The following is a 52,344-nucleotide window of genomic DNA, read 5'->3' as shown; positions in this document are numbered from 1 at the left end:
GGTGCAAGTGGCTGGGGCCAGGCTAGAGTCCAGAACTGCGGAGCTGCGTGTCTCCTGCACACAGGTGTGATAACGGCGGTGCAGCATAGCCTGTAGGTGGGCCCCATTTTCACTCCATGACTCTGACCCTTGAGAAGGGGCAGTGGACGTGGAGCCAGGGGGTAGGCAGGCCCTTTAGCGCTGGTCCTTGCTGGGGGGACAGCGCTTTGCTGCTCTTAGGTAAGACCCAGCTTGAGGACAGAGGGCCCTTGGGGAGCTCTCGGTGGGCCGCTGGAATACCAGCCAGGAAATGCCCGGTGCCCGCAGGCAGGCGAGGGGCACAGGACCGCCCTGAGAATCCCGGGTGGGCTATGGGGGCGGGGGGTGGTAACCGCCCGCGCCTGGGGGCGCCCCCGGGGCTGTTTGGGGTGCTGGGCTGGCGCTGGGCCTCGGGGAGGACCAGGGAGGCGAGGAGGGAAAGGGGAGGGGCCGAGCCGCCCGCCACCGCGGCCGGCGCCCCGAGGCCGCAGGAAAGTGAAAGGCCGCGGGGCCTCCGCGCCCCAGGAAGTCGCGAGCAGGAAGCGCCGGAGGCCGCGGCTGCCGAGCGCCCGGGCGGCGCAGGTGAGGCGCGGGGGCGGCGCGGGGCTCGGCGCCCTGGCCACGCTGCACCTGCCGCCCCGGGCGACGGGCGGGGACGCGGGGGGCGGGGGGCCCGCTGCCTGCGCCGCGGGGCGCCTCGCCCGCGGGACCGGGTCCCCGCGCTCTGCGGGCCGCCGCCCGCCTCCCGTCTTTGTGTCGTTCGCGGGGCCGGGCCGGCTTTGGAATAAGGGGCCGGGGCCGCGGCGGCGCTCGGGCGAGCGGAGGCCGCGGAGCGGGGCCGGGCCGGCAGGCGCGCCGGGGCCCCCGCGGGCGCGCACGAGCGGTCCGGCCGCGCCGCCCGCGGGTCCGGGGTCTGCGCCGGGGCGGAGGAGACCCGCGCGGTCGGCGGGAGGGACGTGGGCGTGCCCGCGGGTCCACCTGCTCCGGGGCCGCGGCCGGGGCGGGGCCGCGCGGACAGCCGCCCGGGGCCTGCGGGCTGTTTGTCGAGCAGCTGGTTCCCGAGCCCGGGAGCCTCCCTGCGACGCGAGCTCCTGCCTTTGTCGGGCTTAAGGTGCCAGAAAGCCGCGGCCGCCACCGCGCTCTCCTCCTCCACCGGGATTTGCGGCGGGGCGAGGACGCTGGGGGCCGCCCCGCCCACAGGTTTGAACCGCTCGGGGGATCCCTGCGCGCCTGTCCGCGTCGGCGGGCTCCCGCGCTCGGGAGGCGCCGCCTGACCTTGAACTCCGCTGGCTTGAGGCGCCTTGAGTGGGTCACTGCTCAGCTTCCCCGCTGCTCGCTCCTCGAGCGGTAGGTCAAGCTGACGCCGCCGCTCCAGCCCCGCGCTCCCCACACCTGCTGGACCGCACCGGCCGCTCTGTGCAGACGTCCCCTTGGTCCTCGGAGGGAGGGTGCGCTTTTGTGCTTAAGCCACAGGGAAGGAGATGGTGGCCACTGCCACTCATCTTTAATACTGGGAAGAGCCTCTAAAGCACAAACCACAGAAAGTGTTTCTTCTGTGAAGTTGTTTCCTTGCTCAGAAAACGTTCTGGGGGGACACCCAGCTCTCACCCACCTTTGCCTTAAAATGAGATCCACTTTAAAACCTTTGTCTTAGTGGGTGATTTAAAATACCAGGGGCTCTCTGAGTATTCATAGCAGCGCCTCTGTCTGGAAAGACCCTTTCGTCTTACTCTGGCCATTGCTTACTTCTGAGCCCCATTATGTTCCCCTCCCAGGAGACGGGCTGGTCTAGGTGCACAGGTCACCCAAGGGTGAGCTGGAGGGTGGGGCTCCAAATGCACACTTTCCTGGGTCATTCCTCAGGGCTGACTAGGCTGGGCTGTTTGGGAAGATGGGTATAGACGCGTGTGTGTGTGGCAGGTTTTCATACAGAGGCTCTGACGGGATGTTTCCCAAGTTGCTCTCTTCCCCAGTAGAATGGAACTGGATATTCTGACACTCTTCCCTGTGGTGGCCGGTGAGGTCCAGGGATGCCTAGTAAGAGCCATTAAAAGAAATGTCCTCTTATGTACTTGGGCTGCGTGCCCAAAACAGGGTTTACGCCAAGTGATTTGTTCCAGTTCTGCTGCCCTGTCTTTGAAGGGGCTGGGCCAGAGGAAGTGAGGTGGGAGGGAGGAGGGGACTGAGGGAAACTGGACCAACCTGATTTGGCCCCACTTGTCCAGCTGCCCGGCACTGGCCTCATTGCTCAGCTCTGAAGCGAGCCTGCCTCTCCCTCAGAGGGGCTGTGGGCTCACCCAGGAGGCTCTGGTCTCCGCCAGCTCTCAGTGGAATGACTTTCTGTGGGCCCTGCTCAGGCTTCGGGGGAAGAGGCCTCGCGACCCCGAGCTCTCAGCACCCGGCCCGTAAACTCTGTCTTCACGCGTCCTGAGTGCACTCACTGTGAGCCGCCGTAGCCTCGCTCTCCCGGCGCCCGGCTCCCAGGAGAAGAGCCCACGGGATCCTCAGAGAGCGAGAGTGACGTCCCGTTGCTTTTCCAGAGCCTTCTGGGTTGTTGTTGCTGTCGTCACAGGTTTTACCAGAACTGAACTGAGGTTGATTGATTGATTGATTGATTGGTTTAGTGGATGGCAATAGAATAGTTGGAGAGCAGCGGTGTTTGGACTCAGGAAGACACTGGATTCTGGCGTCCATTTTCAGGCCTTGTAAATTTAAACCAGGTCCTTCACACTGAAGTCATCACAAATGTTTCTCCAAGTATATTTAGACCCAAACAGAAGCCCACTCACTTTGAGCAGAATTTTAGTAAAATATATTTTAAGTCTAGAGATGTGAAAAAAAAACACTTTCAAAGAATCGTGGGAATTTGTTCAGCACGTCTCTTGAGCACTTGTCTGTGCTGGGCTCTGAACCAGGTGACAAGGCAGCTTCATACCCCCCTGAGTTTCCAAGAGGAATAATACCAGCTGCTGTTTCCTGGGCACCTGCTCCATACCAGGCTGGTGCTAAGGGCTTTCTGTGGATCATCTCGTTTTCTCCTCATAGCAACCCTAAAATGTAGGTACCATCCTCTCCCTGTTTTTCAGCAGATGAGGAAGCCCAAGGTCAGCTGTGGGGTCATTGACACTCCGGGGGGAGTGAGTAGCTGAGGCTGTGTAACAGTTAAGGCTTTGGTGGGGCTGAAGGGCCTGGCGGGAACAAAGGTGTAGCTCTGGCTGGAGCAGAGGGGCCCTCTCCACTGCCTCCTCCCTGAGGGGAGAGGGAGGGGTCAGGGCTCTGGGATGAAAGCTTGGCAAGGATCTTGACTTTTCTTTAAAGTGGTGTAAAAGAAAAATCACTGAAGATGGTGCACTTTTTAAAAGCTCACTCTGGAGGGAGAGCAAAAATGAGCGTAGGGCATAGGTCTAATTGGACGGACGGGCACTTCCAAACGTAAGTGTAAGTCCCCCAGATCTGAACCACTTGCTGTTACTTATCTTTTGTCCCAAGGAAACTGTTTGAAGACATTAAATCAGTATCAGCTTCTTTAAATCAAGATTAGTGTTTACCCAAAACAGCTTTCTTTTAAAGAATTATATAACCTATGAAGTTTCAATAGTAAGAACGACCCGTGCTCTGTATACACTGGGAATTGTGTTATTTAATGCATTGGTCCAAAAGACTCCTTGTTGCCAAGTGTAGAAGTAAACCTGAAAAAGAAGACAGGTCAAGAGGCTGGCTTTGGGATGGGAGACCTCCTGGTGTGCGGGGGTCCCTTTGTGGTCGGGGCCCCCTGCCCCTTCCTTCCTGCCTTGCTCTGCCCTCAGCTCTGACTTCAGAATGGGGTCATTTCCTCTGGTCTCTGAGGTGACCACAGGAGAGTTGGAGAGGCGGATCTGAGGTGAAGTTCATTCCCACAGCATTAGATGCATTTCAGTTCAGTTGCAAAGCCACAATTAAATGATTGGTTTGATGACCTGCCATCTGGTCCAGGCCTACATTCCCCTCTGTTATTGTGGCTCCACTGTGGCCTGGTCCAGAGTGGGTGGAGTGGAGCACGTCCGGTTCCCTGGCCTGCTCTGGCAATTGAGCACATGGTGTAACACCTGGGAGCAGACTGGTTTCGAGAGAGTGTTGATATTCTATGGAGTATTGTGGTTAAGGGTGAATGGGCTGATCTTAGATGCCTTCCAGATGGGGATGAACTTGGTGGTTCTTTCTTTTTATATCATCAGAACATCATGTGAAATTCATTTCAGGGGTCTCTGAACTAGCCCCACCCACACCCACCCCCGGGGAAGATGCCGTCCTGCCACCTAGTGGCCCTGGTGGTGGGAAAGGCAGCTTTGATCTGGGCTGGGTAACAACTGTACAGGGAGTTTATTCTGCCAGGAACTCCAAGGTGCCATTGTCACCTCCTCTTTCTCATTGTAGAGAGCTGAGCCTCTGCAGAAAGGAAGAGGGGACAGGACACCCAACAGGACGTCTTTCCAGCCTGTGTGAGTGCAGGGACGAGAGAGACTTGGAGCCAGGATTACTAACCTCTTCATGAAGCATCTGATTTCCTGGCCAAAGCCCCGTGGTTCACGTGCGTAAATGGCTCGACTCCCTGCGGGCATTCGCTTCATCATCTCATTCTCCCGGGACCAGTGGTAAGTCCCCCGGCCCGGCCACGGCATGTTTCACACTAAAACACACATGGATGCGGGCCTCCCTGTAACCATGGGACCGCTTACCGGTGGTGGAAGCCGTGAGGAACACTGCAGGCTGTCCTCCGTCTTTGGCTCTGGCAATGACAGATAGCATTTGGACTCCTTCATGGTCTTCAGTGGTTTCTGTATATCGTGGTTCCCACAGAAAAATGACTACTGACTACAGGCAGGATTATAACATGCCTGTGAGTGAAATAAATATATGAACTTTGAGTTCAGTGAACGAATGGCCTAGCTGGGGCAGAGCTTCCAGAGAGAAAATGAAATCTAGGCAAATTAAATACCGACCAGAACACAACTGTCTCTTCCGAGAGCACCTCTGCTCGCATGCTCTGAGAATTCTTCTCTGGGAAGGGCAGGAGTGGTCACGAACCCCATGCTGCTTGGAGGAAGCGGGCGTTGAGGCTGAGTCTAGAGCTGGGCTCTCTGGTCTCTAACCAACAGTCTCAGCGCTGTCCCCTTTTTGATCCCCGCTGGGAAGGGAGAAGTTTTCCTCTACCCTCAGGTTCGGTAACTGGGGGCATGCAAATTAAATGTACAAAAAGACTCGAAGAGAAAAGAAATTTAATCACATACATACAGGAGTTTACAGAAAAATGTGACACAAGGAGGTTGTTAGAATTTGGTGCTTTATGCCATCTCACTGGGAGGGGAGAGGATACAGGCACTGTGGGAAAGCAGGTGGCATTTTGGAAAGGTAAGTGGGCCTTAGGAGAATAGATGGGAGATATGACAGTGTAACAGTGTCTGTTTGGGTGTAGACACTTCTCATTTTCAGTAATGAGTCCGCCTCCCCTGGTTGCCCCCAAGGAGGGTCTTAGGACAATTGAGTTCTTTCAGGAAGCTCTTCTTTTAGACAGAGAAGAGATTTCAGGAACTCAACTGCTTTCTGCTCAAAATAACTTTTATGCCATAGTGGCACATTCTGGAACCCTTCACCTCCATCACGACAACACACTGTGGCCTTCACACCTTTGCACCTTCTCAGGCCTCTGCTGGGTGATGAAGCACCCACTGGGTCTCAGGTGGGACTTCAGACATGTCATTCTTTCCAGAGCAGTCCCCTAGTTGACTCATTTCATGTCTACTGCAAATGTAGCCACAGTGTTTAAACACTTACCTTTTATTTTGGGAGTATTTATCTTTAGCTTCTTTGTTTTATAACTTAATTTTGATACAATTTTTAAACACATAGGAGAAAATTATAAAAATGTTACAAGGAATTCTTGTGTATTACATACAGAGTCTTTTTTTATTTTTTAAAAATATTTTTTTATTAATTTTTTAGAGAGAAAGGAAGGGAGAGGGAGAGAGAAAAACATCAATGAGAAAGAAACATTGACATCAATCGGCTGCCTCCTGCATGCCCCCTGCTGGGAATCGAGCCCGAAACCTGGGCATGTGCCCTGACCTGGAATTGAACCTGCAACCTCCTGGTGTATGGGTCAACACTTGACCACTGAGACACCCCGGCTGGGCACAGATTCTTTTTTTTTTTTTAATGGTGAGACCTGCAAAGATAGAGCAGTGCTTCTCAGACTTTAGTGAGCATGTGAATCACCCAAGAACTTGTTAAAATGCAGGTTTTGACTCAGGAGGTCTGGGGTGGGCCTGAGAGTCTGCGTTTCCCAGGTGATGGTGCCATCAGTCCTCTGACCACACTTTGGGCAGCAAGGTTATAGAGCATTTTGTCTTAACTCTCTTCATCCCTGCCTCCAGCTTGCTCTTTGACCGTAAAACTTATTTTTAGCTGAGACTTAGCAACCCCAAAGATACTGGTTTTAACATTCCTACAGACATCTTTTATGTGTTTCTACCCAGCACAATTGCCAGTTTCCAGCAGCACTTTGACTCCCATTTGGGAACTGACGCCTCTCCTTTGTGTGCAGTTGGGATAGGCAGGTGAGTCTCAGGACTTTCCATCTCATCATGGCAGCTGACGGAGGCTCTCGAGGCTTGATCCCAGGACCCTCCTTGAGCAGGGCAGGTCCAGCAGAAGCAGGGCGGAAGGCAAGGGGGCTACAGGTCTCTCTCCTGCGGCTTTGAATCTTGAGTAGAGTGAACTAGGGCAGAGGGACTGTTAATGTCCGTCTAGTCCAGTTGTGGGGCCTGGGTTCAAGCAGCAGACAAGTCCTGAGCATTGTGCCTCATTTGCTTCTGTGTGTATGTGTGCGTGCGTGCGCATGTGCACGCACTCACATTATTTTATGAACCATTTGAGAGTAAGCTGCAGACATTATGTCCTTTTACAGTGGTACTTTGGTTTTCAAACGCCTTTGTTGATGACCATTTCGGGTTACGAACTCTGTAAACCCGGAAGGAAATGCTTCGGTTTCCGAACAGGCTTTGGAAGGCGGACATGCCAAGGGCAAGATCCTGAGGCCCAGCTCTTGGCTGTGGATCCCTCAGTTTTCAAACTTTTCAGAACTCAAATGGCCTTCCGGAATGGAATACATTTGAAAACCAAGGTACCACTGTATTTCTAAATACTCCAGTGTGTATTTCTTATATATTCTCATATATAACAAAATATTCTCATATATAACTACACACAAAAATCAAAATCAGGAAATTTAACACTGATATGGTGCCATTATCTGATCCACAGTTCATATTCAAAATTATAGCCCTGGTCAGTTTTCTCAGTGGTTAGAGCTTCAGCCTATGGACTGACAGGTCTCGGGTTTAATTCTGGTCAGGGGCACATACCTTGGTTGCAGGTTTGATCCCTGGCCCAAGTCGGGGTGAGTGCAGGAGGCAACCAATCGATGTGTCTCTCTCACATCGTTGTTCTTCTCTCTCTCTCTCTCTCTCTCTCTCTCTCTCTCTCTCTCAACCTTCCACTCCCTCAGAAAAACAATGGAAAATATATCCTCAGGTGAGGATTATAAAAACAATTTTATAAGATGTCCAGTAATGTCTTTTATAGCTTCTTCCTGGCTCAGGAACCAGTCCGGGGCCACACACTGCATTTAGCTGTCCTTTAGGTTTAGCCTTTCCTCTGGAGTGGTTTCTTGGCCTTTCTTTGTCTTTTATGACCTTGATATTTGTGAGGGTATGAGCCGTTTTTTTTATAGACCGGCTTTTGTTTTGGGTGTGTCTCGTATCTCCTCATGATTAAATTCATATTATGCATTTTTGTTGAGAAAGCACAGGAGGGAGACAGCTTCGTAATGATGGTGAAGGAATTAAAAACACAGGCAGGGCAGGGGCTGAATTAATCACATGGTAGTGGGTTGGACTTAAGGAAATCAAAGGGAACTGGTGAGCAAGTTCTTCACCAAAGAACTGGCAGGGGAGGAGATAGATATGGTTGTGTGTGTATGTGTTATGTGTGTGTGTGTCCTGTGTGTTGCGTGTGTGTGTGTGTGTGTGTAAAATGCCCTATCCCTGCCACAGAGAAGCCCTGGGAATAGCAACACCCACAGCCATGAGCACACCTGGTGCTAGATCTTGGTTTCTACAAGCCGTTTCCCATGGAAGGAAATGGGCATCTGTGGAGACTGGGCTGTGTCAGCACTGGGCAGGGGAAGTAAGAGGAGCCAGGAATATCTTGCTCCAGAAAACAAGGACCAGCTTAAAAACAAAGGGGCTCTCTCTGCCAGATCTGGGATGGTTTGAGATTTAAAGTAATCGATAATAGTAATGGATACTAGGAAACACAATTGGGACCCAGTGAGTCCACGCGGCTGTAACTCAGTAAGTGCAGAAAACTGAGAAAGGAAAGCTCTTGCCCACAGCAGAATGCCAGCTTCTCAAGAGAGCGGCAGTGTCAGGAACCTAGATAGCCATCTGTCACCATTAGCAATGCTTAGCTTAGGTGAGGGTCTTTAGGGGACACACACTCTTGGGGGAAAGCAAGCTATTAACCTCAAAGTGTATTCCCACAAATTCCTTACTCGTTACTTAGAGGGAAAGGTTGTAGCTTCCCAAGGGGGGATCTGGCAGACAGCCTCTTAACCAAGTGACTAGTGCTGACGTCACCGAGGGCATGTGCCTCCCCCCAGGATGCTCTGAAAAGGACTCACTTCCTGGCTGTGTGTGGTTTCATTGTTTCAAAATTAAGCATGTCTTTGGGCTGATGTCTATGCCAAGTCATACTGCTCAGTAACTCTCATATAGGCTTTGCTGATTCCTTATTTGCATATGACTGAGATAAATGGCACTCGAAGGAGGAAACAGTCTGCGTTGGGTCTTTACTGTGGAGTGGCTACTGTGCATCTGGGAGCATTTCTGAGGAAGCTTTGGAGGTGCCACTGCTCTGTGCTACCATGGCCAAGATGGGCTGTTTTTCTAGAAACTTGGGGTTCACCCAAATACTATTCCTGCAGGATTGCCTAATGCAAAGAATGCTAGGGTCAAGCACAACCACAAAAAGTAGGTGGAACACCAATGAGTGAAAGGTTTAGATCATTCATTTTTAATTGTACTTTCTTAATATTTACCAGCCTAAATGTAACAAAACACAGAAAGTAGAGAACTGTATTAGTGTCCTAGGGCTGCTGTGACAAAGTACCAGACACTGTGTGGCTTAAATCACAGACATTTATTCTCACTGTTCCGGAGGCTGGAAGTCTGAGGTCAAGGTGTCATTAGGGCCACACTCCCACTGCAGGCTCTGGGGAAGAACCCTTCCTGCCTCTTCCAGCCTCTGACGGTGGCTGGCAGTCCTTGGCACTCCTGGCAGTGCCTCTCATGTCTCATAGCCTTCCTTTGTCTCATGTCCTTCTATAAGGACATCAGTCACTGGATTTTGGATCTCATTGGATTTGAGGTCATGCCTGAGTTGAGTATGACCTCAACTTAACTAATTACATCTGCAAGACTATGTCCAAATCAGGTCACATTCTGAGAATTTTAGGTGGACATGAATTTAGGGGTACAGTGTGCAACCCAGTCCAAGATGGATACAAGGAAACAAACACCGTCCAGAAACTTTGCATTGTGAATAAGGGAGGAAAGACAGTGAAGATAGAATCAGAGTGGGCAAAGGACTGAGAACGGTTGTTTAGGGCCTTAGTTCCATAACCCAGGATGATCCACAGAAATAAAAAGGTTTCCTTAGGGAGCCTGGCAACCTGCTGGCTGAGTCATCCAGGTATTTCACTTCCATCCAAAACCGAGCTGGCAGTTCAGTTCAGCTGGAAGCAGATGCTGCTCCCCTCTTTGGCCATGTGCTCATGGAGCATCCCTGGGCACATGCTCCTCTCAGCATCCCCCAACGAGGCACAGTCCTAGAACCACCTTGTCCTGTGCCCAGTGCTGGTGAGCAGTGCTGCAGGGCCACCAGTTAGAGAAGGGGCAGCGGTCCAGGGATGGAAGTGGAGGCCCAGGGATGAAGGCAGAAGCCCAGGGATGGAGGTGGAGGCCAAGGGATGGAGGTGGAGGCCCAGGGATGCCCCCTAGGTTTCGATAACCTAGACAGCTTGCCTATCTAAGAATGTAAGTGTATTAGGGCCCCAGGGCTCTTCAGACATGTCTAAACATACAGAAGAGCTCTTTACTCCTGGGTTATTCTATTTTATAAATATATTAATATGTTTAATAGAAGTAGAATATTTATAAGTAGAATGCTCTATTTATGTCTGGGTAGAGAGCATGAACCCAAGGCTCATTTAAGTAGAGCTGCCTGCTTGAAATCCTTCCTAGCTGGACGACCATGAAATTCAGACTTCTGGTGGAGCACACACCTGTCCCTGGCAGTGTGCAGCATCCTTAGGGGCACCACAGTCTTCCTTCAAACTCTGACAGGGGAGGTGTAAAGGTAACCCAGTCTGAGAATTTTTTCAAAATACTCCTTGTGGAGCCTGGAAAAAGGACCCCTGTACCCAAATAGGGGCAGGGCAGGGTTCCCTATAGACTGCACTTGCCCTAGTAATTTACATCTAGTGCGAATATATGTGACCAGCGAATCTACCTGTGGGCTGGAAATTTGGGTATTGAGGGCTTACAGAGTTCTGATGGCCTAGAATCTTCCTATGCTGGCAACTCCAGGGACCTCAGAGCTGTGGGTTGGACAACAGAGAGCTTCAAGCAAAGGACTGAGAGACTTCATTCCTGACCCAAACAGATGGTCTTCAGAAACATGAGGACAAAGGCCTAGACTTATAACAAACCCATTGTGCCTCCTTAGTCTTTGTTCATTGGGATAAAATATACACTCATTTTTTATGGCTTTACTTTTTCCTATCTGGTCATTGGCATGGGCTTGACGAGCAAAGTAACCTGGGAAAACCATCCGTGTGTGTCTCCTTGATGAAGAGGAGCATGTGGGGGCCCCTCCTTACTCTTTTCTCAAGTGCTTATTGAGTGTTTTCTGTCCCTAAGGCACAGGTATCCTGGCAGTTGTAAGTTCTAGTCCCATGGTCCCACCAACCGTGTTTCCCACCTGAAATATGATATATATGAGTTTTTTTAATCCAGAAATATCATTGTCCCCTCCTGGCCAGAGGCAGGCACCCCCAGGGTTCTTCATGTTATTCAAGAAGCTGCCCTTGAGTAAATCTCAACTGCGGGCTTGAGACTGGAGGAGGGCCCGGCACCGCCACGGGCCCAGGAGACATGGCTCCCCTGCGGACTGGGCCCCTGCCTGTCTCTCTTCTATCTCCGTTGCCCGAGTCCTGGGTAATTATAGATTCCAGCCACCACTCGGCTGGAAAGTCATTGGCCATTTCAGGCCAGAAACAGGACTCTTCTGCGGGAGGGGGCTGGGTCTCAGGACACAGAAGGACCTGCCCTCGGGGGCCTTGTCTTCATCTCTGCCAAACACTTTGCCCTCCTGACATTTCCCCTAATAAATGTTTTCCTTAGTATGTTTCACATTTTGAGACTGGAATGAACTTTTATTTCCTTACTAAAGTATCTTCTTTTCTTTAGATTCTCATATATTTCAACACTGCCCCCCTCCCCCGCCACCTTGAACTACTTTGCTCATAAACCAGAAAGGGCAGCAGGGCCTCAGCCAGTATTTTTATGCCGTCGGCTTATTCATAGCCTGTCAGCATCACTGAGTCTTTCTCACTGAGGTCGATGAGATATTTGTGTCTCTGCCTTGCTTGTGTCCTTTGGAAAAATTGCACAGAAGCTAAAAAGTAGAAAACATGATCTTCAGTGCCCAGGATAGCAGGCTTACAAGAAGCTTGCTATTGATTTTGTTTCAAGCTACATAATCACTCCTTTCTGTCTGCTTTGTAAACATGTTCATCTTATGAGTCCCAGATTTCTCTCTGATTATAGTTTTTTAAATGAAGGTTTAAATAATTTCAATTTGGACGAGCAAAAGTCCCACTTTCTAATATTATAGTGATATAAGTAGGATTGATCACTGATATGGGGCTGAATGATTAACACGCAGCATTAGGGAATTTCAGAATTACAGCTATCGCGTGTTCTTCCTGCAGCTCGTTATTGGATGTCATTTCCTACTCCTGTTGTGTGTTTCAGGTACAGAGCCCTCACTTTCATTCTGACATATTTGCTGTATGCGAGCTTCCACTTATCTCGGAAGCCTATCAGCATAGTTAAGGTAAGAAATCATGAAGCACTTTGCTTTCTACCCTGCCTGTGATCTCTGGAGGGAACCAGCTACTTTAAGAGGCAACTGGCAGGGAGAGGGCCAGGGTGAGAGTGGGGGGTGGGATAGTGGGGGTGATAAATGGAAAAAATTGATTGTGTAGAAGCAAGTTATTTTGCACCTTGCTTTTTAGTTTCTCTCTTCTGAAATTAAAATCTTTAAAACATTTTTAGGATGTATGCTTTCAGAGGTAGTATACTTTATATTAGTTGACAGTTTCAGAATTCTAAAGTTTAATTAAACATTTATTTTTGTCTTGTGTGAATTTTCTCTCCAAAATGTCCAATCTTAACTTGTTCCCAAGTCACTTCTGTGATCATCATGTTTTGCTCCTGAGCCAGGCTGTGGTGGTGGCTCCATTACTCTCAGGACACTAGGGGTCTGCTTGAGTGACAGGCGGGCAGGCAGCCCTTAAGCAGCATTTAACTAGACTTTGAGTTAAGAAGATTTAAGGACATGGTTCTACATAACAGCCAGTTATAACTTGGGGGAAAGCAAGATAATTTTCTGACCCTCATTGGAACTACATCATTTTGTGTATAGACTGTCAGCAGGCTTGAGTGGCTTTGACTCTTTGCTGTAGAAGGAACAAGGAAATTGTCCACTGCCAAAGACAGTCATTTACAGCTTGATGGCCCCTCCCTCACCTCCGGTCTTTGGCGGGGACATAAACCAGCACTGCAGTCTGTTGCCCTCTATAGCCTCGCTTGCTCCGCTCTCTGTGAGTGGTCAGTCGAGTGCTAGACAGCTGCCCCCAAAGTCCCAGGCGGCAGGAGCGGCCCTGCCGAGGCTGTTGCGTCTGGACGGTTCTAGGTTCCCTTCTCCGGGAGCTCCCAGCGTGTGTCGGACATCGTCCATTCATTCCAGAATTCTAAAATTCCTCCCGACTCTTCGTGAGCAGGACTTTTCCAGGCCTTCAAGTTGCTTGCAAAACTCTTCACTTGTTTGACATATCAAGTTTTAATGACTGGAAATGTTTGCAGACCTTTCAATATGTGGTTTTTAAAAGAAAGTAAGGGTGGGAAAAGAGACTGTGGGCCTTAATAACATGCATCAGCTCAACCAGTGACTCTGAAGCCAGTGCCGATGACCAGCCACTGTCATTTAATGACTGCTTCTCCTCCGTCTGGTTAGGGAAGTACACTGACAGCCGCGGAGAAGGGCACTTTATAAAAATGGAAGGGACCCTTGCAGAGCCTTAGGGAACACCATGGAGCTGAAGGAGCAGAGTGGTTGGGGAGCCTCTCTGGGGTCCAGGGTTGACCTTGAAAGGCTGGGTTTGGATTGTGGGACAGATGCCTGGAGCACCGATGGGGGGCTGCATGACCATGAAGCCACCAGCCCAGGGGGGGCGGGCGACGCTGGGACAGAGGCAGCGTGGGGAGACTCGTACACGCTTCACCTCTGTGGCCGCACAGGGACGGGCTGGGTTACACTGGCTGCGTAACTGACAGTGTGCAGCACGTATGCGTCACGTGACGTGGTCACGGTCAGAAGCCAGCACGTGGCACCAGGATCCCAGCTCAGAGCCTGAGTCCCTGACCAGGAGGCTAGGCTGCCTTTGATCGCAGGACAAAACAAAGCACAATGGCTCTTCTGCTTGTTTATGAAACGGAAGGTGGGCGTATCTGCTCTTTCACATTTCCCATGGCTGGTTCCTCCCCGGGAGTATCAAAAGGTGAAAGGGTGTCGGAATCCCTTTCCCATGTGGTGTAGCCCGCTCCCGCCCTGGCCCGGCTCCCTCCCGGCCTCTGGCTTTCCTACTGAAAGCTGGACTGAGCGGCTCAGTGACACCTCGGGTCTGCAGCGGGGCCTCCGTGAGAAGCAGCAGGAGGGCAGGAACACCTGGCTTCGAAGGTGAAGAGGAAAAAGATAAAATGAGGCGAATGGGAAATGTGGGAAACGCCAGCTTCATGCAGAAAGGAAGGGCTGCGCCCCCACCCCACCCCGCCTCTGACCCGAGCTCCCGGTCATGTCCACAGCCCCGCACGGTCACCCTGGTGGAGTGAGCACAGGCAGGGCAGAGACAGGGCTCCCCCACCAAGAGGAGGCCTCCAGCCCCCGGGCAGACAAGCGCTGCTGAGGAAGGCTATTTGGCGAACAGATACTTTGTAAAGCAGAAGCCTTGGCTAGATTTTTAGGGCTGTGTCCCGGTGATGATGACAGCCCCGTGAGCACAGCGCAGCCGAGCCGTGTACCATGCCAGGACAAATATTTACATGCTCACCCAGGAAATACCACCTGGCTGAGCTCTGGCCCCTCGCCAGCTCCCAGAAGGCTCCTTGTGCCCTGTCCCTCACCACTACCCGCCTCCAGGTAACTCGGATTCTCACCGAGGGTGCCATGGATTCATTTTCCTGTTCTCGGACGTCATAAATGGAAACAGGGTCCTGCCCTTTGGCTCTGTGTCGGGCCTACTGTTTGTGAGGGCGTGCTCCTCGCTGCATGGGCCTGGTGCTTGTTCCCGTGTGTCGCTGCAGCGTTCAGCCATATCCACCTAGCAAGACGACTCCGTCGGTCTTTTCTGGGCAGGCGGTCCGAGGATGATGGGCAGTCAGCTTCCAGCTGCAAAGCTGCTCTGAGCAGTCGTCTTTGGTGGCCCTGGACACTCTTGTATTTGTTCTGTGTATGCTCAGGAGGTGGGCTGCTGGCAAGCCCGAGAATCCTTACCCGCCAGCATTCACGTTCTGTGGGTCCTGCAGGCAGACTGCCCCTGTGGTGACTGCCTCCACCTAGAACCAGTTGCACTGGGAAGGCTGGTAAGATGGGGCATCCCTGCTGGACCGCACGTGAGCTCACTTTCTCTGCCTCTGTCTTCCCGGGGATGTCCTAGGGTGAGCTCCACAAGTACTGTGCTGCCGTGAATGGGGCTGAAGTCAGATTCAACAGCCAGAGCCAGAAAGCCAGTGACACCCCCTTTCACCTGGGTAATGAGACTGACTGCGGCTGGGCCCCATTTGGTGAGTTCTCTGTGTCCGTGTAGTTCCGAAGCGCAGTCCCTGCAGGGAGGGTTCCTCCACGGACGGGAGTGCTGGGAGACCGCTGGTGTGGCCCGACTCCTCAGGCCTTGCTGATCCAGTGGCAGTGTCATATGCTTGGGGGTAACTGGGTCTCCGAGGGGCTCTGTCCTCCCACGGTTCCCACCCCTCCAGCCACTGCTGTGTTACGGGGCCTGTTTGCAGAGGTGTTACCACCAGCACAGAGATTCTCTTAGTGGGAAACCTGCTGACCATGGTCTGCATGTCGTATTGTCAGAGCTGGAAGCTCAGGCGCAGAGCAGACTGTGGATGGAAGGGAGAGACCACACGCCTGGTGGGGGCTGGCCTGGGCGAGTGCTGAAGGAAACGAAGAAACCCATGCTCACCCTGAGCCATGTGGGTTTATTCACGTAAATAATGAGTGCTGAGTGGTTGTTCGGAACACAGTGACTGTATTTCCGTTTGCCGAACAGCCCCACAGAAACTGTGTTGCCCCATCTGTCCCTCCTTTGTGCACACTGCCTCGCTCAGAGCAGAGGTTTTATCATTCATTGCCCCAGTCAAGGATGTGCACTAACACTTAGCATCAACTAAGCTCTGCTCACCTTCACCTGTGGATTTTCACCCATGCAGATCGGGACAACTACCAGCAGCTGCTCGGGGCCCTGGACTACTCCTTCCTGTGTGCCTACGCCATTGGCATGTACCTGAGGTAGGTCTGCTCAAGTTGGCTGGACCCTGGCCAGGTATACCATTCAGTATAGACATTCTCAGGTACACTGATGTAGGCAGGATGCGTGACACTAGGTCCCACCCGCAGGTCGCTTACCTTCCAGTCTCTTCTCAGAGACAGTGAAGGAGTAGGAGCCAGCATCCACTGCCGTGGCCGTGACGGCGCCACCACAGAGCAGCGCAGGTAGAGGACCTGGGCACTCTGCTGATCAGGGCAGCTGTCCGTGGGTGCCTCCCTGGCCCTTGGGTTTAGGACGCACAGCGAGCCCTGCCAGGATGAGGTCCCTTAGGGACAGGGTACTGGCAGCTCCCCATGATGCTCGGCCGAGCGCACCCTTGCCTCTGGTTACGTGTCCCGTATCACTGATTCCACAGTTTACAGAATGTGTCTGCCTGCACACCCCGCTCCACACACACAGCTCCTCACCTGAGCACAGAGGCTACTCGGCCTGGTGGCTGGGGTGTGGATACAGGCTGGGGTGTGGATAGAGACACACTGCTGGGGTCAGAATCCCAGCTTCAGCACCTCCTCACATGGCCATGGACAAGTTACTACATAGTTTTGCACAGTGGGGGAAATAGTAGTTCTTACTTCACAGGACTGGGGGGGGATTAATGAGCTAATGCCTGAGGATGCTCAGGCACATGGTGCATGCCCGGCGTCTGTCACACACAACTATTATCCTGGGTTCCCCTTGATCCCATTCTTGAACTGACCTAGAAAGGTGGTGTTGAGTGGGTAACAGGACGTGTGAGGGGTGGGTTGAATACTGGTATTATGTCTGTCCAATCAGGTTGGAAAAAAAATAGCATAATAGGGACTAAGGCCTTTAGCCCAAGAGGCTTTTGTTCAGAGACTGAGACCTTTAGAGATTCGAGAATCTCAGGGATTCTGTCAATGCTGAGCCACTTCTGACACCCCCAGAGTGTGGTGTCATTAGGACCTGGGAGCCCCCCCCACCCTGGCCCAGCACCCCTGTGGATGGGTGGTGCCCAGCCAGGCAGCTTCCTCTGCTGGAGTGGGTGGCCTTCCTCTGTTGTGTTTGCATATTTGCACAGTGCTGCAGACGTGGACAGCAGAGGACAGGGAAGCCTGGAGCTGGTGGCGCACAGCAGAGCATGAGCCCGACTGACGAGCAGTGGGCTGCAGCCACGTTCCGTCTTGAGGAATAATTTTTACAGTCTAAAGATTGATCCCACTGGGCACCAATAACCCATAGAATAAAACACCCACAAACTGGAGTATGTTTTTCTCAGTTACTAGAAAACAGTGTTTGAATGTTCTTCTCAGCTGGGAGGGATTTTGTCCCTTAGGAAACATAGAGCAATATTTGGGGCCATTTTTGGTTGTCACAGCTGGAGAAAGGGTGCTACTGGCATCTAGTGGGCAGAGACTAGGGTGCTGCTAACATGTATAGCAGGCAGGACAGCCCCTCACCACGAGAGTCACCAGCCCAGGATAGCAAGAGTGCCAAGGATAGGACACCAGGTTTAAATGAAGCGGTTACATTGTTTCCTATTTATTGGTGGTCATTTTTCACGCAGCCTGCCAGTGAGGGTTATTATGAGAATCTGTCTCATGTGAAGTCCACAGTGGACTCACAACTGCAGCCAGGGTGTGCCTGCTCCCCTGCATGGCCTTTTAGTGACACCAGCTCGTGGACTGTAGTTTAGCAGATAAAATCAGACATGGTGGGCACTGTCATCAGCCCAGGTCCGCCCTGGCAGGTGCCAGCAGGTGTGGTGTGGCCTCCAGTGCCTGTATGAGTCGACAATAATGTGGAATGCTAACCATTCCATCAAGCCTTTTCTTCTAAAACTTTTAAGTAGAGATCAAATTTGGGCCCCATATTGTTAATGCGGTGACATAATGGCAGCTCAAGGGCCCAGAGACTTGTTCATGGTCGTAGGTGACCCCTTTTTAAGATATTTGTCTACAGTGTGACAGTTGAAATTTTAACTGGATGCTGTTTATATAAAAGCAGGATTAACCAGCAGAACAGGACAAGTTTTGAGGGTTTTTTAATTGTCAGCCATCCTATGTGTAAGCCATGGGGTTTGAGGTTTATTATTTGACAGTTAGTGATTCTTACTAGAAATAAAATGTATTCAAGCATGTTGCCAATTACCAGTTTCTGGTTAACAAATGCTCTGTTGGGAAACTCTCTGATTAAATCTTCTCAGAAACTGTAGGGCTTTGGAGTCCTAAAGCTCAGGAAACAGGATGGAAACATCCGGAAAGAAGCCGCGGGGTCGTTTACACTCTGGGTGCGTTTGCTTCCTCAGATCTGTCTCTTCTTTCTTCTCAGTGGCATAATAGGGGAGCGCCTGCCAATCAGGTATTACCTAACTTTCGGGATGCTGGCCAGTGGCATCTTCACTGCCCTGTTTGGGTTAGGGTATTTCTACGACATCCACAGTTTTGGATTCTACGTGGTAACTCAGGTAAGGTCTGGGTCCACGGCTCACCACCTGTGGGGTTTCCACGATGAGCTGGATGGGGTTCATGTCATGGGTCCCTGCCTCCACCAAGAGAGAAGATGGCAGGTGATGGAATTGGGGTGGGTCGCGCAGCAGACCTGTGTCCTGTCCGACGTAAGGGTCAGCGCTGACATGTGAAGTCTTTCTGTCTTCTCTGAAATTCCAGCAGCCGTGCAGTTGTCCTTAAGTTTCAGGAGTCACCTCTTAAATCCTATCTGCCCAAACCCCAGCAGGGAATCAAAGCAGTAGCCCCTCTGCCTTCATCTGGACGAGTTCTAGATGTTCTGTCCTGTGACAGAGTGGAGCACTTGGGAGTTAGAAGGATGTGGGGTGTAGCAAGGGCAGGGGGAAGGGAGGACTTGGGCATCCTTGGCAGTGGGACAGGACTGGAGGTGGTCAGGGGAGGGAGAGAGCCTGAGGGTGCTCAAAGCAGGTGAAGACCCAGACAGGCCCCGTGACTTTGCCTTCCAACTGGGCCCAGCCCTTCCTGAAACGTTTGGCTACTACCCATCCCAACATTCCTGTGGACAGATATTTACTAGAAATGGAAAATGACTTAAAATAATGAGCTCAGCCTTTGAGGCTCTCCAGATAGCCTGGGTATGTGTGTGTGTGTGTGTATGTTATAAAATCATCAAAGCAAATTAGACATAATTTGCTTTTTTTGCCATAGGCCTTGAAAAAGTGTGACTTTTAATTACAAAAGCGATTTACACTTTATGGTAATATATAAAATTAGAAGGAAGGGAGGAAAAAACAATTTCCCAGAGTTCCAGCACACTCCTGGGGGAAAGGCCAGCCTGGCTGCCCTGAGGCTGGTCCAGAGAGTGGCCCCCAGATGGCTACTGCAGAGCGGGTCTGTCCAGTGGTGGTTGTAGGAATCACTGGGCTGGACCTGGTTTCATGTTGTCTGTAAAGTTGCCCCTGACGCTCCTGCAACCAAGGCAAACCCATTCACCATGCACTTGCTAAATCCCTTCTTGAAATGTAAGCTCAGGGTGCTCCTGGAAGGGGGGGAATACTTCCTCCAGGCTTCAGGTCAAGGTTAAGCTCGGTTTAGAGGATCACTAACAACAGCACCTTCTTCACGACATAAAAAGTGGAAGCATGCAATTTGCAATCCTTATTAATAGTAAAATCACAGTTCTAGGAAAAGACCACTTTTTCTCTTTTTATAAAGGTTAGATTAGACAGAAATTGAAACCCTTGGCCCCAGGCTATTAATAGTAGTTCATCTTCTAGCAAGAAATTTTCTTTTCTTTCTTTTCTCTGCTTATTCCAACATTTTCACAGTAGGTATATATTACATTTGTAACTCTGTATTTAGTTTAAAATCTTTGGCTCTTGGGACTCACATCAAAGAGAGCCTGGCCCCTTTCTTTTTGTGCGAGTCCCAGCTGTGCTCCCAAACTTGTGAAGAACAGAGAAGGGGCAGTGTCCTTGAGCTCCTCCTGAAAACTGAGTTTTCCTCGAGGTGAGGCCCCTGTCGCCCTCTGCCGCAGATCATCAACGGACTGGTGCAGACCACCGGCTGGCCCAGCGTTGTCACTTGCCTCAGCAACTGGTTTGGAAAAGGAAGGTGAGGCTTTGTACAGTCTGTGCTTGTCTAACCACTGTGCTGTACACCAAAACTAAAACAAAATCATTTTGAGTGTCAACTGTAATTGAAAAACAAAATATTTTTTTAAAAGAAGCTGAGAAAGGCCACCCTGTTTCCAGCAGTGTTATTTTTTAAAATATTTTTTTTAAAGACTTTAGTTTTTCTTTAGATTTATTGTAGGGAAAAAAAACACTTTAGTCTATTATTTGATTTAAGATGATTAAAACTTCTGAGACTTGAGGTTCTGGAATTCAGATGGCCTTTGTCCCAGGAGATGCCCTCCCTGCTGTGGGCGGGGGTGGGTCTGTGCCACTCTGCACAGCTGACTAGCAGCATGGCCTTTCCTGGCCTTCTGGGAACCTGGGAGACGTGCAGAGGACAGAGCCCTGCCCCCGCCTTTTGACGTAGATGCTACATTAAAAATAAGGCTCAAGGGCACGTGGAAGTGTGGCAGGTCCTGACGAGCCACCCCGTGCCTGGTAGCAGAGATGCACTCAGCCTCTGTTGATCTGACTGCCAGTCCAGGTGACACTGTAATGCTGTGTGACACACAGCCCGGGCCCAGCCAGGGTTAGGAGTGTGGGGAGCCACTAAAGAAGACAGGGAACTGAAACAGAAACCAGCTCATGGAGCCTCATTTAGCTATTCCACCCACCCGACAGGTCCTCAGCAGAAACCTACGTTAATGGGCTAGTTCATCTAATGATTGGATTCAGTCTGCAGAGGCACAAATTCAAATTTGGGGCCTTCCAAAGAGCTGCAGGAAAAGGCCTCATTCCTCTTTTTTAATCATAAATAAAGAAGCTCTGAGAGAGACGGGTGATTATACACATACATCTCCGCGGTGAAGTGAACCCAGTTCTCTCGTCAGCGTCTCCAGCGCTGGTCTCGCAGAAGTGCCCGCTGCCTCTGTTCCTGGGCCAGCGCTCCCAGGACGCGCGCCCTGCCATGTCCTACACGTAAGCTTCTCAGCATCGCCCGTGTCTTGTGTTGCAGGCGAGGTTTGATCATGGGGGTCTGGAATTCCCACACCTCAGTGGGCAACATCTTGGGGTCCTTGATTGCTGGCTACTGGGTGTCCACGTGCTGGGGCCTGTCCTTCATCGTGCCTGGTGCCATCGTGGCAGCCATGGGGATCGTGTGCTTCCTCTTTCTCATCGAGCGTAAGTACCGTGGCCTGAAGATGACCCGCCTGGGAGGGCTTCGGGAAGAAGTTAAGGGGACAGCGGTTTAGTCCTGTGCAGGCGTGTGGCCTCTCCCCTCGCCGGGTAGACTGCCTTCAGGTGTAGCCTGCCTTCCCCACTCACTGTTTCTCTCCTCGCCATGCTGGGTTTTCTGCTGTTCCCTGATTTCTGGAGTAGCAGGTTGGAATTCCTTCCACCCCGTCCTCCCACCCCCAGCCTCGGGCATACGTGGCTTCCCCGTGTCTGGGAGTCTCGACTTTCTCCGGCCTGCCACGTCGCTCACCTCCAGGGGCATGTCACCTGGCCCACGGGGCTGCACCTGCTCCACTTGTTTGCTTTCTGATAAGATATACCTTGGACAATGTAAAACCATGGCACCACTGGTAACCATATATCTTAATTAGGTGAAGAGTGTTCTGTTCTAGACTCAATACCAGACTTGTTTTAATTAAATTTCAAATTAATTTTTAAAATAGAGATGCAGCAGGAGAAGGCTTCTCAGTCCCCCTAACGGTAGAGACACGGATGCTGCTGGAGCTGCTGTGTGTCAGAGCTCCACTCACACGCATTTAACTGCACCGCCAGTGTCACTGGAGTTCTGGAAAAAGCCATTCGTGCCACCTGTTCTCCAGGCTGGCTCCCCAGCACCTGGAGGTCTGTCCCCTGGGCTCTGCGGGGTGTTCCTTACCCAGTCACCTGGAGAACAGTGCACTTCCTCTTCCCTGGCACAGGGTCCCCTGGGTGCGTTTGTCCTGCCCAAGGTCTGGAACCCACAGTGGCCTTTATCTCTTCCTCAGCTGATAAGAGGCTGGTGCGCGGGGAAGGAGGCGACGTGAGCAGATGGGGCGTGTGTGGCAGTGGATGTGAGCTGGCTGCAGGCCTGCCTGGGCTCTGAGTGCCAGCCCTGCTCAGCTCAGGCATCCTGGCCAGGCCGGCCCGGCTCAGGGCAGGACTTCCAAAAACAAGAAAGCTTTTCTTTGGTCTTTTGTAATAAAGTGAGAGCCTCCCCACCACTGAGCCACCGCCCCTGAGGCTTCTGCAGGCTGTGGGATTGGCAAGGGAGGAGCGATGCGGAGATTCTGAATGGAGGGCTCTCCTGGAGCTGCCTTCCCATCACTTCCTGTCATTTCCCATCACCTCTTGTCATCTTCCTCTTATTCCAGGGGTCACTCTGCTGGCTTCCCTCCCCAGGTACTGTGGCGACCTTGGAGCTCTTCCCCCCCACTGCCCGGGTCCACCCTTGGGACAAAAAATACCATCTCTCAGCTTCCCCCAGCCCACCAGGCTTAAGCAGGAGTCTGTGCCTGTAAGCTTGACCTAGGTCTTACTGATGTGGGGGGACAGCTGAGCACATCCAGCCTGTACTCGTGCCTCCTGCTTCTCTGGTTCTCCCTGGCGACAAGCTGGCACTGGCAGGGAGTGTTGAGGTGCCACAGGCGGGTGGTGGGAACTGGAGGCCTGGCAACAGAGCTTGTCCTCCCGCCCCTGCTTTCCCATTCCTCTGCTTGGTGGCTTTTCTTACCACAGTCTTAGCCTCCTGCCTTATTACTAAATTCATTCAAGGTTCCACAAGATCCTCAATGAGTCCCCTCTCCCTGTTCTTTATGTTGCCACCAAAAAGTCCCTCCCACTGCCCCTCCTTCCCTGCCCACCCCACTCCTGCCTCCTCTCCCCGCATTGTCATGCTTTGGGGCACAGTGTCCGCAGTGCACCCTAGGCTCCCGCCAGAGCCTGCTCCTCCCGGTTGCTCTCTCAGTACCTGGTCCTTGCTCTCGCTCTGCATCCGGGGCACTGCTTTCTATGGCTCATCGCTTCTGGAGGTGATTGTCCTTGTCACACCACCCAGGCTGCACCCTCTCTCCTCCCCCAGCCTCTGCTAAGGCCGGTCCCCAGAGCCTGGTTCACGGCCCACCGGCACCTTCGAGACTTGGCGTTTCTCCCCCCTCTGCTGATGGCCTTTCCTTTCAGCCCTCCCTCTCCTGTCTCCCACGGGCGTGGCTCTGCCCTGAGGTCATGTCTACACCTCCTGCTAAAACCTAAGGTTGGCTCCAGACCCTTCCTAATAATCAATGAGCACGCGCCCTGCAGCCCCTCTTCCTCCCCGGTCAGATGGGGCATTTCCAGGAGGGGGGTGCGCACATGGAGGGCTGCCCGTGTTCCAGGCTCCAGCCAGGCGCTGGATCTCCCGGGAAAGGGCCTGAGGCTCAGGGTGCTGACTGACCTGCCCAAGGTCACTCAGGAAATGGGGGTGTTGGGGTGCAACCAGGGGCCAGCTCACCTGGTCAGACTTTCTTACACTCTGGCTGTGGACCCCTTAGGTCCTTGGGATGGGTTCTTGTGGGTTCAATTTTTAAAAATATTTTTCCATTTAAATAACCTTTTTAAATTTTATTTTTTAATTGAATTTACTGGGGCGGCGTTGGTTCATAAAATTACGCAGGTTTCTTGGCTCCTTTCTGCTCCCTCCTCGCCGTGGTCAGTGACTGTGGGGTGGGGCTGGGCGGCAGCAGCTCCGGGCAGTGTCCCCCCCCCTCCTGTGACCAGTAGCAGGGGCTGGGCTCCCTCCTGCCCTCCTTCCTGCCCAGGGCTAGGCCCAGAGGACAGAGGCCCCACTGTGGGCCCTCGTGTCTGCCTGTGAGACAGCTCTAGGACGTGTCCTAGCTGGGGGCTGTGTGTGCTAATGTCCTGCAGGGTGAGAGCCCCGGGGAAGCCTCTGGTAGGAGACTGGCCCAGCCTCGGGGGGGCGGAGGCCTCCTGACTCACCCTGGGAGCGGTGGTCACAGTGTGGCTGGAGCAAACCCTTTGGGTGAGCTGCTGACGTCACTCTAAGTGGTGACCGCACCTCTCAGGTGGGCCATTGGGACCGGCAGTGCCATCCCTGTGGCCCGTACAGGGTGAGCGTGGAGGCGCCTCCAGACCAACAGAAAGTGCTCGGCAGGGCCCCACCGCGGCGTCACCCTCCATGTCACTGGGAAGGAACTCAGCTGCTGGAAGCTCAGTTAAACCGTTTCAGCAGAAGTTATAACAAGACCAGGACTCTGGGTGGTGGGGAGGGAACAGGCTGTTTAAAGGCAACCTCTGGACTTTGAAGAGATGGGGTTTGCTTCCCCCAGCTCTTCGCAGCTGTGTGTCCTGGTCTTTGGTGCCCAAATATACTGAGTAATTTTCAAGGAACAAGATGGAAAAGCCTAGCCTCGAGTTTTGTTACCTTCCCACATGTCCTTCCTCCCTGGCATTTAGATAAAGGGCACTTTATTCTATACCAAGATGGATGTTTGGTCCCCACTGATTTTCAGTTCTAATTAAGTCCATTAACTCATCACAAATGTTATTTGTAAACTTCTACTCTGGAATACTTTAACTGTTTTTATATTTCCTTCTGGTTCTCCTCCCTCAAGTGTGCTTCGTGTGGCTGTCACCGCTGTTTGCGTGTGGCCGGCTTGTGTGTCACACGGGACCTGCTTGCCCTATGGCTCAGCAGGCTTCATGCTCCTGCCCACTTGCACTTGTTGGTGGCGGGTTCCTGCTCCTCCCTGCTGAGGTCCAAGGGGCCGAAACAGTCCCGGGAGACCGAGGGCAGGGGGCGCGTGGGTTCTCTGTGAATGGCCACCCTGCGCCCTCACCCCACCAGACATGCTGCCTGGGACATTGTCTCTTTTCTGAAATTGCTGCTAATTGGGCAAAAGTACTAGATGGGTCTTGTTTCAGTTAAGTTTTTGCGTTGGAGGAAACACTGGCTCTGGGTTGACATGTTGTTGCATGTTTGGTGTTTCAGATCCGAAGGACATTGCCTGCTCTTCCACCCTGGTGGCGGTAAGCACTCGCTCTCCACTTCTTGTGTCTTGGACGGTGTGTCGTCTGCGAAGTGTCTGATGACTGTCATCAGCCTGGTCCTGTCTGTGCAGTGTCAGTGGGTAACAAAGAGCAGACAAAGGTCCCACCCTCAAAATATTGGCAGTTTTAGGATAGGGCTGATCATCACAGCCTGGGTTAGACTTCCTCGGGGAGGATGACCAGAGGCCCGGAACCAGCCACGCCTCATGAGAAGGGGGGACACACTGGCTTTCCCCTGGACAGATGTCACAGTGTGACTGCAGAAAGATGGGAGGGGTAAGCTGGCTGGTGTCACTTTAAACTGCGCTCGACACATGTCAGGCAGGCCGTCCAGACTCCCCAGCACATCAACCACCTTTCCCTGGTCAGTGCAATACCTGCTGCCACCCGTCTGCTCTGACCTCTGCCATGCCCAGCTGATGAATGACTGGCCCTGCTATCTGGGTTGTTGAGCAAATCAGTGGGCACAAGCCGCACTGCCCTGCTGGCATCCACAGCAGCTCCCTGCCTTCCCAAGTCACTCGGTGCCCTCCCTGCCTGCCCAGCCAGCCCTCCCTCCCATGGCCTCGGGACCTCCCTCCTGCTGTCCCCTCTCCTGTGCTGTCCGCTGCCCTCCCTCCTGTGTTACTCCAGCACCTGGTGTCACCACCTTGGATGAAGCCTCTGTTGCCTTCACACCAGGTTCCCTGCTTACCTAGACGCCCCCCCCCCGACTTCACATGCACAACTCCCCTCCCCTTTGTTCCCCTCCCTTCCCCAGGCCTTGACCATTCCATCAAAACTGCCTACCAAGGTCCCCAGTGGCAGCATCTGACCACATGGGATGCTCGGCCTCACCCCACTTGACTTGTCACTGGCATTTGACACAGTTGTTCCCTACCTCCCTGAAACACTCTCTTCCTGGGGCTTCCAGACACCACACTGGCCATTCCTACCCAGAGTGCTTTGCTGGCCTCCCTCATCTGGCCGCCCAGATGTGGGACACCCTGGCTGGGTGCGTGGCCTCTTCGTTTCTCGTTCATCCTTTCACTGGAAGAGATCTTGCACAGGCCCATATGGGTTGATTGGACAAAAGAAATAAAAGTTCCTCTGTTTGCAGATGATACAATCTTGCATATAGAACATTCTAAGAAGTCCACAAAAAACTATTAGAGCTAATTAACAGGTTAGCAAGGTTGTAGGGTAAAACACAGAAATCAGTTGTATTTCTATATGTTAGCAACAAACAATCTGAACATGAAATTGAGAAAATAGCCTCATTTACAGTAGCATCGAAGGAGTAAAATACTTAGGGATAGATTTAACAAGGAAGCACAAGACTCATCCATCAAAAACTGCAAAATATTGTTGAACGAAATTAAAGAAGACCCGTGTTCACTGGTTGACAAACTTAATATTATTAAGATGCAACGTTCCCCAGTCACTACAGATTCGGTGTGACCTGCATCAAAACCCCACCGGTTTTCTTGGCAGAAGTTGACAAGCTGAGCCTAGAATTCTTACGGAATTCGAGGGATCCAGAATAACCAAACACTCTCGAAGAAGAACAAAGTAGGAGGGCTCACACTTTCCTATTTCAAAATTTACTACAAAGCTGGAGTAACTGAGACTCTGTTACTGTCATAAGATAGGTGTAGACCAGTAGGGAAACGGGGGTCCGGACATGGATGTTCTCGTCGTGGGGGCTGACTGATTTTCAGCAAGGGTGCCCAGACCAGTCAGCGGGAAAAGCTGGGACACCTGGGTATCCGAATGCAAAGAATGTACTTAAACCCCTGCTTCATGCTATACACAAAAATCAAAGTGGTCAAAGACCTACATGTGAAAGCTAAAACTGTAAAACCCTTAGGGGAAAACATGAATGCATTTTAATGAGCTTGGATTAGGCAAAGTCATTTTAGATATGCTACCAAAAAGCACAAGTGTGGAAGAAAAAATAAATAAATTGGACTTAATCTGAGTTTAAAACATTTAGGCTTCAGAGGACATCATCAAGAAAGTGAAAAAACAACCCACAGATGGGAGAAATGTTTCTAAATCATATATATGATGAGGGGCTTGTATCTGGACTATACAAAGAACTCTACAACTCAGTAATAAAGAGACAATCCAGTTAAAAATGGGCAAAGAATCTGAGTAGATATTTCTCCAAAAATATATACAAATGGCCATAAACATATGGAAAGCTCTTTGATATCATCAGCCCTCAGGGAAATGTGATCAAAACCATAATGAGATACCACTTCCTGTCCAGTAGGATGGCCAGAATCAAAGACGGGTCATGGCAAACCAAACCGTCACACATTGCTGGCGAGGATGTCAGGCGGTGCAGCCACTTTGGACAGTCTGGCAGTTCCTCCAAAGGTTCGAGTTACCTACTACATGACCCAGCAGTTCCACTCCTAGGGGTACATCCCAGAGAAATGCAGATGTGTCCACAGAAGAATTTAGATACGAATATTCATCATAGCATGATCCCCAGTAGCCAAAAAGTAGAAACAATACCTACCAGTTGATAGATAAATAAAATATGGTAGATCCTTACAACAGAATATTTTTGAGCGATAGAAAGGAATGAAGTACTGATATTTGCCACAACCTGGATGAACCCTAAAAGCACAATCTGAGTGAGAGGCCGGTCACAAAATGTCACGTGTTGTAGGATTCCATTCATACAAAACTTGCAGAATCGTCAAAGCCGTAGTCAGAAAGTAGACTAGCGGTGGCAGGGTTGGGGTGGGCATGGGCAGGCGAGTGACTGCTCATGGGCTGGGCTTCCTCCTGAAGGATGAGGGATGTCGTCAGATTGACCGTGGTGATGGCCGCGCAACTCTGGGAGTGAAACCCACCGATGGCATACCTCGGTCTTAGATTATTCCTCAGGAAAGAGTTTATTTTCACTATTATCTGAGGGTCTGGAACCCTGGGATTAAACCAATTAGCCTTTGTTTTATTTTAATCATTTGCATTTCCCCCTTGGAGGCTTTTTTGTGAATATGGTAGGTATCCCTGCCACGGTGAAGTGAGGTGTCATTTCTGGCTGTGGATTCAGTAATTGTTCTAATTAATTTTTTTCCTTCCAGCATTCAAAAAGCTACGAGAACGGCATGCACAGGTTCAGACTGCAGAAGCAGGCCCTGCCCGACGAGAAGAAGCTGCTGGTGAGTCACACCCAAGCCAAGGGGCAGGAGGCCAGAGTCCCTGCTCAGGGACCTCGTCCCAGGCATCGAGTTCCTTGCAAAACTGGGTCTCTCGTTTCCTCAGAAAACTCGAGTTTGTCCTAGTTAGATTTATTTGGATAGTAGGCTAAGCTTACTTAGAAATTTTAAGTCAACTCTGAAAGTCATTCACTCGTCCAACAAGTGTTTGCGGCATTGCACGCAGCAGGTGCTGCCCTAGGCCCGGCTCGCCGTGAGCGTGAATGACATACTCCTCCTGTGGAATTCCCGCTCTGGGGCAGGGCCAGGGCACAGCCGGAAAGCACGCTTCCTCCATCGAGAGCTCCTTAAAAAATGCAGGATTGTATAAAGGATTTATTGACATTTTCATAAAAGTTACATGTAATTTCACTGCTTGGTGATAACCATTGCCAGTTTAGAATTCAGCTTTCTATAAATACATTCTATAACTACCTAGTTATATATGTACGTATTTAAACATAGAAATATACATAATGTATGTATAAATTCCTCGAGATCATGATGAAAATGCAGTTTGGAATGATGTTTTATTATTTAATGTGTCATAAGCCTTTTTCCAAGTCATTAAAACCTACAGTTTTTTTACAACTGAGAGATGTATCATTAATGTGAATGGACTTCACCACTTTTTCTCATGGTGGGGAGACATTCATTTTATTGTATGAGTAGTTTTCCACCGTTCAGATTATTTTCCACAGATAGATCCCTAGAATGGCTGGGTCACAGGGTTTTGCCTGTTTAGTGAGTATTTCCTAAAAACACATGAAGATTAATAATAAAGCAATGGCTGCAGTGAGAATGTTCCCGAGATGTCCCAAGACTTTAGTGGAGCCCTCGTCATCAGGAGTGCTGCCTCCCTGCAACCAGCCAGCACTGGTGGCCTCTTGTTTTCCTCTCCCTCCACTGTCTCCAGGACCCAGAGATGCAGTGCCTGCTGCTGTCGGAGGGCAAGCGCTCAGTCCGTCAGAACCACGTAGTCACCCTCCCAGCCGACGGAGGGAACAGCGTGGCCGCCATCAGCTTCACGGGGGCCTTGAAAATCCCCGTGAGTACATGCGCCTGGGAGTTTCCGAAAGGGGCGTCTGTGCGGACTTTGGACAGACACTGGCCTGTTGATAACTTCGCTTATCGTGATTATATAACGCACAGGCCAGCATGACGGCTTGGACAGATCCAAACAGGAGGCCTCAGCCCTGAACAGGCCGCAGTGTCTGTTTGCCTCACACTGTGTTTCAAAAAGGCAGCCATGTGCTGTAAGAGCCTGCTGGGCAGTTGTCCTGTGATCCCACGTCCTAGGCTGCACGGTATAGCCACACGTGCCCCTCTCCCTGCCCACCTGGAGGTGCCAGCACCAGGCCAGAGCTGCGGGTGTTGCATGAAAGGCTGGGGAGTGTGACTCGGTAGCATATTTGAATGAAGGCAGTGAGTGCACCTTTGGGATAAGCGCTCTCTCTTTCAGGGTGTGGTCGAGTTCTCCCTGTGTCTGCTCTTCGCAAAGCTGGTCAGCTACACGTTCCTCTTCTGGCTTCCTCTCTACATCACCAACGTCGGTGAGTACGTGTTGCTGGAAGCACAGATGTTTGGTTTTGTGCACTGGCTGTGATCTGAGCTCCCTTTATCTGCTGGTTCCATAGACGTGGAAAGAAGAGGCATCCACGATGCACGGTGATGGGAGAGACACACTTTTGAATCCAACAACCTGATTAGTGGAAACGTATAGACAAAATGGGAATTGGACTGGGCACTTTTTTTGCCATAGTAATGACCTTGGTGGGGTGAAAGGGTTGGCATGTGACATCCCAGCTGTGGCTGCCAGTTCCACGAGGCTCTTCCTATTCTCGGGCAGCCTGCATTTAAATCTAGGCTCCCTCACACTTTGGGGCATAGAGGCTGGTGAGCAGGAGCGGAGGCCCTGGGGAGCAGAGCTAACAAATGCTTAATAATCTGACCTGGAAACTGCTTCCTGGGGTGGGGTCTGATTTGAGGGAAGAGAGGCTGGTTTGGCTTATTTCCAAAGTCCAGCAGGGCTGAAGCTATAGGCTGTGACAGAAACACCAGCTCAGGGGTGGTGTGCTCTCCCGGTGCTGTGTGACCATACCCAAGAAAGACAAGAGGGGACCCAGAACTTCCTCAGAGAAAAGACCCTGAGTCCAGGGGCTGAAGGAGATGGAAATGGTCAGGGTGGGGGATGGTCAGGGTGGAATGGTCAAGGAGGACCCGAGCTTCTAGGTGCCCCCCTGAGATGTGGGGAGATGCGGCTCCGCTGAGTGTGACAAAGGGGAGAGATGTGAGTGCGGGTTTGCGGAGTGCAGGCTGCATGTTCTCAGCAGTGTCATAAGGACAAGGAGAGGGGGACTGAGCCAGAGGCAGAAGGGCTGAATTTCACAGGGTGGGAGCTGAGGGGACAGTGAGGGGACCGGCATGTTAGCCGGGACGGGTCTGGGAGGGCAGGGAAAGGCAGCAAGGAGCTTGGGCGTTCCTTCCCTGTCTAGCACCCCACTTCTGTCCTGTGCTGCATGTAATTGGCTACACTGAACCAGAGGGGGCGGGGGTACGTCAGACTCAGCAGGACCAGCACTCATTCTGGGCTAAGAGTGTTTAGTCTTTGTCTTCCTTGTGTGTCCACCCACATCCTGGCTGCTTGTTTTCTCTAATCTGAGTTAACTAACTGCTCCTGGTGTGCATCATGCTTACGAAACAAAAGGGCATCATGGGAGGACCTTGTCATTTTAACAGATCACCTGGATGCCAAGAAGGCAGGGGAGCTGTCCACCTTGTTTGACGTGGGCGGGATCTTCGGTAAGTCCCTCACCACCTGCTCCACTGCTGTGCAAACAATGGCACAGGAACACCTGGGATCTCTGAGTTGACTTAGTGCTGAGAGGAAAACGCGTCCCCCAGGATGTACCACCTGACTCTGCACATGAACTAGACTCCGTCAGAGACAGGCGCACATAGCAGGCAACACACTGTTGTTGTTAGTACCCTGACAGGTGAAGGGGCTTTGGGGCCAGCCTAAAACCAGCCCCCAGACTCCCTTGTTGTCTCACTGGGAGGTGCCCACCGGATCACTCACATCTGACCACAGCACAGAGGCCTGTTTGGGGATCAGGCATTGCTGAGGCGGCTTCCTGCCAATGGGGATGTGAAAGGGGACTTGGGAGAGGACGTCACTGTCTTCTGCTTCTTCTCCATGGGACCCTGCCCAGGGAGGTAAGCACCTCAGGACCCACCCTTCTGCATTGCAGGTGGGATTCTGGCAGGTGTCATCTCAGATCGGCTGGAGAAGAGGGCTTCCACCTGTGGGCTGATGCTGCTGCTCGCAGCCCCGACGGTGAGCCTGCCCCACAACCTCTGCCTCGGACACAGCCACCCTGTCCTCCCACCAGCAAGCACTCTCCCATCTGACCCAGGCTCACTCCATTCATGGCTCAGAACCTCCCCCAGCAAACCCTGTGGGCCTACAGAGCCCCAGCTTCCCTCAGGCCCACCTTGGCGCCGCCTCCCCCCATCAGGGCCCTTCCCCTCTCCCTCCCTGAGATCCCACTGATCCTTCAGGGTCCCGGGTGCACGCCAGCCCCTGCCCATCACATTCACAGCTGGATCCGTACTGCTTTTTAAGTATTCAGTAGTGCACGACCTTGGGCAGCTGACTCCCTCTCTGTGGCTCAGTTCCTTATCTTCAGAATGAGGGTGACAGTGACAGCACCTCACACTGTCAGTTTGAGGATTAAGTGAAACATTACATTATTACTGCCTTTACAACAATAGTACATATGATATTACTCATCTACTTGCATTGAAGCTATTTGGCTGTCTGCCACTCCTCTGGGCTGTGATTGTCCCCTGAATGAGGCCTAGTTTTCAGTCATCTTGGGGGGGGTGGGCACTGCCCAACACAGACACTCAAAGGCCCTTACCAAAGAACTGACTACACGTGGCCCCCTTGCCTTGGGACTCCTGCTTCCCCAGGCACAGCTGCTGGGGGCAGCAGTTAGACTCAGGGAGATCTGCCCCAGCCCCAGTAGCTCAGAGGGAAGCACCGCAGGGTCCCCCAGCTCAGTGAGCACAGTAAGTACCCGCATGTCTGGGACAAGGCCAGTGGCTTCTGTGGACGCCTGTCTTCAGCCCGCCCAACTAGGGAGCATGGCCTGCGTTCTATTTAGGGCTGTCCCCTCTCTGGTTGGCTGCTTGAGAATCGCCTGCCTGGCTTCTCAGACACAGACTCCTGGGCAATCTTTCACGACTATGTTGCTGTTGCCTTGTTTTTCCCATCACAGCTCTATATATTTTCCACCATCAGCAGGATGGGTCTGGAAGCCACCATAGGTGAGTCCACAGGCCTCTCTTTTCTTTCATACACAATTTTTTACCACACAGCTTGGTGAAATGAAATGAAAAATTAACCAAGGAGCATTTAGCTGGTGTAACTGTGGCATATGGTGAGGCTAGAGGAGTCCCCAGGCCCCTCTTTGGGTGGGGCCATTGGGAGAGGCCCACGGGGACTCCTGCTCCCACAAGGCCTGACCATCTGAAGGTCTGAGAGCAGGTGGGGAGGGTGCAGGCCACCTGGCCTGGGTAGTGATAGGCCTTGGGTGCCCAGTGGCAAGGAGCCCCTCGCAGAAGCCAGACGTCACCTGGGAGGCAGCAGTCTGCACCTCTGGCGGGTGAGCGCGGGCAGGAGCAGGGCAGGCCAGGTTCCCAGCCCACCCTCCCAGCTGGCTCCTGTTGGCCGCCCTTCCAGGGGCAGTTGGGTAACACTGGAGGGCTATTTTTAACTTCCTCAGGCTGCACTATCAACTCGTAGCTCTGCCACCTAGAAATAATGTTTTTGTCCTAACAAGCCAGCGGTAGGGTTGAGGGGATGAGGGCTGTGTGATCCCACTGAAAGTTACCTGGAGGCAGGTTGCTGATGGGGGTGTCACAGAGTTCCTGCTACCCCTGGTCCAAATGCTTTTGCACAGAGGAATGTGAACTAGAGGATGGTTTAAGAAGGTAACCACGTTTCAGCGATAGGCACTGTGGTCCTGCTCAGGACCTCTGCCGGTTTCCCGTGGGGGCCCCATTGGCACTGTGGGTGCAGAGAGAAGTCCTTTCCACTGCAGATAAGGCTGTAGCTGGTGGTAGCCAACAGACGACAGGGGCATTTGCTGCCCGGGTCACATGTGTACTCGGTGCACCAGGTTCTCGCCTCCCTTAGTGTGTCAGCAGTGGCTGTCCACTGAGCTGGAGGAACAGAGTTCCAGGAAAGTGTGGCTGGACTTACCCAGCAAGTCTCTGGCAAGGCTAAAGGAAGGCGTTTATGACAATTACACCACCACCACCACCCCCCCCCAGCGGATGTGGATGTGTGGGCCGCCTTCCCAGCATCCCACTGGGGCCAGGACCCATTTGTAAAAGCAGGGTGTCCACCTGGGGGTTGCTGAGACCGTGGGGGCTCGTGGGGGCCCTGTTCTGCTCACTAACTGCCCCTCTGGTTTCTGGTTTCCACAGCCATGCTGCTCCTGTGTGGGGCCCTGGTCAGCGGGCCGTATGCGCTGATCACCACCGCCGTCTCCGCGGACCTGGTGAGTGGCCACATCTCAGCGCCGAGTTGGGGCGGTGGGGGTGGCAGGCATGGGCCATGGTGGTCACCTCTTCCATTCATGACAGCAGTGGGCTCTGTAAGTGCAGCCACCCTGACACTTTGCCCACCTTTCCAAGGTAAGTTCCAGTGGAAAACCCCCACGTTCTGAATTGCTCTGCACAGTCACTACGTAAATTGCTGTGGGGACGACTAGTTTCATTTCTCCCTCTGATGCTGCTGGGACAGGCCTCACACCTGATTTTCCACTCTTCAGGGGACTCATAAAAGTCTGAAAGGCAACTCTCACGCCCTCGCCACCGTGACTGCCATCATCGATGGAACCGGGTCTGTAGGTACGTGGATATTTTTAGCTTTGAAAGTTAATTGTGGTCACAGGGGAACTGCATTGTCATGTCCTAATTAACGGACGCCACGATTCCAATTGCTCTGATGATGTTGGGATCAACTGGCCTTAATATACGGGCTGATGGGAAGCAACCCAGGGGACGAGAGCCTGGGGCACTGTCTGTCCGCTTTGGTCGAAGGTTCTGGAAGCAGTGGGCACTGTAGCTGGTTGGAATTCATTTTCGTCCGTGCCAAAGAACTGGGTTTTCATTAAAGCCATCTGTTGGCAAACTGGGCCCAGCCCGTGGCCCACTGTGACTGTATCACTGTCATCTCCAGGACAGGGTCTTATTTAAATGTAAATGACAGGAAAACTAGTGGGTCCCACAACACGCTGGACTCTGAGTGTTCGCAGCCTCGCAGAGGTTCTTGGAGAGAATTCAGTAGCAATATCCTGAAGGACAGAAAGCTGGTGACATATGAAACTCACCCTCAAAGAGGGGCAGGTGGGCACTGGTGGCCGCCAGCCTGTTCCTATCAGCCAGTCAGGCTGGCAGCAATGGCCGTGTCCTTGACCTTTCTTGAGCTCACACATACACTGTGTCTGCTCCCTGCCCGAGGTCTGGAGTCACCTGTGCGGCCCTGACTGCCGTCATTCAGAAGTTGGGGCTCAAGCTTCTGCTCCCCAGAGTCATAGCAACCCCATTTAGGCCTCAACTTTGGTTCCTTCATTTTGCTGGACTCTGGTGGCTTTGAATTTGCTGGATAGTGTTAGTGCCCACCTCTCTGGTGTTTATTTTAAAATGAGACCATTCCCTTTGGGGGCATTTCTTGGGGAGGAGGCAGGTGGGTGCTCTGCCCTGCGGCGTCTCCCAGGCAGCACGACTCCCCTGCATTGAGCAGGCCAGCCATTCTCCCCGGCTCACATGGCCCACGAGAAACTCCCCACAGCTGGAAGACACGCGTGGTCGGAAGTCAGGACTCCTGGGCTGAGCCCCTTCTACTGAACTGGGACTGTGACAACCTGCCCTCTGCCTCCCGTCCCGGAGGCCTTTGTGTGAGTCAGTCCAGCCCCGCTGTGAACTCCGTGTTCCAGCTCATCAGGGCTCTGCCAGCAGCACTGTTTGCTGTTAGAAAGCAAAAGATGGGGTTGAATTCAGTGAAAAACACATTATTCTTGATATTCTCGAGATGAGGGAAGCAGAGGTTCCTGGCAAGGGGGTGTGTCTCTGCATCTATAAAGGGGCCTCTCTGAACGCCCTTACCCCACGAGAGTGGTGGAGGCCACCTGGACCATGTCTGACCCCTTCACTGACCCGCAGTCCTTGCTGATGGGTGGACTGTCACACCCACACTCGGAGGTCTGGCAGGCACCCGGGCTTCCAGGCTCTGCCAGCTCCAGTGCACAGGCCCCGAGGAAACTGTCGCCATGGAAACGGCACATGCTTGCCCACCACTTTGTCCCCATCATTATTTCTCCCCAGAAGTGCTGCGCGACTAGACAGAAGCAGAGGGGAAAGGCACGCTGGGAAGCCTATGGGGTCTGAATCCTGCTGTCGCTTGGGGGACAGTCTGTCCATAGAGTTCGAGGTTGACAATCCTTTGTTTCCTAGCTTCTCTCGTCACACGGAGAAGTCCACTGTGGTCCTCAGCCCAGGCCCTCACCTCTGACCTCTCGTTTTCCCCTGGGAAACCTCTGGGCTCTCTTCACCCTGTGCCCGGGCACCTGGGGGCTCACTCAGTTCGTTCACACGCCCTGGTCTCTGGGACAGTGGCCTCCATTTGTTGTCTGATAAGTTTTTTCCTGCTATTTTCTGTTTAGTTTCTTTTTTTTCTTCTGGAAACATTATTCAGATGTTGAACTTGCTGGGTTAATCCTTCAATTTTCTTTTGTTTCTTTTTCCCCTTCCTGTCTGTACCTTTGCTTGTTTTCCTCAGAGATGTTCTTGACTTTCCAAGCTCTGGACTGAACTTCTGCTTTGGCTCTCATAATGTTCATGTTCGCTAGGGCTTATCTGCCCTTTCAGTGCCTCCTCCTATTTCCTGGCTGCCGTGTGTATTAGGTCAAGTCATGTGACATTTTGTTCATAATTTCAGACTTAAGAAAAGTTGCAAACAAGTATAAACAATTCACACTGTGTTTGCCTGTCATCGCCCCCACTCTGTCTCACACACACATTTGTAACACACACACACGTGGATACATATGCATATTTTTTCGGAACCACGTTAGAGTAAATTGCAGATATGCTGCCGCTTCACCAGGAACTATGTAGTCAGTATGTATTCCCCGAAAACCAGGAGCTCCCTCACATAACCACAGTACAATGACCAGAATCAGGAAATAACACTGATACAGTATTTTTATCTACACACCTTATACATACTTCTCCGAATGACATTTTTATACCATTAGATTCGATTTCTTTATGATAAAGTTTTTAAATGGGATGATTGGATCAAAAGAATCAGCATTTAATGTCAATACATATTTTAGATTGGCTTCCAGAAAAAGACTATGCCAGTCATTCCCTCGGCAGTGCCGAATATAATTAAGCTTTTTACCCCTCACCAACCTGACAGGCGAGAATGAGACACTGTTGTTTTCATGTGCTTTTGCTTAATTATCAGTGAGGGTTTAAGCACCACTCTGTGCATCTGTTGGGCTTGGGTGCTTCAGACAGTCACGTTCTAGACTTTTCCTCTCGCACCAACGTGTGCCCACTTGCCTTGTTTCAGGAGCGGCCCTGGGCCCTTTGCTGGCCGGGCTCATCTCCCCATCGGGGTGGAACAACGTGTTCTACATGCTGATGTTCGCAGACGCCTGTGCCTTACTGGTAAGTCGCTTGACCCCTCGTCCCAGCAGCCTTCACACGAGTCTCCATGGTATCAGCAAACACTGGTGATGCCTTCTCCCGGGAAGGCTCCTGCAGCTCTCTGGGACTCTGGGCCTGTGACATGGCCCCACTTCTCTGTCCAAGACCCTTCCTCTTCCTGGTCAAACAAAGATCAGACACAGAAGCAGAAGCGGTCAGTGTGCTGCTGGTGCTGCAGGCAGGCTGCAGAGGCAACGTGCAGGCCTGGGGACTGTCACCCGGCAGGCCTGGGGAACTGCCCATTCGTGTGGTCAGACAGAGTGGCCGGGCTCTCACGTCCCTGGGCTGACCCTCTCCAGTGCCTGCCAGCACCCAGAGCTGAGGGTGCCTTCCCTGTCGGGAACTCGGCGCACAGATGGGAACTTCCTGCCATCATGTTTCAGGAGTTGAGCTTTGTCCTTCAGATTGTCCCTGCTGTTTACAGCGTGTCCCACACCCACACGTAACAGGTGTTTTCTTCCCTTTCTCCTTTCGCTTAGTGATCCTCTTTCTATAATCATAAGCTTCTTCCCACTAATGCTTTCACATTTGGGACTTGGTAGACCTGATGTTGACAAGAGGCCAGCTCAGACACAGCAGGCCGTGCTGGCAGTGGGAGGTCGAGGCTCAGATTCTCTGTGATCAACTGTCTAACACAAATGTTATTGCTGCCGGCACTGTCCTCGGCGCCAGCCACGTGCCCGCCCACTCCCTTTACCACCATGATTGTGTGAACACGGCCCTGGTCCAGCAAGGTGGCTGTGTCTCACCTGTCGGGAAAGTGCCTCCTCTCTAGTCTGAACTCACTGTACATACGAGGTGCTTCTAAGCCCCCACGCGAACCTGAGGCCTCTAAGGAAACAAACGTCGCACCCTCGAGGTTCTGACCGAGGTTCGGTCCCATGTGACTGCGTGGGTTTCACACCATCCCTCAAAACCCTCCTCCAGCACCCACGCTGCCTTCCCTGGTGGCACAGTGGTCCCCCAGAGCCAGGTGACCCCCTGGGCACTGCCCCAGGGCACTGCCCATCATGGAGGGTGAGCTCTTCTGGGGGCTGGTGTCACACTTGGGGAACAACTAGAGAAACACAGAAAGAACCAGTTAGATTTGGGGTGGTGCTTAGTCTGTAGTCTGCATGAACTGGCTCTGAGCCCTTTCAGTGTGAGAAGGGCCATGAAGGGAGAGTGCTCAGCAGCACCTGCAGGCTGCGGGCGGGCAGCGAGCTCTGGGTCCGGGCCAAGGCTGTTCCCGGGACGGCCTTTGCAGCCTCCAGTGCCCGTGGCTGGTGACGGCTCACCTGGCTCTCAGTCACCTGCCCAGCTCTCCCGTCCTCCCTGTGTCACCAACTTGGGCATTCTATGACTGGACTCATTTCATTTTAAACATGACGTGCACCCAGAGGTCAGGCTGAAGTCTGTCCTGGCAGCATGTCCTGCATAGTGATTCCTAAGCAACAGCCCTGCGCTCAGCCTACACGGCCCGTGGATGGAGCTCCCTCTGCTCCACTTTGGGCCTTTAAGTCCTTAAAGTTCTGAGGCAGTGTCCACGGGCAGACCCCCTGGCGTGGGCTCAGAGAGCCAGGCGGTGGGCTCCAGTGGGGACAGGACTTGGTCTTCACAGTGACAGTGGGCATGCTGTGGCACGCAGGGTCCCCCCAGCACGCGGGGTCTCCCAGCACTCACTCAGGGTCTCCACTTGTGGCACTTGGGGTCTCCCCAGCACACGGGGTCTCCCAGCACTCACTTGGGGTCTACGCCTGAGGCACTCGGCGTCTCCCCAGCACTAGGGGTCTCCCCAAACTAGGGTCCCCCCAGCCCTCGGGGTCCCCCCAGCCCTTGGGGTCTCCCCAGCAGTAACTCGGCAGCCTTGTCTTTGTCTTGGGTGCAGTTCCTGATCCGCCTCATACACAAGGAGCTGGGCTGCCCGGGGGCAGCGACAGAGGATCAAGTTCCGTAAGTGCTCCTGGCCTCCCCGAAGTTAACTCGGCTCCAAAATGTCTCTCTGGCTTATCTGCCCCCAGCGCCCGCTGGTCCTAAAGGAAGACAGACAGCGCCCCGGCTTCCCTTTCCTCACAGCTCGTGCCTCTCTCCCTTTCTGATAAACGCCGGTGTGGATGGGGACCTGGCCATGGCGCCCCAGGGTCTGGGTGGAAGACCGAGGGAAACAGCCTCCTTTGTTCTTTGAGCTTGGCTCTGCCACACAGGTGGCAGCTGCAGAGCTCAGCCAGGCCTCCTGCCCCCCTTCCTCTCTCCGCTTGCCCCTCTGTCCCCCGAGACCCCGCAGAGGGGAGGGACACTGGCGCCCCGGGGGCTGGTGCAAGGGGAGGAGTTCAGCATCTGTCCTCAGGCCGCTGCGCCCGTGTCACCCGCAATATTTTATTTTCTCTCAGGTTTAAGGAGCACTGACCACTCGGCCCTGCAGAGGGAGGCGGGGCCTGTCCTTCACAAACTGTCTTTCAAGGAAAAGCTGAAATAAAGGCCCCGTGTTGAAAAGAGTGACTTACTTTGCCTTTTGCACATGCACCTGGAGAAGACACTAAAGCCACCTTGAGAAGTCCTGGTACTGTTTAGACGAGCCGTGGCACGTGGGACAGCAGCGAGGAAGTGCCGTGGCTGTGGCTCCACGCGGCACCTGGCAGGATGCCGCGGGGCACACAGGTGCCCTCCTCTCTCAGGTATCTCGGCCTAGAAGCTAGAATGGGGTGAGTGCCGCACAGGAGGGGCTCCGATGACACCGGGACCTGCGTGTGGAAGACAGTCGGGTACAGCCGCGCAAGGGAGGAGGCAGCCAGCGAGCAGCCCACCCGCACAGGACAAGAACCTGACAACTGGATCAGAGACTGGCAGAGCTAGACTCCCGGCACCTCCTCTTCTGTACCCACCCGAAAACCACTGTGAGAAGTGAGCAGTGGTAACACTGTCCAAGCCCAAGTGGGTCGGGGGCAGCGGGAATGCCGGCCCCAGAGCACCCTGAGATTCCTGTCACCCCAGCACCAAGGGCCCTGATGCTGCTGGACCCCTATGGGGTCCCAGGAAGACAGAGCAGAGCCTGGAAGGGGTCCCCAGTGCAGACTGTGTCTCACCCCACGACACACAGGCACCAGGGACCGCCCTGGCTGCCCAGCCCCGGGGTTATTTATTTAGCGGGTGTGCTGTATGTAGGAGCCTCGCAGCACACTGGTTATTTATTAAGACAGACTGATTGTTCCCTGGCCGCTGAGCTCTCGGCTGTTGCCTAGCAAAATCCTTATCTGCCCTTGGAAATAAAATGTTTTTTAAAAACTCAGCACGTTGATTGTCCCCACTCTCGTTTCCATTATTCTAGAAAAAGAAAACTTTACAGTAGAACTGCATGTTCTTGGTTTTCTGTTCCAGCAGAGAAGAGCCACCCTGCTGGGGAGCAGGCCAAGCCCCCCCAGTTTAGGATGTTTTATAAATCATGCAATTTAAGGCCCATCCCAAGATCCATCCTTGGCTGAAACGTCACAGGAGGGAGCAGGCTGCCCTGGGGGCTGCACAGGAACTGCAGGCTCTCAGACTGGCTTAGGCACAGGCGTCCGCACCGCCCACATTTTTCTCCGATGGACGCCCTGGGATAGCAGGCCCTGGGCACTGAGACGATGCTGCTGCCCCTTCGCAGCGGGAAGGGCAGTGGTCAGAGCACGGCCAAGTCACCCTCGGGGTCACCGCTGTCGTCCCCCCGAAGCCAGAGAAGGGCAGACAGGATGAGGTCCACTGAAGGGCAGTCGTCCTCACAAGCAAGCTGGCTTTTTTTTATAAGTTCCTGGCACATTTAAAAAGTTTCCTACTACTAAAAATAAAAGTTCCAGGACCACCACGTGGGTTATATACAGTTTCTTACACACGATCCACTCAGCTCGCAGGTTTGTTTCTCTTGCCCATCCTGGGTTCCGTCTTCCACCTCCAGCCCACGTGCCCAGTGGCTGCTTTTCCCGGGTCCCCATCGCAGGCTTTCAGCTGCTCCTCCCTGTCCACCCCCAGGGGTCCCAGTGGCTGTGCTGGCCTGTGCCCCCGCCAGCTGCAGCCCCTGCTCACCACAAAGCCTCTGTCCTCAGTGCTCACTTTCGAATCAAATGGAATAAACAAAGGGAGGGAGAGACGTGTCAACGGGCCATTCAGAGATGCACAGAGAATTCTTTTCGGTTCTCCAGTTCTCCACCCTCATCAAAGGCCAGGTCAGGTGTTAAGTGACCCACTTCATTCCTGCGCCTTCCCAAGAATAGCCACCCTCTGGGGACCAGCAGAAGGCAGCTTGAGCCTGCGGCTATTGTCCCAGCTCAGGGCTGAAGTATTGCAGACAGTCCCACAACCGGCGGAGGGGCGCTTTAGAAGTGGAGGGGTGGCCCTTTGGGAAACTGAGGCAGACCCACAGCTGACTTAAAGCAGGTGAGCAGTTTCAGATCTGGAAGCAGCCCAGGTGCCCATCGGTAGGTGAGTAGATAAAAAAGCTGTGGGACATTCACACCATGGATACTACGCAGCTGTAAAGAGGAAGGATCTCGTACCCTTTGGGACAGTATGGAGGGACCTGGAGAGTATTGTGCTGAGTGAAATAGGCCAGGCAGAGAAAGACAAACATCACATGATCTCATCTATATGTGGAATCTAAAGAACTTAATAAACCGATGAACAGAATAGATTCAGTGACATGGAAGCACAGATGAGACTGACAAATGTCAGAGGAACAGAGGAGGGCGGGTGGATGGAGGGGGAGAGAGTAGCCAAAGAAATACGCACATATGCACAACCCAAGGACACGGACAATGGTGTGGAGAGGGACTGGGCGTGGGGAGGGGTGGAGGGGGCAATGGGGAGAAAAAGGGAGACATCTGTAATATTTTGAACAATAAAAAAAAAAAGTGAGTTAAACACCTGCCCGATCCGTGACTGGAAGGTTTCACCATGACTTTTAAGGGGAAAAGTCTATGATTTGAATATAAAAACATCCCGCTTTATCCAGAAGGTAGCTGAGATGCCTCCGCTGCTGAGAGGCTTACCATGCAGCCACACCTGCGTTCACACGGACATGCCACTGCCTCTCAGGGATTAGCATGCCGCTGAGGGTTTCCTATTCAGACCCACACAAAGTGCCTGGAGGATGGAAATGCAGGCTGGTGATGGGGCAGTGAAAGAACCAAGGGCAGGACCACAGCCCTCCAGTCACAAAGCAAGAAGCATCGTCAGGGAAGCTCAGGAAACAAGCACCCTCAAAGTCAAACACCAGAACCGCCCACCCTCCATTCGCAGCTGTAAAATCCAATGAAACTAAATTACTAGGAAAAATAACTGATATTTTAATTGTTAGATTCCACCGATATAAAACCAGTCTGCCAACTGACTGTGGAAGCTGGTAAATGCTCACTCTGGTCTCTGCTTATCGATCATGAGAAACTGCAAAGGAGGGCGCCTTGTGGCTATGGGGCTGGGGCGTTGCTGCAGGCAGGGTGGCTTAGAGGCTGGCTGTGGGGAGCTGCTGTCAATTGCTCACACAGTGTGTCGTGGGGACTGTCCCCAAGCAGCCTCGGCAGCTTGAGTCTAGGGCGCCCGTGGGCCCGCCGAGCAGGGTTGCTGGCAGCTCCTGTGCAGGCCTCTGCTGCTCCCACCAGGGCAAGCATGGGCCCCTCCTTGGAAAAGCAGGAAAGGTGCTGTTCAAGGTACTGAAATACATGATGTTTTCCTCTCTTCTGCTGTTGGAGGCGATAGGAGGAGGGATCACGGAACAGAGGTGCTCAGCTCCGGTCCCCAGCAGCCGATTCGCTGTCCCACCAGCTTCACTGACAAACCACAAATGCAGGGGTGGTGACATTATTCAGAATTTCAATACTGCGACTGCAGAGCATTCAGCACTGAGCTTGGGGCCCTTCTGAGCGCAGGGTCCAGTGTCACTGCTCCGGTCATTGCCCATGACCCAGGTCCCATTGGCACAGACTCACAACGGGAACCGTGGGCCAGGCTGAGGGCCAGGCTGGTCCTAGCAGCCCCCAGAGCCAGATCCAGGCAGGAGGAGGCGGGTCCATATTATGCAGTCAGTTTAGGGAAGCAGCTGCCACGTGGGCTTCCTTTTCCAGAGTGTTCCAGGATGTTCCGCCCACTAGAGAAAAAAATGCACGTTACGAGCTCCTCCTTCAAAGCCTTCCAGCCTCGCCTCCAACTCGAGCCTTCAACTCCTTTGTTATCCCTTCAGCAGTGAGCTTGGTGTCATTGTCACCGGAAGGCTCATACTTTCTCATCTGCTCACTACTTAGAGTCAAACTAAGCCTGTGGCCTGGGACACGCAGGTAATTTTGGCCAAAACATCTCTTTCTGCCTCACAGTAGATGTGAGCGAGGCCCAGGCTGAGTCTGCACCAGGAAGGCCGGGCGCGCTGGTGGACCCCCGAGAAGCGGGCGCCTTGCCCCGGCCAAGGACTCCAGCATCTGCCCCATAAACATGCCTGACCCCGAGACCGAGGGTCAGTTTTGCGTCGGAGAACCAGGCCCGGGAGCCCCTCGCGGTCCGTGTACGGTGGCGGTAAATGGCACAGTATCCAGAGCGAGAGAGACTCACCGGCGCCCAAAAAGGCCCCCGGGGCCCTCCCTGCTCTTAGAGGCAAACATCGCTCTGACCTTGGTGTCTTTCATGTCACACCGAGCGAGGGCGAGCGGCTGTCCCCGTGTCTGTGGCCGCGTGGGGCTCCTCTCCCGAGCCATCTCCTACAGCTCCGGCCCTTCCCGCTGGCCGCTCGCTGCTTCTCTCCGATTTGCAGAGTCCCTCCGAGGCTCTGCCCGCGCGCGTGACGGGGTGTTCAGCCGGCCCGGCTGGTCCACGGGGTGCCGCCTTCAGCCAGCGGCTGTGAGTGGAGATTATCTTGGACAACCTGCGGCCTGACTCAGTCCGAGGCCTGAGAGCAGAACCGAGGTTTCCCTGGGGAAGAAGAGGTTCCGCCTGGGAGCTGATCTGCGCCTGCCCCGGGGTTTCCTCCTGCCGGGCGGCCCAGTGGGTTTCAGGCCTGCCAGCGGCTGCAATGGCACAACCGATTCCATGGGAGAGGTGTGAGTGTGTGGTGTGGCGTGTGTGTGATCCCCTGCTGGTTTTCTCTGTTAGAACCCTGACTTGTAAATACCTCCCCGTATTGACTACATGCCTTACTGTGGACATATGTTGTGTTTATAATCAGAGGAAGTTATAAAGTTAATTTTTAAGTAGGGAAAACACTAGAAAGCAAAGAGAACACTCTATGCATGTTGTTGTTTCCTGGGATGGTTGCATTTTGAATGCATTTCTTTCAAGAAATGGTGCAGCGGTAGCTCTGTTGAGCCCAGCATCCTGCCGCACCCCCAGTGATATCAGATGTCAGCAACTCTATAAGCCCTACTTCCAGAGACACCGGCCCTTGAAGGCCCATGTGGACACCTCTCAGGTGCCTGGAGTCATGATTTCAACCTGATGAGAGACTGGTGTCATTCATTCATTCATTCATTCATTCATTCATTCATTCATCACACACGTGGCCAAATGCTGAGAGTGAGTGTGGGGACAGTGACCAACAGGGTGAGCACAGTCCCTGACCTCATGAAGTCACCGTCTAGTGGGAACAACAGGCCACAACCAGCAAACAAGTGAGCCAGCCATTTCAGGGGGCAAGTTCCAGGAAGAAACTAAAGCAGGACGCAGTCAGGAGAGGGGAGAGGGCATTTTGATCTGACGGCTGTCTTGAGGACAGGATAGCTGAGCAGAGATCCAGTGAACGGTGGAAAAAACCATGCAGGGAAGTCCTTGCAGACACAGGGATTTTATCAGGATTTTCCCGGACAAGCAGGGCGGAGGGAGGAGGGACGACTGAGGGGCAGGGCAGGGGGGGCCATGAGAGCCACGCTGATCCAGGGCGGGCGCAGAGGTAGATGACAGCGGATGAAGTGGGCTCAGGGAGCCCCTGTGTGTGTGGCGGGGGAGGGGGGTGGTCAGGGCTCCTCTGAGCAGAGGCTCAGAGATGGTGCCGATATCGGCCGTGACAAGGGCGGGTGGGTCGGTGGTAAGGAGAGGGGCACAGGGATGGTGAATTTGGGGATTGCTGAACAGGAGACCATGAGAAGGGTCAGAAACGGAAGGGCCAGAAGGAAAGCCAGTCTGGGTGGAAGAGTCACAGGTTCAAGTTTGGTCAGATAATCGCAGTTCCAGAGCTGATGGCTCTAGAACTTCAAAGTTCGCTTGACAGTTGAGGAAACTGAGGCCTGAAGAGAGAGGCACCAGGTGTGATGGCCGCTGGTCAGTGCTTTTTGCGTAAGTGCTGACCCCAGCTGACCTCCGCCCCGGGTGCCCTGGAAATGGCACTTGTCTCTACAGTGCCCCTGGTGGCCACCATCCTGGCTCCATGACCATGGCCATCGCTGCAGGCCCGGGGTGGGCACTGGTGGTGCTGCAGGGTCCAGGCAGGGGCTGTGCCGTGGTCTCAGCCACTGATGGAAGATGGGGCAGGGGGAAGGTATGTGGCCATAGCCCAAGGACAGATGGCTTCAGGGACTCGGAGCTGCTCCTGCCTGGGGGCCCGAAAGGCTGAGGCCCGGATTTTTTGTTTCTTTTGTTCTAATATAACCCAGATTCCTCTGCTGCCACAAGGGGGGCCCCAAGAGCTAATTCACTGAAGGACCTAGGGAAGGACAGCGCCCAGCAGCGCCCAGAACGTCCTCCAGGGGAGAGTTCCCGGCCTGGGCACCAGCGCCCAGCAGTCCCCTCAGGGCCTGGCTGCCAGAGGGCCCGACTGCTTCTCTAGGCTCATTCGACGTGGTTCCTGAAACTCAAGGGCAGGTGCTTTGTCAGATCGCCGCTGGGCAAGGGGATGGGCTGCTGGCAGAAGTGAAGGCGGGTGGGGACCAGGGGCAGCCGGGGACCGGGAAGGCTGAGCACAAAGGAAGGATGACCCCCACGCATGTCAGTCCCAGCACGGGGAAGCCCTCTCACACGCAGTCACCCGCCCTGGAAGCGCTTCCCACCCTCAGGCCCCCGGCCCCGCAGCTGAGCCAGGGCCTGCGCTCAGCGTCCCTCTGCTGCGCCAGCCAGGCTGGGGGCCCAGGCCCACCCGCTCCGATGCGAGGCGCCCCAGCGGCCAGGCGGGTGATTTTGTTTTACGGTATTTTTACACTTGTGGGACTGTTCGTGCGTCACGAAAATAGACAAGATAACATATTACGTTCCCCGTTCTGTCACCAGACTCAACAGTTAGCAACACTGCGCCTTACCCGCTTCATCCGACCTGCCATTTCATTCCCATTTCCCCCTTGTGATGTTGTGTGTTTTCTAAAGAAAATTCTAGAGTCCTGTCACTGCTCCCCAAACAACGTCACTGCCTGAACCAGACCTTTTGCTCGGCCTCTGGTTCCGAGGGAACAGAGGTCAGACACTGTCGGTCACACCCAGATGGAGTCATCGGAACGCCAAGAGGTCAGGAGGCTCGACGGGCCGTCCCGCCCGGGTCAGGGCTGGGATCTCGGGGATATGGGTCCTGCCTGGGGACCTAACCCAGGGAATCGGTTCAGGGCTGGGGTCCTGCTGTCCACGCCCCAGGCCGGCCACTTCCTCCCGTAACTGCAGCCAGCAGCCACCCGCCTTCCTAAGAGGACGGCGGGACCAGAAGCTGCGACCTCAGCGACGCAGGGCTCCCGCTGCCCGCGGCCATGTGTCCCTAAAGCCACGGGCACGCTGGCAGCAAACAGTACAGTGTCACTCCGGCAGGGGTTCAGGGCTACGTTTTCCCAAGCCTCTGGTCACAGCATTTTTGTCACGGGGAAAAAACTCAGCCAAATATTCTAGAAAGTTCTGGAACCTGACCACCCGCTGACCTAAAACTCTGAATAGGTTGCACCCTCAGTCCATTCGTGAGTGACTTGTCTAGAGCTTAGAGTGTGTGCTCCCACATAGGAGAGGTCAGCCCTCAAGAGCCCGGCCGTGGGCTGACCACTGAGGCCACAGCCGTGGGCTGACCACTGAGGCCACAGCAGTGGCCTGAATTCTCTGTCGTGGAATCGGGGGTGCAGGCGGGAGGGAGACACATGACGTGCCCTCCTTGTCACCAAGTGTGAGCAGGCCCCCCTCTGTCACTGGCACTCGCCCACCTCCCTCTGTGCTCTGAGCACGGGCCTCAGGCACCCATGGGAGAGTCCCTTCCAGCCTGTCCCCCACCCACAGTGCTCCATACCCCAGTCCATCTCATTCTGCTCCGTGATAATAAAATCTCAAGCCCTTCTTTGCAGGACATCTGGGCTCTGAGATGAGGGAGGAAGCCCCTGTGATTAAGTCACACAAGTGCCCTGCCCGAGTGTTTGCAGTTTTTTCAGAGGCACCTGTTATAACAGGGGACTGTCGCCTCAGGCAACAGGTAGCAGTGGGGAGAAAGCCTGCGGGGAGAGTGGGCGAGGTGACGGGGAGACGCAGGAGAGCAGAAGGAGCACAAGGACAGTGTGAGACCCGGCTCGGCATTCGGCCCCTCACCTCGGGCCCGCTTCCCTGGCTCCTCCCTCCCTCTCCCTGAGCCTACAGGTCTCTCGGGTCCCAAGCCTGGGCCGTTTGCCATCGACTCTGGGGGGGCCGGTGTCAGTGTTGTGTCAGGAGTGGCCAGTGACCGGGCAGATGGGGACGGGCAAAGACAGGGGCCGCCCCGGGCGTCTGGACAACTTGCGTTTCCGAGCGTTTGTAACACGGCGTCTGTGACGCTGAGGTTTGCTGGCGTCACGTCTTGTAAACTTTTCACCTCCGACGTCCACAGGCCGCTCTTCCGTCTCTTTTTTTACTGTCAGTTGGAAAACGAAGCAGAGCCCGGTTCACACTCCTGGCAGCGTCGGCTGCCTACGCCTTCCTGTCGGGGACAGTCCCAGTGCCCTCGGTGTTTCTACGGAGAGGGAGCCTTCTGAGTGTGTTGTCACCGCGAGGGTCGCGGGAGCGTCCCCAAGCAGGTTCAGCTCTGATTGTGAGCCCAGCTTCCCCCCCACACACAGGTCAGTGTGGCCTTTCCTTGTTCACAGGGGATGAAATGGGGCTCACGGAAGCCAGGGTCCTTGTGGTTACCGCTGGCCAGCCCCAGGCCACCAGCACCACCTGATGAGGGACAGTAACCCTCAAGGACGAGTCAGCAGCTGCCTGAAAGCGGTGCAGGCTCAGGGCTCTCACCCGGGTGACTGCAGGAGCGAGGTAAGAATGAGGACCCTCGGGGGTTGGGCGCTGCTGTGCAGGAGGCTAAGGTCCAAGCCTGCAGCGCTGTGACAGGCCCTCCCAGGGACGACCCGACTGTCCCCAGCTGCTGGGCCAGCCCAGTCCCTGGCCTCTGCTGAGCCTGGTCCTCCAGCGTCTCCTCAGTTTTGAGAATACGGTCATTCAGTGGGAGATGGTTCCTGTTGTTTCAAAGCAAGAATCCAAGTGGGTCCCCACGACGGGCACGCCTGGCAGGTGCTCCCGAGGAAGCACACTCTCCTAGCCACAAACAGTCTCGTGGCAAGTGGGAGTCATCGGCTCTGTCTGTATTTCTAGGCTGCAGCCCAACCACAAGACACGGTCGATATCTTTTACTCTTCCGTGAATTTATTACAGAGATTTTTGTCTCAGAGGAGCCTTCTTGCAATTAATTGTCTTTCTCATCAGAAAGAGGGCAACTGCCATCATCTGTTAAAAGGGGGAGAAATGGACTGTGTCGGAACCTGCTGTCCACACTCAGATCGCCGCCGTTTTACGCTAGATGCTCCCATCTCTCGACTCCCTTGCAGCTCGTTACTTTCAGAGCGTGTCTCGGCATTTTCCACAAGACATTACCTCTTGAAGAACTCTTACAAAGGAGACTGAAGGACTTGAGTGGCGAGTTAAAGTGGGTTTCCCCGGCTTGAGCCTATCCTAGAGTCTCCAGGGGCTACGTGAGATCTGTCCACGGGGAACAGGCGTCCTCCATGCTGAAGCAGCAGCCCTCACTCTGCTCAGCTCACTTCTCGTCGTGAGCAGCCAGCAATTTAAACATTTTAAATTATTTTCGGTGGTTTTCTTCAAAATGGCAGGGTCTCACACCCAGGCAGGCCCTCACGGGGGGGCTCAGGAGTGTTCAGAAGCAAAAAGTTCGAATGGGCCCGTTGACTCACTCAGGCTTCTGATACCAGCAAAATCTGCTCATGAGCCTCTGAGGGATGACTTGGCCTTGTCCCCGCTGCCAGCAGGGCACACCGGCGATTGTTCTCATAGGAACAGCAATGAGATGTGACCCGCTGTCACAGTGGGTGGCCTGCGGCGGAAATGCCCAACGTGAACGTGGCAGATATTCTGGGAATCCCTCGTCTTTGTCCAAAGGTGTCGAACAGTGATGATGGACAGGCTGAGGTTCACCAGAGTAGTTGTCAACTCCAGTCGACAAGCATTAACCCAAAACCTGCCTGAAAATCGTGCCCCAGGGCACGGCTGGGCCCTCGAGTAAATTCATCTTTTCTCTCCCCGGTGTTTTTACGTCCTGGGTCATGAATGAAAGGTCTACGGGCCTCCCTACTTCGAAAGGTTACAGGGCACTGGTTCTGGCAGCAGAAAGAAAATGGGTAGAAACAGCAAAACTCAGGACTACATGGAGACACCTGTTCTGAGGAAGGCCGTTCTCCACTCGATGAGTTAAAACAAAGCATTCTCCCCTGTGTTCGTGTTCCTAGGAAATGCAGTTAGCAGCTAAAATAAGAAAATATCTACCATTAAAACAAAGATATTTTAGAAGACAACCACCACTACCCCCGTGTAGGACACACGCAGGCTTGGGTGTTAAGCTCATCCGTCGATCGCCAGAAGTTTATTGGGACCTTGTAAACGAGACATGGGTTAGACACTAAAGGTGACTGAATTGGTCATGAAGGACCAGCTCGCCACTCTCAAGCAGCTCACACTGTACCTGGCTGTCAGGAACCAAGAAGAGCCCACCTGTTTTCACACAAGACAGGTGGTTCCGGGGCATCCTGAGTCGGTTTGTAGAAGGTGGGCGCTTCTTTATGAACCAGGAGCCGGACACCCTGCCTGACAAGCCCACGGTCTTCAGTTCTGCGTAGACGCTCTAAAGACGCACACACTCCACCCCCACCATTTTTCCAAAATCAGCACCACGTAGCCGGAATGTTAAGTGGCCAGAATGCCCCACAGCAGAGGAGCCCTCCCATCTTGCCCACTGGATGTGGGCCGCTCCCCTGCCCCACGAGATTGATGGTCATCCTCGGAGTCCTGAGGCCCCTCGTGCGCCATCTCAACCCTTCCCTTGGAGCAGGAATTGTTTGTCTCCGAGTCTGTCTCCACACTGGACTGTGACCTCTGCCGTCACTCAGCCCGGGTCATCCAGCTCAGTGCCCCACACCGACCGACACAAGATAACGTTGCTGAACTAATGAAAGAGGGAACAAGTGGCACCTTTGCCATTCGCTGTCATCCTTCACAAGGGCGTTGGAGAGAGGGAGAGAAACAGCAATTTGTGGTTTCACTTATTTACGCATCATTGGTTGAATCTTTTATGTGCCCTGACCAGGGACCAAGCCCCCAACCGCGGCATATGGAGACGACGCCCTACCCCGCTGAGCTGCCCCGCCAGGGCTGCATAGGGATCTTAAATTCAGGATTTCACCGCTGTAAGGCATCCGCTCCTACTGAGCTTGAAGATGGGACCCGTCCGCCCCTTCCTTCCTACTTTCCAGTGACTGAGCTCAGGACAGGTGGGTCACCGCCACGTTGGAAACGCCACCTGGCAAGTGTCTCTCTCCCTGGTGGTCGGGGCAGCAGGAAAATCCTTCAGCATCCAGAGGTAGGGGCCTCCCGTTGGCCTCGTGGATGCGGCTTCATCTTCCACCTCCCACATGTTGCTGACTTTATTCATTCATTCCTTTAAAAAAATAAAATAAATGAGTTCCTGTTACGCGGCTGACATCTCGCCGGATGCTGTGGAAATTACTGAGATGGATGACACAGCCCTGGAGGCAGCTTAAAGTATCAGGGGTGGCATACGATCGGAGCGGGGGACCCCCCAGAGAGAAGCTCGGGGGGGGGGGGCACGTGTTTACAGCTCAGCTCCTCTGGTTCGAGGCCGAGTCGACTTCATCTCCAGGGCCAGCTGTGCCTCACAGTGTGGGACCTTAAAGCCACAGCCTCTTCTGTTCTGGTGGAGCTGCAGTCATCCGCATTTCCATTTGGGGACAGGCTGTCAGTCACTGCCTCACTGAAACTCGTGTGGATCGGCGCAGACTGATTTGGGGGCAGCTGGGTAATGACTCATGTAGAAAGGAAGCCAATGTGACCTTGGGCTGCTACGGGGACGGCGTCGCCCAGTTAGCGCTCGTCAACTTTCAACCTCCCAGCGCAGCAGGCACCCTCCTTCCGTGTGGGCGTCAGCAGCCGCGTAATCCTGGTCGAGGGGCAGAGAGAAAGGGGTTTCCCACTGAGCCCTGCTGTGGACGCTGGACTCCACTCCTCACCAGCCATGCCCGCTCTGTCCCTTGCCCTGGCCCAGCCTCAGCCACCAAACTCAGGGCACCCATTGGCTTCTGCCTTTGCCACAGTCAGGAATCTCTGCGACGGTCTCAGCACCCACCTGGGGGAGGGGGCTCTGTTAACAACATGGGTTCCCAGGCCCGCCCTCAGAGGTCCTGCTTCCTTTGGTCTAGGGCAGGGCCCAGGCATCAGCATTCTTAAATACTCCCCATGGGCACCCAGGGAGCCCTGCTGCTGGGACAAATCTCCTCCCTGAGGGCTTGGGCAGAACTTTGTCTTCTCCTGGACTCAGCTTACAGCCAGGTCGGAGGCAATTCCTCCGGACATCTTTGTTTGAATTAAAATACTGACCTCCTCTGAAACTCTTGAAATAACTTAGCTCATTTCACATAAGCAGCTACTATTTCTTTTCCAAAATAATATAGTAAAATGGCTGTTTTTCATATTTACCAATTTATGAGGTAAATTGGTATAAAACAGACACCCGTGCTAGTCATGAAATTAACCAAGTCATATGGTGCCTCAATGAATGTGTGTCCACCCGCCTACTGGACTTCTGTGATTGAATGTGCTGACATTTGCCTAACCCAAACCAAACATCCTTATTAGCTCATCCACACATCTAAGCATCTATCCATCACCCATGCATATCCATACATCCAAGCATCCATCATCCATGCAAAATGCCATACGCATCTCCAAGCATCCACTCATCCATCACCCATGCATCCCTCCAAGCATTCATGATCCATTCATCTGTCCATCCATCCATCATTCATTCGAGACGTATTCTCCTAACCCTTTCAACACCA

The 52,344-nt window shown here is 53.3% G+C and overlaps 1 protein-coding gene across 3 annotated transcripts; it reads left to right on the top strand.

Annotated features, from left to right (window-relative positions):
• Positions 1-475: 475 nt before the first annotated feature.
• On the top strand, positions 476-40,350 carry SLC37A1 (solute carrier family 37 member 1). Of its 3 annotated transcripts, none has more exons than XM_081138167.1 (20): positions 476-600; positions 4,432-4,649; positions 12,153-12,234; positions 15,116-15,242; positions 15,894-15,972; positions 18,302-18,437; positions 19,976-20,052; positions 21,070-21,236; positions 25,033-25,070; positions 28,175-28,252; positions 29,205-29,336; positions 29,751-29,841; positions 31,028-31,090; positions 31,540-31,625; positions 32,572-32,620; positions 33,785-33,858; positions 34,132-34,210; positions 36,942-37,039; positions 38,946-39,010; positions 39,448-40,350. In XM_081138167.1, exons 2-20 carry the CDS (start codon positions 4,594-4,596, stop codon positions 39,461-39,463), a joined length of 1,593 nt encoding a protein of 530 aa, XP_080994293.1. In that variant the 5' UTR covers positions 476-600; positions 4,432-4,593; the 3' UTR covers positions 39,464-40,350. The 3 variants fall into 3 exon arrangements, with proteins under 3 accessions (XP_080994293.1, XP_080994294.1, XP_080994295.1); XM_081138168.1 differs by lacking the exon at positions 476-600 and adding an exon at positions 1,006-1,218; XM_081138169.1 differs by lacking the exon at positions 476-600 and adding an exon at positions 1,029-1,365.
• The last annotated feature ends 11,994 nt before the right edge of the window (positions 40,351-52,344 follow it).

The sequence above is a fragment of the Miniopterus schreibersii genome (genome assembly GCF_964146895.1).
Source record: "Miniopterus schreibersii genome assembly, chromosome: 5".
Taxonomy (NCBI): Eukaryota; Metazoa; Chordata; class Mammalia; order Chiroptera; family Miniopteridae; genus Miniopterus; species Miniopterus schreibersii.
Note: the sequence above shows the minus strand (reverse complement) of the source record. Positions and strands in the feature narration are given on the sequence as shown.

What these genes read in the sequence shown, in the direction of transcription:
- SLC37A1 (XM_081138167.1), top strand. Translation starts at nt 4,594, where the DNA reads ATGGCTCGACTCCCTGCGGGCATTCGCTTCATCATCTCATTCTCCCGG. An exon ending in CTTCCTCTTTCTCATCGAGC is followed by an intron (nt 21,237 to 25,032) that starts GTAAGTACCGTG and finishes TTGGTGTTTCAG; the next exon opens with ATCCGAAGGACATTGCCTGC. An exon ending in TCTCTACATCACCAACGTCG is followed by an intron (nt 29,842 to 31,027) that starts GTGAGTACGTGT and finishes TCATTTTAACAG; the next exon opens with ATCACCTGGATGCCAAGAAG.